Source organism: Calidris pugnax, unplaced genomic scaffold, assembly GCF_001431845.1.
Source record: "Calidris pugnax isolate Ruff unplaced genomic scaffold, ASM143184v1 scaffold273, whole genome shotgun sequence".
Taxonomy (NCBI): Eukaryota; Metazoa; Chordata; class Aves; order Charadriiformes; family Scolopacidae; genus Calidris; species Calidris pugnax.
Window position 1 is genome coordinate 11,056,273 of NW_015094508.1, and position 71,659 is coordinate 11,127,931.

At 41.2% G+C, this 71,659-nt stretch overlaps 1 protein-coding gene across 2 annotated transcripts; it reads left to right on the forward strand.

The window, feature by feature from the left end:
* Positions 1–930: 930 nt before the first annotated feature.
* On the forward strand, positions 931–48,856 carry SLC38A9 (solute carrier family 38 member 9). 2 transcript variants are annotated; one of them, XM_014964808.1, is made up of 15 exons: positions 931–1,005; positions 9,368–9,519; positions 17,552–17,684; positions 18,253–18,374; positions 18,523–18,586; positions 18,702–18,795; positions 19,754–19,924; positions 22,535–22,594; positions 24,847–25,044; positions 28,650–28,757; positions 31,732–31,838; positions 37,940–38,053; positions 39,346–39,494; positions 45,863–45,952; positions 47,690–48,856. In XM_014964808.1, the coding sequence occupies exons 2-15, from the start codon at positions 9,416–9,418 to the stop codon at positions 47,853–47,855; spliced, it is 1,680 nt and encodes a 559-aa protein (XP_014820294.1). In that variant the 5' UTR covers positions 931–1,005; positions 9,368–9,415; the 3' UTR covers positions 47,856–48,856. The 2 variants fall into 2 exon arrangements, with proteins under 2 accessions (XP_014820294.1, XP_014820295.1); XM_014964809.1 differs by lacking the exon at positions 931–1,005 and having other exon boundaries at positions 9,370–9,519; positions 18,253–18,349.
* The last annotated feature ends 22,803 nt before the right edge of the window (positions 48,857–71,659 follow it).

A 71,659-nucleotide genomic window follows, 5' to 3' on the forward strand; every position in this document is an offset into this window, starting at 1 on the left:
CTTGCATGCCACTGAATTTCAGAGTGATGGGTGGTGTTCGTCTCTGCTGCCTCGTTTCCCCCCACAGTCTGAAATTCAATTAGGCAGCAGTTTTCTTGCAGGAACCGTCCCAGCTCTAGCCACATGATCTGGTCTGGGCTGCGCTTGTACACAAAGTACAGATTGGGTGTTGTGTCTAGCTTGTTTTGTACTGTTGTTCTCACGTGGGGAAGCTCTGCCGTCTTCCTCGCATGCAATTCAGCAGTTCTCCCAAACACGAGCTATAAATATCCCTGGGATTTGACTTTAACCAGGGTGTCAGCTACAAGGACATGTTCCCAAATTGATTTAACTAGGGACAAGAAAAAAACCCCTAGGATTAAAAACAGTGAATTTCTGAAATGCCCTGGCTAGGTGACAGTTGCCGCTGTCCTGTCTGCCTGCCTGTCCTTGGACGGCTCTCCACAGACGGTGCTTTTGTCAGTTTTGGCCAGGATTGTGCCTGCGCTTTGCCACAGCCGCACTGACTGCAAAAGCCTGGAGGGACACGGGCGAGCTGCTTTTGTGCAGTTTGGTTTGGTTTGGTTTGTTTTTTCCCGATTGGCATCTCATCAACCATGACCAGCAAACCTTGTCTTCCTGGCCGTTTGGTAAACGCTTGTCCATACCGTATCCCCCGAGGGCTGTACCCCACGGCGGCACGGTGCACCCACCGGCCCGGAGGGAGACTTCACTCTCCGAGACCGGGGCAGGAGGTGACCGCGACGCACCGCCGGCAGTGGCGGCGCCGCCCCCAAGCCCAGGGCCGGGGACCGGGCGGCGGGGGAGACTCGCCCCTTCCCGCCCGCAGGGCTGCCTGGGAAGCGTAGTCCTGCGCTCGGCAGCGCCCGGCCGCCTTCCTCGGCGGGGCCGCCCCCGGGAACTACGCGGCCCGCCACGCCCGCCGGCGGCCTCCTGCCGCCGCCCGGCCCCGGGTGCTTCCTGTTGCCGCCGCGGGAGCCGAGCGAGGCGGTGCCGCCGCTGCAGGTAGAGGGGTCGCCTCAGCTGGTGCGGCGGCCTCGGGCCCGGCCGGGAGGGGAAGGAGGGGCGGCTCGGGGCTGGGGCCGGGGGGCTCCGCCAGCGCCGTGCCTTGCCCGCTGTGTCCGCCCGCAGCCCGGCGTGCTCGGCTCCACCGAGCTCAGGCGCTGCCTCCCGGCGGGGCGGGCCCCGGGGCGGGCGGCCTGCCGGCAGGGAGCGGGGCGGGGGGCCGGTTGGGTGCGCGCGTCAGGCGGTGCGTGGGGAGGCAGAGAGCGGGGCGATGTGTGGTGTCGGGACACGGCGTGACAGCTCCTCGGGCCGTCCCGCAGGAACCGGGGAGGAGCTGGCATCGGGCTGAACGCGCGCGTGGATCCATTCACCTGAAAAAACCCAAAGGTGTTAAAAATCTAAATTAATCCCTAAGGTGATAACTTTGCCTTCTTAAGTATTTCTTTACGGTTTCCACCAAAAAAAAATCTATATACAAATGATAGATGCTTTATCTGTTGAAGACAAGTTGAATTATTGTTCATTTCTTCTTAGTGTTATTTGTAATTTACTGTGTAGCAGCGGCCACATACCCGTTGCTTCAGTCTGAGGTACGCAGAACCTCAACAGTGGTTCAGCTTGGATAGTCAAAGTCTTTTTTTCCCCCACCAAACTTACATTGCTTATACAATTTTAATCATCTTCAACCAATACAATTGCAGGATAGTATGGACAAGCCAACTGGTGGCAAGCTGTCCCAGTTTTTAAGGAGCCCAGAATGTACACTACTACGCTTAGGACCAGTATAGCTTTCTTCAGCCCCTTCTGATGGAGGGCTCGCTGCCCCCAAAGAGGAACCGAGGAACTCTTCTGTCCTGCTTTGAAGTCCTTGTTCTTCACTGTATAGCCTGCCTGTTTCTCACAATCTGTATGTGCACAGCCTGCAGTTTACTTGAGATTTATGCCTTGAGCTTTACTCATCCATTCACCTGCTCAGGATTTAAGAGAAGGCCAGGTCACGCGAAGTAACACTTTTGAAAATAATTTTCCTTATTTGATCTAAATACTTTCATTAGTGGATTCTTGCATTTAAGCAATGAGTATGAAGTGGGGGTTTAGGAGTAGTGACTTTAAATAAGAAATGAAACAAAATGTGTCCACACTTTACACAAATAAAACCGTGACTAGTTTAATGTAGCTGACTGGGAGCTATCGTTTTAAGAACCACTAGAAATGTAAACAAAGAAAAATACTGCTGCACATAAGCACAAAAACAGCGTTTGGTGGTAAAATTCCTATCAAAATAATGTAAGACTGCAGTTTTAATTAATGAGGTTGAAAAATCACAAGTTACAGGTGACTGAGTTCTGCAATTGTTTGTTTTAAGGTGCATGACTTCCAAATTGGGAGTTCTGGCAGTGTCAGTGGTGGCTGATCCACTGGGTCTCCCACACTGGGAAATTATTACAGAACCACTGCTGGCATCTGTGCAGCAACTCCAGCCTTAGTAACGTGGCGCAGAAACAGCTCCAGCTGCAGCTTTTCCAGCACCGTGTCCAACTGCCCTGGTGGCCATGATGTCATGGTAGAGGCTGTGGTGGCAGTGCCCCTCTCTGCCTTCCTCCCCCTGCCCTCTGTGGAAGGTTCTGTGATAAACAGCAGTCCCACAAACCAGCTAAGCACAGCCTGTGCTCGTGGGATGACTGGGATGACTGACTACATGAGCACAGTTTTGTGCCTGCAACGGGGTAAACCTGTTTGGTAACCCTCTAAGGTGGCCTGGGCTGTAACTCAGAATGCTCTGGGAAAATGGGTGTCTCATCTTAAAGCATTGACGCACGCATCTGTAGCCCAGCTCTAAACTACCATTGTTAGATTCACAGCGCAAGCAGAATCTAATACAGTTTTGTCATTTAGGAGCAAAGACGACCAGATCACAGCACAGGCACCAGGCTAGAATGAGGGTTCTAAATCTGCTGGGTCTTGTTTTCACTCCTTGAAACAGAGAACCTGAAGGCAGTGAAAGCAGAAACTGGTGGGGCAAGCCAGTGAGGACTAATGAAGGTCAGGCCCTATTTAGATTACCATCGGAAAGTCATGTGGAGTGTAGCCTGGAGTGGGACTGGGAAAAGTATCTTGAGTACCTCTAGGTATTGCGTCACAGTTCATGACCAGCAGCAGAAAACCTGGATTATTAAATTCTCATCCACTTGTTCCCTTTTTGCTGCTCTTCTGATGTAGTGCTTTAGATGTTTGTAGGAGAATTACAAATAGGGCAAGAGGACATACAAAGAGAGCTTCACCACAGGCAACCAGTGAAATTATGTCCTGAAAAGAAAAGGGACAACAGGATTCAAAGTCTATGCAGATTTTTGATGGATACCTCAACATTAATGGTGTTTGAACATGTAGGTGATTAGATATTTATGATGGTTAGGGCTGTATTTATAGCATATGATTGGGAAAAGTAATCGCTGTTTTAAGCCCTTTTTGCAGAAGAGAATCCTAAACTTATTTTACCATGCTAACAGTTTGGACATATACTTTACATCTGGAAGAGTATTTCAAATTTTCCATCTAGATGTAGCCATTCCTTCGTAAGTGAAAGGAGGACAACTGAATGTGCTTTAAGGTAGTTTACAGCAGTTATTAAAAGATAGCAGTGTCAAAACTGCTCCAAATTTATGGGGATTTTAGTACTGCAAAGGTTTGTCAAGAATATATTTCCTTTATCATAGCTGTTGTGGAAGATCTACCTTTTTATCGTAATAACTATGCTAGTCGTGAAAGTTGGCGGCGGGGGGGAATGCAACAGCAGTTAATGCTGACTTTCTTGGGAGTAGCAAAGCCAGAGTACTTCCTCCTGCAGTCAAATGCTTGGAGGACTAAGAAGCAGATTATCTGTTACATGGTGGGTTAGGAGTTTCGCAAGCTGAAACAAACACTTTCCTCAACAAAGCTGAGTTGGAAAGGAGGAGAAATACGGTGCAGAGAAAACAGTCTTACAGCCTTCTCAGCAGCAATGCAGCATGCTGCGGGGGAAAACATAGAATTTCTTCCATTACTCCTGCCTTACCAATTAGGTTTTAGTTGTGGAGAATGCAGTCAGTACTCTCTCTGATCTTCATCTCTCCTGTCACTAGCAGAAGTTAAGAGAGCAGCAAAATGTTGTTTGTGGCAGAGGAGGACAGAAAGCAGGTCTCTGCAGGTGAAAGAAGAGACCTTGCAGAAGAGCAGAGTGGTGACGAGCAAATGGCAGAGGATTTTTAGAGAATTATACAGACTGGAATATGTTGAGAAAATCCCTATTTCTCATTCATTACCAAATATGTTACAAAGTGAACCTAGCATCTGTGCAGAGGTAATTAAGCACATAAGCCTGTGTTTAAAAAGACAGAGTTTGCAAAGTTGAAGTATTCAAAGGTTGGAGTATTAAACTTAGCTAAGTTTAATGACAATTAAAATTGCCTAGGCAATCTTAGTCATCTTGGTACATATGAATTATATCAATGAGAAATATTTAGTTAGTTATCAGATGATTGTTTTTCTCAAGCTGGTCAGTACTTAGAATAGGGAAATTTTTGTTAGAGCAGCAAAGTGATAGCATTCAGTCCACTTTTGCATGAGACTGATCTGCCTTATTTGCTGCTCAACAAACTATAACTGTTTCTCTTGGACATTTATGGCAGTGCTTAGTATGAATCACAGCTAAGTTTTACATGAAAGTTAATTTCTCTTCACAATGTTTCTATGATCTGAGGCAAAGTATTGGCATTATTCTAAGGATAGAGAATAAAGCACGGGTTAAAAAAGCACTAATTCTGAGTGTTCAGTTTGAGAGTTAACCTGGTTGCTTTCAAAATAGTTAATATCACTTGGTGCACAGCACAAATGCTCTTTCATTTCGCAGTGTTACATGAAGTAGGTTCTAAGCATAAGGAAAAAAAACGTAGAACATATTGTCAGAGGTAGGGCTTCCCTCAGGTTATGGTTTTAGTTACACTTCCAGCAGTATGGCGTTTTTTATTCCACAAACCATGCCTGTGTCTCTTCAGCTGAAAAATGAAACTGCTGGTTCTGCAGAACTACAATCCAGACAACCCCAAAGCAGACCCAAAACAGTTATCTTCCTCTTTAGATTGATTCTTTTAGCCAGTTCTATTCCCCAGTCCTGTTCATTCCACCAATACAAGAAAGAAGACAAATAGCTGTGCCACCACTAACGGGAAGGGCTGGGAGAATGAGCAGGAAGGGAGAGCAGTGCCTTCAACTCATAGCACTGCTGAAGACAAAGTACCATGACTTCATATCACCAATTCCAGGTACACTACAGCTGGCAGGAACCTCTTTCCCACTTGCAGGAAAATCCAGTTCAACGACAAATGAGTCAGGTATCCTTAAAACAGCCTTTTCCATTTCCAGGCAGCCATACATTAATTTCCAGACATCCACAGCAATTCTCTGAGTGCAGCAGTGGGCTCATGGAAACTCACAATATGTAATAAAATACAGAAACAGCATGAGGTTTTTCAAGCAACTTTGATTTTTGACATAAATTCCTTGTGTTTGATATCACAGTCCTGATCATAGGCTTTTAAGACAATATAGACAATGCTGCGTGTCATACCACAGGTTTTTAAAAGAAACCTTTAGAATGAGGTGAACATAGATTAGATACCTAGTATAAAAAAAATCTTTAGATAACTAGGACACTGCGAAAGTAACGAATTGAGAAGAGGTTATTGTAATAGAAAATGTCAGGCAATAAGTTCAGATAGCACAACTGGCTCAATCCCATATACTAAAAACATTTGTTGAGAATGCAGTCCGGCCAAAAGGGGTAGAAATTAGATAAAGGAGAGGTTAATTAGGTTCATTATTCTTCATTTTGCTCTTCTGCTTAAAATTTTCTTTTAAGCTATACTGGCTCCAGCGGCAGCCTTTACATAATGATAGCTGCATCTATTTGTAAAGTAATCAATTTGCTGGTCATAAGCTTCACCGATGTGCTCTCAGCAATAAGCACTTAAAAAATAAACTATCTTTGCCAATCAAGCTTTTAAGTAGACCCCAAAGAGTCACTAAGCAACAAGTCTGTAAGCCCCAGATCATGCTTTCAAGCCAAACTTAGTGTATGATATGTTTTGGAAGGATTATTTTTTTCTTTATGGAATGCTATAAAGTGTTCCAGGTTCTTTATAGCCATAGTGAAGAGAAAATCAAACTGGTGATTAATGTCTGCATTTGTCAGATTGAATTGTAAAGTACAAATACAATACTTACAACAGGTTTTAAGGAAGGGATGCATTCAAAGCAGTAACTTAAATTAGCATTTAATGACCGCTTAATCTGCACCATAAACCAGGGCCTGTGCAGGGAAGGAAGGGAGCTGTACTGTAGTCTTCTGGAAAATACTGGCTAAAGCCACTCCTGAGATTGAATTTCTTTTGAATTTCAGTGCTGCCGTTAGGAATTTGAATTTTTATCTGCATTTTTATGGATAAATCCAAAATGTGATTTAAATGTGGAAGGTGTTCCAAAATGCAGAACAAGTGAGGAATCTGTTTTTGAGACCTAGGTGTTACCTGTTCAGAAAAACTATGCAGCATGTTAAGGTGAAAAAGAGAAAAGAATGGAATAAAACGAGATAATACCACATTACTGGCCTTTTACCTGAGACCACTAGTGAGGTCTTAGGAAGAGCCTGTAGACTCTAGAGGTGGCAATTAAAAGCAAAAAATAAGTCAGTGAAGGTGTGTGGTCAGAGGGATGCAAAAAAGTGTTCTGTAATGGGGATGTCAGAGCGGTAGGTGGATATCTGTAGCAGTGCATGCGGTTTGGTTTCAGAAATGCTTAGCTGCTGGAGGAAGCTGACATGCACTGGGGTGAACTTAAATGTAGAAGGGTGCAGGACCAAGAGGAATAGACTGTAGGGAGAAAGGAGGTAACCTAGAACTATAGAAAAGTGAGAGAAATCAACACGAAAGAAATGAACAAGAGGGAAGCTTTAAATGGGTTTTGGAAAGGAAGACAGTAACACGTGAAAGGACATAAAAATAACTGCTGTGAACTAAGAAATCTCTTTGTAAACGTTGCTTAGTGAAGGCAGGTTTGAAAAGCAATTTTGACAGTGCGAAGGAAAGACAGACAACAGAGAGGAAATGAGGAGCAGGAATTCAAAAGCTGAGCATCGCCAGAGGAGCCGAGAAGGATGAGAGAATGTAAGATGTTCAGCTGAGGCCAGAGAACCAGCAGCAAAGACATGGAATGGAGGAACTTCGGGGTAAAGAATTTGAACTGATGGTGCATAGAAGGGCTAGAGTGGCAGAAAAGAAGCAGCAGTAAGTTAACGTAGGTAAGAGAAGCCACCTCTTTGAAAGGCTCTGGAAAGAGAACAGGAAAAAAGCTTTAGAGAATGTGACAGCAAAAACGAAGTGCAAGAGAAAGAGGATGCTATCAGAGTGCAAATAAGGCTCTTAAGATTGCCTGGATTATTACAACCAATCACTTGCTATGTCCTCTCAAGGAGTAAAATGAACAAGAAAAAAATCATACCTTTAAATGCAAGATCATGCCTTTAAACTTAGTAGCTTCATTAAAATCTTGTCATGGATGCTGGAACTAGGAGAGAAGTGGCAGTGCTGCCAGACAAAGTGGCTTTACCCATGCACTCTCCCCTTCTTTGCACAAGCATGCAAGTGTGTGCAGCCATACATCAAGACCCAGATTTGGATTTAAAGATTTAAATCCAAATCTCAACACTGATTTGGATTTACAGTGAGGCAAAGAATGGGTAATTTCTGTCTGGATCAGTCTTCCCAGTCCAGTTTAGTGTGGGATCACACACATGTCCTTGAGCTGTCAAGGGCAAGACTAGTCCTTTCAGTAGCGTTTCCATTGAACTTGGAGTGGTCACCTCCCCTGGAGAAGAGGAGAGCCATGATCAGTGCTCAGCACAGCGGGGATGGGGACCACGTGCTTCCCTCAGCAGATGGAGCCTCCACAGTCCCCCACATACACTTAAGTGTTTTCCCACTCCTCCTTTAGCAGTTGTTTGAACCCCAGAGAGTGAATGTGGTTGAAAATCGCTAACTTTCCTTCCTTTTTCATCCTCTCCTTCAGATTCTTTGGGGTTGTTTTGCCAGAGGCATTAGCAGGATGAGTTAACACAAGAGGATTGGCAACATGCAGCTAGAAAGGGATAGAGCCCAGTCAGTATTTAACGCAGGTTGATCTAAATTCTGGGATTAAGCCTTTACAGCGTGTTTCCATGAGGATGCAGAAGGATGATACACGCCTCGTTCTTTCTATCTTATCTTGCTCCGTTGCCATTCCAGGTTTCAAACATCCAGTGGCCATCCTTGCTTACCTTGTACCAGCTTTGCTTCTCTATCTGTCCTGTCTAACATTCTAAAGCATCAGGAAGCAGTCCCTCTGAAAGAGCAGATTCTTCTACCATTTCAGGTTGAAGAAGCAGTCCTGGCTGAGGAATTCTTCAGGAGGTAGCAGGGATGAGAGCTGTTAGAGCCATTCCATTTGTTCAGCTGCATGCGAGACCGCAGCGAGTCCCATGTGAGGGCTGTGATTCAGTCTAAGTAGAATTCCATTAGCTTAAAAGCGATCTGCTCCCCATTGTTCGGCCAGGAGTGCTCTGAATGCATATAATACATTATTATTAATGCACTATTAAACTGTTCATTGCCTTTAATTCAAAGAGCCTGGGCATGGTAGACTGCAATAATCTGATCTTTATTCTGGGAAATACACTGGAAATGTGCATGTGTGTCTGTTGCAAAGTTTGAAGTAATTTAGTGAAACAATAGTCTCTAATAATTGTGATAAATTGTTCTCAGCTGTACTGTTACAAATTGGAAATACAGCTCCTTTAAAAATCACACTGGTCTTACAGTGGAGCAGTAAGAAAAGGAGTCCCACGCTTTGAAGACCTACTTACGAATATACTTAACATTAATTTGCATATGGTGGGCTTGATTCTTAGCTGTGGTAGATCACAGGAGATTCAGATTCTGAGCCTTGCTTTTTACAAACCTGTTTGGGAATGTTTCAGTCCCAATATAAGCAACAGCATCCATCACATTCCTTACATTTGTATTGCTTGTTGCAGAACCAAAAGAGATTCAGAGCACAATTGCACATTGACCACTTTATTCAAATGGAGTGTGTCTTGTAAAAAAATCCTGTCCCTGCTGTACTTGGCCTGTGATATTTGCATTAAGGAATGAACCCTCAAGTGGCAAGCTGAAGGGATTTTCTGGTGATTTTCACCCAGGAGCTTCTGAAGCTGTGGGACTATGCCAGTGTTAAATTTGTAGCAGGGACACAGTTTTATTTAACTGCAGTTGTCTTGTTTCATTTTTTTTAGGTCAGAATAACTAACAGAATCTAGAAGGAGGCGGCACATTCACCAAATATGGAAGAGGATACCAAACCTCTCTTGATTCCTGTGGGAGGTGATGAAAGCAATTATGGAGTCATGAATATACAGTTTAATCCAGAAGATTTTAAGTGCAAAAGGTATGGGCAAGGCTGAACCTACAGAATGATTATATAGCAATGAGTTGTTTAATCTTTGCTTTTAGCAACAGAATCCTACAAAGACAGAAGACTAACATTTGGAAACCAGAATCTGAGTACAAACAGTTCCTACTTTGTCTCTATAGGATATTATTTCCAAGCACCAGGTGAACAGATGTTCATACTGTGTTTTGTTTATGAGGATGGGACTTTTCTATTGACATCACTTCAGAGAGAGTTCTCCAATAAGAACTTGGCATGTGGCTTTTAAAGTGCTCTTCAAACACTGAATGTCATGTGTGTATACAGAAGCATGATGTTTTTTATTTAGCACAACAAACTGAAATGTTCAGAAGACGCAAGAAAGCTTGCCAGATGGTATAGATAAATGGCTGTCACTATGTGTAAATGGCTCTGTATGCATTCTGCAGGTGATGCTGGAAAAAGACATTATTTGCTAGTACTGAGGGAACTGGGCAACTGAGAAACTGTAGTATTTTTTGAGATTGAGCAAATATGAAAAATTCGGCCGCTCAGCGTACAGAAATAATACATACCTAGCTAAGTGGTTGTTTTGCCTGCGTTCGTAGAGTTTAACAGCTGTATTCCCCAAAGGAGGTGGGAGTGGGAGACTTCCTCTGCGGTTGCAGTTAACATTTCTGTGAGCTGGTCCTGCAACCAAAACTGAGATCGGAGTGGGAACTAACCTTCCTCTTTTTTTTTTTGCCCTTTGCATCCAGCATCATGTTTCAGCAGAGCAGTTTTCCTGAAGGAGCTGAAGATGGCACTGTTGTATATGAAATCATCTCGGTGGGGGCCCACTGCGGCAAAACACAGTTCTTGATTTTGTAGTGTTTTGCTGCTGTCCCAGCCTGCGTCTTTGGAGAGCCTTGGGAGCCTGCTTACACTTTAGCCAGGGGCTAAACAATTTGTTTTTTATTCTGCGAGTACAGGAAGGACGATAAAGGCTTTAGTGAGCCCAGGGGTCAAATGGAGCATGGGTGTAGGAGCCTACAGAATTGTGTATATAAAGATTAGGAAACAGTACTTTCAGGTGGAAAAGTGAAATGTTCAAAATTAATACGTGCTTTATCATCTTTCTGAGGGGTGACTGAGGATCAGAGGACTGCTAATTTATATGGCTTCTGGAAGACCCTTGTGTTAGAGGAAGTATGTGTTATGTTTGAGGAGCAATGGGTTTCAGGTGGCGTGGTGATGCAGGAGCAATGAGAGAAGTTTATACCTTTGTGATATATCAAAATGCCAAGATCCGCTTTTCAAAAGTGAAGTTAGGTATTGTTTCCTCATTGTGTAGAGGTTTAATTGTGATTTCTTAAGTTTGGAGACTCGGCTTCCTAAAAGGTCATAGCATGCAGCATTTGGTTCCCTCCCCAAAAGCAGAAGCGTGTACTTGCAGATTGTGTTCTCACCTCCACAGCCTCTACCTTTGCAGATCTGTCCACTTTGTCCTTATTGCTCCTCCCTTAAATTCATTCTCCCGTTTTCTACAACCTAGTCTTTTGCCTTCCAAGCATGCAGAGGCACAGAGATATGAAGGGCATGAGCCCCGGGGTATCGGGAAGGCCTGGAAATCGTAGTGGAGCCAAACAAGGCTGAACTCCATCTCTGTGCACTGGAAGAGGCAATGCAGTCTTTAGAAGAAAGAATGGGGGAGAAGGGGCCATCAGGGTCTGTGTCAGCCCTGGTGAGAGCTGTGGAGGGTTGGAAGGCCCTCTTCCTGAGAGCTTAAGGGAGTAGCAGCTCCTGGGAGAGAGGTTTATTAAAGTATCGAAGAGTGCAAGGGCAGTAGTAGAGGAATAGTGATGTCCTCTGCTTGGTTTGCTCCTTTTCTCAACTTGCTATTCAGAAACCTGAGCGGTGGGTCAGGTGGTCATTTTGCTTTGATTGAGATAGCTCTAGAAGTGTTTTGTGTGATTTCCCTGTAATCACTGTTTGTCTTTCCTGGTGCTGTTCTGTTCTTTTGTTTGGGTTGTTTGAGATTTGATGGCATTTACATAGCTATTTGGTTTTCTTAACAGCTTGGAGGATTTGGGATTTTTGAAAGGCATGTTTTTCAGTGTTTACATAAGAACAATAAGCTAATTGTTTTTTAGAGTTGTAAATTATTTTGTCTATTATTCTTTTGCTAATTTGGGGGAAACATAAAGCCACTTTTAATCCTCTTAAAGAGGATGTTATTGTTCTTCACAATGACCCGAATTACTCATACCGTATTTGGTGTGTTTTGCCCATTTTGTAGGTCCCTTTAAAAACTAGAATGTCATTGCTGCAATGACTTATTGATGATTACTGTATGCAAGAGAGGGAGTTTCTTTTTTCTTCTGAATGCCTTTTAAATATTTATTGTCAACAGATACTGCAGTTATCTTCAGGAATACTTGAACCTTTAGAGAAACAAATGATGCTTTGTGTTGGTTGTTTTGCATATGAAAAAACTTGACAGTGCCCCCTGCTAAAGAGAGATCAAGCCTTCTTCCTTTTTCTGTTCTTTTTGAAGCCCTGAAGTGTTCTCACACAATGTAGGAGAGATCAGTAGGTGAAATTAAACAGCTATAAATTAAACAGTGTCTGTAGATGGCAGTCAGAGAAGCCTTTTTCATGCAAAAGCAGTTGGTTCCCTTTTATTTTCAAAGTTCTTTTAACTTAGACAAAGGTAGTTAGTGGTGGGGACTAACCTGTGCAAAACTACTGCTTCTTCATTCCTTACGCTTTTACAGCTCCACACCCATGAGGTCTTTTTACTGCTTTGCCTGCTTTTCATTTTTCTGTGTTGCTAATATTTTTACTAATTCCTAATGTTATTGCTTCCTAACTGGAAAGAATTAGAACCTTCTGAATTAAAACCCTTAATACATCTTTGTAAGAGTGGAATAGCTTTGCCTTTGGCACAAAAGAGGGAACAGGGCTTGAAACGTGGTATGGTAAAGCTTGTGATTCTTTATTTGTTAAAATGTGTATCCTGTGAGCATCAGCAGTGATTTAGTATTGTGCTCTGAAAGGTTCTTTTGGTTCTGTATCCAGCATTTTAAGATACTTTTGCGGTCATGCTGTAATCATGATAATGACAAGGTGATATGAATGTGGAGAAAGTTTAAGTAAAATATATTGCCAAGAGAACGAAGATCGTATAGGATAAACTCTAAGCATCCTATTTACAATGTTTATGTAAATTCAGACCAGCTTAGAAAGTAAAAATCAGGTTAGTTGTGGAATTCTTAGGAACAGGTTTCCTTAGGAGAAGTGCAATGACGTCCCTAATTTTCCTATGCAGATAGGCAGTTGCCAATTAAGAAATGGCAACCTGTGAGTGTAGTCTTTTTATTATTACATTCTCTCCTTACTTTAATTTCCATGATAGTGAATCAGTTTTACTCATTAGTTTCTCTTGTGCCATATACAGCATTCCTATAATAATTTTGGGACTCAGTAAAATGATAAAGCCATAGGAATTTACCAGCTTTATTTCTGTGTGATAATCCTATCACATCCGTGAAAAATACCCGATTGACGTGGGCTTTCAAAGAAATCTGTGCAGTAAGCTAAAGTGGCGCCTCATGGTTATTTTGGAGGAGAGGAAAGAAATTAAGCACCCTGTAAAGAGTTTTTTTTCCTCACTTATTTAAATACAAAAGTTTGTCTAATGTGAAGTCATTAGTACTATCATGGAGAGCCAGAACACACAGTGACAAAAAAAATTTTTTTATATTGTAACAGCTTAATACTCAGAACACTACCTTTGATCAAATGTCCAGAACTAGTTGCTTGCTATTGAAAAGTATTTCAGCAAACGTACTCAGAAAACAGTATTATTTGGTTTAAAACTTCTTGAAATAGGTAATCACCATACTGCTTCATCACTCTGCAAGATGTAGTGCATTGCTGAAAATACCCAGAAAAAGGATGTAGCATTTTTCTGGATGCTAGCAGTTGCAAGATTGTATGTAGTTTGCCAAACAAATTTTCCTATTATGCTGTTCCCTCTAACCCTCCAAACCCAATACTTGAACTTTGCCTAGCACAATATTTGGAAACAACTTTGCTCATGAGCATCTCTTTTTATTTTCTTTACTTGCAAAAGTTGCTACCCAAGTTCATAACGTGAGGAGGTTTGGACAAAAGCCTTCTCTTTTACTGGACCAGCACTAGAATTCTTGTGCACTGTTCCTTTGTGTGAGTGAGAAATAGCTAGCAGATGAGTGTAGCTGCAGGTTTTCTGGGAATGGTTTCTGAAGTGCATGTGCGGGGTGTAGTGTATGGGAGGTGTGGACCTCCTGCATGAGATCCCGCGTCTTGTCCATACTCATTGTGCTGTGGAAAACAGCTGTGTTTTATACTGCTGTGTTTGCCCTGCTAAAAAAAAAGAGCATTGTTCTTCAGGCTAGCTATTGAATATAAATTGCAATTGTGTTTTTTTTTTTAGTACGAGGATAATACGTTCATTGGACACCATAGTCTATCTTAATGCATGGAAATTGTCTGCACTGTTTTGCATTAACAGTCACACCCCCCAGTCATGTAACCTCGCCCCTTCCTCCAGATCACATTGTCCCACATCCTTTTCATAATCATTTTGCCACATGAGAGATATAAAGTGATTGCTTGTGTAAATCAGAAGTTTTCCAGGAATCTGTTGCAGCTGCTGATGCTTGCATGCACAGAGTACATGTCTCCTAGACTTGAAGTCCCTAAAGAGAGTTTTACAAAATACATCCCAGATTATATCCTACCTGCTTTGGGCTTTGAAAATCTTAGTCTTTGAGAACTTCTTTGCATCTTGGAGAGCTTCTCAGACCTCTATCTGAGTATGCCCTACAACCGGCCTTTGATCTGGGTGTAACTGGGGTCTGGAAAATTACCTTGATCCTAGACAGGATGCTGCCCTCTCCTAGTGGAGATCAGGGAGGAAGGTTGCCTGTCCACATAGCTTCCAGGTCAGACAGATTTTTTCAGAGATCTCTAACAACCATAAAACCGATGGGTGGACAGTCTATTTTAGCATAGACGTTTGCTCAGTAAGGCTAGAGGTGTAGTGGTACCCTGAGAAAAAGAAAATTAAATGCTGCTTTAGATCATTTTCATTTTCAACAGATGCGCACCAGAAGATTCAAGAGGGGAAGTATCCCCACTACTGGCAGCATTAAACATGTGCACTCCTCCAGGCAGGAAGCAACAGCAGCAGATCTATAGAATTTCTTTGGGATTGTTTGAATTTTGTTTTCCTCACCCACAGGTTAGATTCTGGATCATACCATTCTGTTTTGTGTTGGAACATAAATTGCTTGTTCAATGCAGACTCTGCTCATAGGAGTGAAGAAAAGGAAATACCTTTCCCTAAAGAATTTCTTACCTACAGACAGATCCAGTTTTGCTACACCAGAAATTTTTTCTTGGTATTTGTTTGGTCGTTGACTAACAACACTGCTTTCTCCATAAAACAGGATGTTATGTTAAAGTTTTCTGATATTTTAATTTTTAACTCATGCCTGGCTTTAACTTGAATTGCTCTAAAAATAATCTCCTGCTATATTCCAGTCTGGAAGAATTTTTTTTGACATCCATGTTGGCAGTTGTTGAACACTATTTTGAAGGAAATCTCTGCCACAGATCTGCTCGCTTTGAAACAAAATGTAGACTTTGTCTCAGTGTAATTTTTCCGCAGTAGCAATGGAAGATTATGGGGATATACTAATAATATTAACTGAAGATGGGGAAAGAGGTAGTTATCATGAAGTTCTTCACAGTATACAGCTGCCATGTAAAAACAAAACACATACTTTTCGTCTTCTAAATTTAATGTGTGTCAGTGATCCAAAACCAAACCAACAGAGAGGTGATTAGGGTGGGGAGGCATTCAAACATATTACATATTCTGTTTTCATAAATATGCCTTTATTTTTTCATTTCTAATGAAATATTTTTTAGCGGTTCCCAATCGTTGGATAAGTTCAATAAATTTTAAGCTAAAACAAGTGAAATCCTTTAGAGCTGACAGTCCATGAGTATTTTTGTAAGTTATGTACGTTATGTATCTATGGAATCTACGTTATGTATCTATGGAACCAGTTAGCCCTGTTGTCCCTCTGACTTGAATAATAAAGCTATTACTTAAAATTTATTCCTGTTTAATTTTAGTATCTCTCTTAATTGTTTATAAGAACACCACAGAAGTCCACACACAAAATTCCCCACTTTGTGTCATGGACATATGGAAAAAAAATAGTCAATTGAGAATGTTTTAAAAATTGAAAGTGTGTTCACTTTCATTCCTGTAAGTGGAAAATGGCTTACCAAATCTAAGGTATTTTTTCCATGGTGAAGGAAGATGTACAAATTAATGAAGTATAAGATGAAGGAAACAATCAATTTGTGGAGAAGGAAGTAGTTTTTCACTGTTTTCCGCTTTTGTCAGTCAGTTTTTATTAGTCCCATAAATACTCTTACCTGCGGTGTTCCTGTAAGCACACAGGACTAAGGACCTACCTTCCCCTCTTCCAAAGATGTAACAACCAGCTTCAGAGTTGTATTCTTTTTGTTCCAGATAAAAGGTGGTGCCATGGTGCAAATGCCTGATGATTCACTGGGAAAGAGAATGGGACCTTTGTCATTGTATTGAGAGCTGGGACAGGAGGGGCTGACCAAGTTCCTTTGTAGTCTGAGCCAGAAATTGGCATTGGAAAACAGTCAGTTCAAAGAGGCTTTGCTCATATTACAGGAAAAATGGCATGGATTTATTGCTGACCTAATTTCTGCTCTTGGTAGCCTGAAACTTGTTGTGATCCTACTTTTGTGGGTTCTGGTTTTGGGGTGGTTCTTGTTTCTGACGGATTTAAACATCAACTTGAAAGCAGAAGATCAGAAAGGTGTTGAGATTGCTTTAGGAGTTAAAGGTGTAAGGGCAGTGGGAGGAGGGAAACCCAAACCTGGTATCAAGGCTTATAGGTCGCCAGTATCCCCTCTCTTGTTTGAGAAATTAGCCTGTCAGTGCTAGGAATGAATGTCATTTAGGTGATAGTAAAGTATGCCTATGTGGAAGTAAGTGACACTTGATTAAAAAAAAAAAAAAATCTCTGCAATATCTTGATTAAGTTGCATATTTCTGGTAGCTCCCCTTGCGTGAAGCTAGACTTGTGTTGTAGCTTTAGGAGGAGCTGTCACTCTGATTGTTCTGTACTTACCTGTGTGCAGAGAAAGCAAGGGATGTGTGGTGTGGCTGCTTTCTCCTTTAGTGGCTGTGACCGTGCCTGCAGTCTAACTCAGCTGAGGAGGAGGGAGGGAGACCACCTATATTCTGTACATCTCTCTATTAGGGACGTCTGTTGCTGACAGTCCCGTTCTCTGTGATCACCTTAATTAATTCTGAAGGGAAGTTCTGAAGTAGTTCAGAACTGCAAATGGACATCTGTTGCTCCATGCTCTGTGACAAATTCCATTCCTTTGCATTGGCTTAAAAATAGTATGAGCACTTGGACTCATTTGGGCTTTGTTCCTTCCCCATTAAACACAATTTCATACAGTGTTTTTGGCTAGATCAGTAGGTCCTAGCTTTTTCATAGGTGGTTCTCATTATCACCGCTCACTCTTCTCCTTTTCTCTGTCTTTTTTCTCTTTCTGCATTCTCATGCTTTTTGTTTCTACCTCTTTGCCTTGTCACTGCTCCCAGCAACACCGGTTATAAGCGCTAATAAGCTTGGCCAAGCTTATTAACATGTAGTTCTAGTGTGACTCATTGTTGAAAACTAATAGGCTGGATATTAGGTCTGGATTTTGATGCTAAGTTGCCCTGCGGAATCTGGACATTTTAATGTGGATGATATAAACAGATGGTTCTTTCAAGGATGGAAGCTTCCCTCATGGCAGTGATATTTTATATTTTTTTATTTTTGCTTTGTGTCAGTGAATGACAAACTCGTCCTGAGTGATGCTAAACTGTTCTTTGAGTTGTATGTTAGCTCTTGTGTTCTAGGGTTTTAAGGGTTTTCCTTTTCTTTCCCTTTTTTTTCTTCTCCTTTAGACCATTTCATGTGGAACCTACAAACATAGTTGGTGTGAACGATGACATGCAAAGAGTCACTGATGAAGCTTCAGCAATGAATAAGAGGATTCACTACTATAGCAGGCTCACCTCTCCTGCAGACAGGGCATTGGTAAGGCAACGACAGGGCCAGATTAACTGAGTGGTCTCTGGCATGCTGGGTCTCCAACAGCCTAGGTTTATAAAAGAAGCACAAATAAAGGTAGGGGGAGGACCGCTCTGCAGCTTGCTTTGAAGTAAATACCTAGTAGCTTAGTGCCTTAACAAGGTCTTGTGTTATCACAAGCTGTGGTTGACTTCTCCTGCAATGCCTTCACCATCCAAAGAAAACAGACAAACAGCTTGCATTTTCTAACAGTGGTCCAGGCTGCCTCATTTCTCCCATCTATAAGATCATTTAGGCGGTGGTGAGCTGCAATGATTGAACTAGCGTGATTTGTGCATAGTATGTTACAGACATTTTGCAGAAGAAAAATCTGTTTTTCTGCTATCTAGCTAAAAACCATATCAACTGTTTTTTTCAAGGGGAGAAAATTAATGTAATGTCGTCCAAACTTTTTTTTTTTTAAATGCACTTTTCATGGAAAGATTTTTGTGATTTATAGCAGTTGGCTTGCTGTGTTTGGGGCAATAGTTACTTTGGTGTTATTAATAAGTCTTGGTTTTTATTTGTTTGTTAGATTGCTCCTGATCATGTACTTCCAGCTCCTGATGAAATCTACGTGTACAGTCCATTGGGAACTGCTTTTAAAGTTGACAGTTGCACAGATGGCTATGGTAAAAACTCCAGTATAGTGACAATGTATGTTAAGCACCTTGCCATATATTAGCCAGATAATGCATTATTATTGAATGTTCTATATTGTATTCATAAATTTTGTAGCTAAGAGGATAGTATGAAGTAAAATTGCTTCTTAAATTATTCACTGGCTTTTTTGTTTTCTTCCTAGATTTATGATATGGAATACAATGATGGGTACATCTATATTAAGTATCCCATGGGGAATAAAACAGGTAAACCTATGAAAAATGTATGCCTATGAAAATGTTTTTGGCAACATGGCTTGCTTTTTGTTTTTCTGTAGTGTTATTGATAAAGAAAGTAAAGTGTATTTCTCCCTCTTAACAGGCAGGCTTTACTTCTGGAATCATTCTCATCTTACTGATGGGGATTTTGACTCTTTACTGCTGCTACAGAGTTGTGAAATCACGGCAAATGATCCGTAAGAGATAAAAAGATTCATACCACAAATATTTCCATTGTGTGAAATACAGAGATCTAATAGATTCCTAGTTTGTATCTTTACTATATGTTAGACCTGACCTGCCCATAAAAGCTGTTCCTTTGAATGTCTCCCCACTTTTGTAGTCTGGATCTAAGTTCTGTAAGCTAAACATCTGTCTTCCCCTATTATATTATCCTTCAGTTCCTTGGGACCTAAGTATTATAGCCAAACCCAAATTCTTATTAAGCACGATTTCAGATGTGCACTTGCTAAGTGTTAGGAGACTTACGGAGTTAGAGACTTCCCTTCATCTCCCTATGCACCATGCAGTTCACTGCATGTATTTCTGACATGTTCTACAGTGGAAAAGAGTGAGCTGTACCTGCATCTACTTGTGTTGCATGCCTGTACTGCCCTAATATTTGTATATATTCTGTGTTGGAAGCAATTTATGGACTATTGCCTCACTGAGAGTACTTCTACTTGGAATGTACTTTTATTGTTCAAAACTCACCTTGCAGCTCTTGTGGTTGGTGCTTTTATGCATAAACTGACCCCTTACTTGCTCAAATGAAGGCAATTAAGACCTCCAGTTTGTGACAGCTCATTTCAGGGCATTGTTGAGGACTAGTTCATGATCTGGCTTACTTTGCTGTGACTCCTGCAAAAGGCTTCACCTGCAGATGCTTGGCTGCATTTTTGTCACCATGTCATATTCCAGTGCTTCTGAAAGTACTCAAAGTAGTATTATGGCCGCAATAAAAGCCTCTACTTCTTCAGGCTCCTTCAGTCAAACACCTCATGAGTATTATACTTCAATTTTCTTAGCCCTTGGAAGCACTGTGAATTTCTGTCAGAATATTTTGAAACAAGAATGCATCTTGTCATGAAGAGTTCTACTGATTCTAATATAATATTTTGTATAGATATATTTCTATTTTTGTATCTCCTTCAGCTTTAGTAGATACCTCAAACTGGGAATTCCCAGATGTTTGCAAGTATTACTTTGGATCCTTTGGTCAATGGTCAAGCCTCTTATTTTCTATGGTATCGCTTGTTGGAGCCATGATTGTTTATTGGGTGCTTATGTCCAACTTTCTATTCAACACAGGAAAATTTATATACAGTAAGTATACATATTTGGTTAACTTCTACAGCTATCTTATGGAAAGGTCAAGGCTTTGCTTAGTACTGAAAGAGGATTTTCCATTTTACTTAATCTTGATTTTTCTGTTACTTTGAGTGAAAAGTCAAATGAGACTAAGTAACTGTGTGTGGAGTTACTGGCGCGGTCATCTATGTCTTCAAAGCCAGTTTCTCAGGCTCTCTCCCTTAAAGGGTGGTTTTAATGAAAGACAAAGTACCAATTATCTGATTTGCATGTCAGTGATGAGGCTTCTTGGTATAGTTTACATAACCCAAACCTGGTTGCTTATTTCCACTTTGTGTTTTCACTCCCCCTTTGTTTGCATGGGTGTAACTATTTGAACAGCCATATACCAGGCTGGGCTGTTGAAATGATCCAAGTTAATGAAAAAAAATCTAGTTACATTCTAGATTTCAGCAAACATACTCAAAGTGCTGCCATAGTGCAGCAAGCATCCATAAAGGAATGAACTGTAGCGCTGTGGAAGAATGATTCTTAGACTGGCATTGTTACCAAAGAAAACATATTGGTTGTTTACAGCCTTGTACGTGTATAGACACACAAGCGTTTGTGGATACAATCAATTAAGTACGTAGAGTTGTGGGAGTAAATGATGGAATTGAGAGCTTTGAAAATCTGACTCATAGTGTTGAATGGCACGACTAAGATTTAAGAGTTTCTGTTTTGAAGGTAATTAATAAATCTCTGAGGCAAATAACAGCATGGACACTTACACCTCTTAAACAGTGTTTAATTAGAATTCCTACCACCCCTGAAGGACGTACTTTAGTTTATTGGTTAATGACTGATGTATTTTACAGCTGACCTAATTCATATGTTGTTACGGCCATTTCATTTTGGACTTTGTTGTTTTTTTAAATAAGGCTAGCACTATAATCCTAAATTATTCTAAACCAAGTAACTCAAATTCTCATAAGAAAACTTCAGGATGATCAAAACAGTTCCTCTTCTAGGTAAAGAGTTCTGATTTTCTCTGAGATTGGCATGTTACTTTAATACTTACCTATATTTGTTAGTGGTTCTCATTGGATTTGTTTGCTCTCTGATAACCTTAATCACTGGATTCTTGTCCTAACTTTAATTGTGGCTACTTAATTACTAAGTTTTATAAAATGGGTAATAGGACGTAGGTTTGACACAATGGCATCTTCCAGCCATAGATTTTTGAGTTATCCTAAGCAGGCTACTGTATTTAATCCCAGTACATTCTGATGACTTTTTAAAAAATCTGCACTTGCTGTTTAGGTGGGAGCAAATTGATTTCCTAAGGGAGGATGGTCTAGAAATTAGTAGTACACAAAGAATACAAGAACTGTAAACCAAGTACGATATTCTATTTATTTTTTTTGTGTGTGTGTCCCATGCTTTTGTTCTGTTTTATGAAACAGATGTAAAGCCACAAATGCAATTACTAGTTCTAAAACACTTTTTAAGTACAGAGGAAATGTAAGTTGACTATCCGTCTATTACTAATTTTAAAGTGCTCTAATTCCATAAAAGCTATCAATGCTTCTGATGGATTCACACTAGGTACATTATTTTAAAGTAGCAATACAAAACAGTAGTGAAGTGAGGAAGTGATAGATGATTTTAATTAAATCTTCTGATCGTTATATACACTGAAGTGTTATCAGTAAGTATGAGAAACTCAGTTGTCCTTCAGGGTGTCATAAATCAAAATGAAGAAACAAAAAATAGTTTTCTTCCCACAAGACTTTTTGCTCTCTTCATGAGAAACAAACCGCTGTTAATTGCATTTTAGAATCTTGAGACCTACTGCCGCAGTTGATTTTTTTGTCTGCATAATACTCCCACATGCAGCAGAAGCAAATTTTAACCAGAGACACAGTAATTAAATTTCCAAGCTGATGGCATCTTCTCTGTGTGCATGTATATATACAGAAATATAAAGAAGCTTGTATCCAGTACTCGCATAGTGGTGAAATTGCAGAAAGTCAAAAATGCCTGGTGTATTAGAGCAGTAAGGTGGCACAGGAGTGTGCTGGAAACACAGTACTACCGGAGATGACTGTGTGGACAGTGAAACTTAAACCTTTTTCCAGAGAGTCCCTTCTTTAAAATACAATATGGAGAAATCATCCCACAGAGCGTCTTCTGAAAAAAAGGTTAGAAAAATTAGTAGGGGAAGCTTTTCTGTATATCACCATCTGGACTAAGAGTATGGTTTCATGCACTTTTTTTCTGTCCAAAAAGAGATTGTTTTTAAGATGCATCTCCTCACTAGTCTGCTGTACAAAACTGCAGACAGAGGAGCTGGGACAAGTCGGGGTGTGCTGAGGGAACAGGAATGAGCAGCTGGGAGGGAAGGTTCGGGAACTTCATAAATGGACAGGGTTGCTGAGAAGAAAGTAGTGTGCAGCAGGTTGAAACACTTCTAAATGGAAGTTTTAAAATACCCACTTGCGGTTGGGGAGAGTGCAGGTTGCTGTATCATGCCTCTGATGTAATTTTCCAAAATATTTCCTTATTTAATTTTTATCAAGTCAACAGATAAAAGCCTGATAGCACGTTTGGGACTGATAGCAAGATCTTTCTTCTCCTTTTTAGACTTTGTTCATGACATTAATGTAACAGATATTGTTCCTGGCACAAATGGAAGTAGCAAAGGTAAGAAGCACTTACTAGTGTTGTGTTTCCTGGTTTGGGTTGCAGGTGTGGGTTTAAAAAAAAACCAAACATGTTTCTATGCCTAACCACATTCCAGTTGTAAAGTGTACATTGTAAGTTCTAGCTACCCATTTTTAAAAAAAACTGTCATTTTCTATCTGGAATTTATACTTCCACAAATAACCACACACTTGGAAAGCTTAATTATTAAGTGGGGGGAAAAAAAGGGAAAGAAAGAAAGTGGGGGTGGGAATGAGGATTAAAAAGCAAATGACAAGTTTGTGTATACCCAGATAGATCCTCCTTAAAACAATGAATGTCAGACCTCTTAACAGTAGTTGCACAACAAGGAATTGCCTTAAGGAATTGTAATTTTTGCACCCTAAAATTGAGGCACATCAGATCTGTTTGCTGTTTAAAATCATGGCCGGGGCATCTTTGCTCCTCACCACCCCTGCAGCAACATTCTTAATTTAAAAAAAAAAAAAAAAAGGCTGTAATAACAGATTTATTGATGCCGGGTGCAAAAAGAAGGAAGTGTCAGGCTAGCAGGCTAGCTACATGACTGTCCGCTGGCATTTTGTGGAGAGTCTGACATTTGCACAACTAAGGGAAGAAACTGCAGTCAATTATGAAGATAGGTCTGTTGAGAGTTCTTAAGTGGGCAGAATAATGTAGAATGTAGGCAGGAGTTTACACATTGTCAGCCTCTGATCTTTCTGCCTGTGTATAGTAACTGAACATGTAGAGCTTTGTTATGAAGCAGAAAATTTTCTCTATCCTGGGTGCTTATGGCCATGGGGAAACATTTCAGCACCAGCCGGACAGCTGTGTGTCACACGAGCTGCAGCCATGTTTCTGGAGAACAGCTGTTGGAATCAGGCAAAGAAGTTGAGAAATAATTCTGAAAAGCAGTTGATTTGCATTTGAACTAGTGTTGAATCCCTTTGTCCTACAGTCCTTACCAGCAAGGCACCAATAGTTGCTGCAGTGCTCTTGCTCTTGTGTTCTCTCCTGCTTCTGCCTTTCTGTCCCATTCTTTTGCAGCAGGGGGTATATCTTGGAGACAAAATAGACAACAATATTCCACAGCATTTTGCAGCAAATGGAAGATTTAAAGCAGCTGCTTCACAAAATTAAGGGCTACCAGATGCTCAAATGACTCTTGGCAGGGCATTCAGGGCTACCAAGGAGATCACTAAGAACAAAAGCATTTTTCAAGGTCTGTGAAACAATCCTCTTATAAGTAATGGAGAGAAAGCAAATGAGAAAACTGGAAGTAAAGTACCATAGTGTTCTCTCAAGAAATTTGACAGAACACTTTTCACACCTTTGCATTTCTAATAGAACAAGTGTGCAGCCAATGTGGGACGGCGGCTGTCAAGTATTGTAGGAATGCCAAAATTTAAAATAAGACATTATGAGAACAATAAGGTCCATATTCCAACACGTAACTTTGTAGGTATGCATTAGAAAGAAGTGCTGATTTTAACAAATATGAAATAAACACATTTTACCAAGGGATCTTTTTGTTTGGTTGGTTTTGTTCCAGTTACTTGTCCATGTGCTGCCATTGATCAGCCACCATGTAACTGGAGCGTGATGTTACCTTTTGGCAGTGTTACGGGTACATACTTTAAATTGCTTCTGTTGTGTTGTCTAGCAGTAACGTACTTGCACTTGGCATAGGGTGGTTTAGCTTGGAGCAGGAGTTCTAGACCTGACAATTGTTTTAGTAGCTTTCTTGTCATCCTTAGTTTGTGTTCCCAGAGCAACATACAAGCTCTTCTGTACACAGATGCACATGCGTCTTGCTTCACGTGATCTGACTGAAGCGTGCAGGGACAGATTATAATGCAGCCAGATGCAGAGGTGTGTTGCTGTGTCTCAGTTCCAGCAGGTGCGTTTAGGCACTGAACACACCTAGTCATAGGTATGTGACCTTGAAGGCTGATAGAGTGCCACAGCTCAGGCTTCAGACAAATTAGTGTCTTTGTTGTGCTCAGTGGAAAGAACCGTAGCACTAGTTGCCTTAGAGTGTAAAGTGCATAGCAGTGAAATCTTAGTGCTGAAGTCCTGATAAAAAAAAAAAGCAAATAGAAGTTAGGAACTGAGTTGTCAAACATTGCTGTTGAGTGGTTCCTATTTGCCATAGCAAATACTCTCCAGAAATTATGGGATCTTGGCTGTGAAGATTTTGTGCAAGTAAAACCTTTTTCATCCAGGAATATTTTTATTTTCTTTTCTTCCAGTCATTTGTCCAAGTGCTGCTAGTGGTCACCCACCACAGAACAGGAGTGTGATGTTCTCTTCTGGCAACAATACAGGTTTTGAACTCTTCGAGGAGTGGTGGAACAAATCAAAAACAGTACCGTTTTACCTGATTGCTGTTCTTCTACCCCTGCTAAATCTGAAGTCTCCATCCTTCTTTGCAAAATTTAATGTCCTAGGTAGGTAACAAATATTATTAAAGCATTGGTTCATTGTGGCTCATATGTATAGAAAACGGTGAAAGCTACTCCAGTGAGCAGAACAGTAAAATAGAATCATGGGATCATTTAGGTTGGAAAAGACCTTTAATCCAGTCTAACCATCAACTTAACACTTCCACATCCACCAATAAACCATGTCCCTAAGCGCCTACACATCTTTTAAATACCTCTAGGGATGGCAATTCCACCACTACCCTGGGCAGCCTGTTCAGCTGGCTGACAACCTGGGCAGCTGACAACCCTTTCAGTGAAGAAATTTTTGTTCATGTCCAATCTGAACCTGCCCTGGGTTAACCTGAGGCCATTTTCTCTTGTCCTATCACCTGTTAATTGGGAGAAGAGACCAACCCCTGCCTTGCTACATCCTCCTTTCAGGTGGTTGTAGAGAGTGGATAAGGCCTCCCCTCAGCCTCCTTTTCTCAAAACCAAGCCACCCTAGTTCTCTCAGCCACTCCACATAAGACTTGTACTCTGGACCCATCACCAGCCTCACTCTTCTTCTTTGCACACAATCCAGTGCCTCAATGTCTTTCTTGACGTGAGGCCCCCCAAAACTGAACACAGTATTCGAGGTGAGACCTCAGCAGTGCCGAATACAGGAGGACTATCACTTCCCAAGTCCTGGTGGCCACACTATTCCTGATACAGGCCAGGATGCTGTTTGCCTTCTTGGCCACCTGGGCACACTGCTGGCTCATATTCAGCCAGCTGTTGACCAACACCCCCAGGTCCCTGTCTGTGGGTCAGCTTTCCAGCCCCTCTTCCAGTAGTTTGCTGGCAGCCAATATTGTGCCTCAGAGTGGCTAGTTGCGTGTTTCGTCTATCACCCACAGGATTTCTGCCCTGCTTTGATTCAGTCTTACAGTTAATAGGGAGTTAATTTTTTTCCTTTGCTCCCTCGATAATCCTGTAAAACAGGTTTCAATATATTTACAATAGATTTTCCCAAACGGTGGTACATATACTACATACTAAGCAGCATTTGATGCAAGCTACCTTGTCACAGTCAGGCATACCCTTCCTCATCTGGTAAACATTTCAACACAGGTAGTAACCTCCAAAGATTAATTGCTTCTGACCCGAAGTCACTTGCTACCAATCAGTTGATCAATTAATCACAACATCAGTCAGTCAGTGTAAGCTGCTGCTGTCCTTTGCAAATGTCCTGGCTTATTGTGTGCTACAAGCACAAAAATTGTGACTTGTCCTTGCTTCTGTGTCTTGAGATAGAAGATGGAGGCAGGTGAGTTTGGTAAAGTGGATAAAGTGCATGGATGTTGGGTGGGGTTGGTCACAGTTTATGGAGTAGGAGAGGTCTTGAGGACATAAGCATTGAAGCCCAAGATGAATAGAAGGAGAAAGGGAGATAGGGTTCACAGACCAGGTTGAAAAACATGGAGATGTATTGTTAAGTAGGTAGAGGACAGGGAATTGAGGGTCTAGTTTGTCTTCTATTCAAGTGTGACACTTAATTAGAGCTTGGATCTGCTCTTGCTGCAACCACTATATGAAAATACAGCAACAGGAACTTGGGTAGGTTGATGGTGCTACTGTGTAAAAAGTATGGTTTTTATTTACACTAGGTATAACATTAGGGCTAAGAAAATATTTTATGAAATGCAATCTAGCCATAACTGTATCTGTTTTTAAAATAAGCACATTATTGTAGGCAACTATTTTTTTATTTCAGAACCTGAATATTAAAATATTATAATTCTCATAACTTCAGTAGATTATTATGTAATTTAGCTGTTAAGAGTTGCCTTAATTTTTTTAAACCTTGAAGTTTATGGAACAAGAAAAAATGGAAGGAAGTTTTTCTTCAATTCTTAAAAGAATTATAATAGAGAACTTCTACTTGCCTTTACACCTACAGAAACCTGTATCATTAGGAAAGTACAGAATATTTTAGCTATTAAGCTGATCCTCAAGTACAGAACCTTTTATCTTTCTAATTCTTTGACTATGGTCTGTGCAATCAAATGATAATTTCTTCAGTTTGTTTTTTGACTTTGGAGATATTGCTAGAATGAAATAATGATAGGGTTGTTTAGCCTGGAGAAAGGAGGGTAAGGGGAGACCTTATCGCTCTCTACAACTACCTGAAAGGACATTGTAGTGAGGCGGGGGTTGGTCTCTTCTCCCAAGTAACAGCAATAGAACAAGAGGAAATGGCCTCAGGTTGTGTCAGGGGAGGTTTAAGTTGGATATGAGGAAAAATGTCTTCACCGAAAGGGTTATTAAGCATTGGAACAGGCTGTCCAGGGAAGTGGTGGAATTGCCATTCCTGGAGGTATTTAAAAGATGTGTAGATGTGGTGTTGAGGGACATGGGTTAGTGGTGGTTTTGTCAGTGTTAGGTTGATGGTTGGACTTGATCACAGAATCACAGAATCTTCTAGGTTGGAAGGGACCTTAAAGATCATCTTGTCCAACCGTCAACCTAACTGACAAAAATAGACACCCACACAACAAACAAGGAGCATCATCACTAAAGCATACCTCCCAGCACTATATCAACCCGTCTTTTGAACACCTCCAGGGATAGTGCCTCAACCACCTCCCTGGGCAGCCCATTCCAATGTCTGATAACCCTTTCAGTGAAAAAATTTTTCCTAATATCCAGCCTGAACCTACCCTGGCGCAACTGGAGGCCATTTCCTCTTGTAAAGATCCCTTCCAACCTAGGCAATTCTATGATGTTTTATATGAATCTGTGTTCTAAACTGTAAAAATGGTGTTTCTTTGTCTTTACTTACTTGGAGCTATAAGTGACTACTGGTGACTAGCATATTATTGGCTGGGAGGTTGCATTGCAGTAGCCTTTAATTTTTAAGTGGCTACTCTTCTGCCCTCATCTCTTTCAAATAGCAGGAGGCAAGATCATACTCTCTCCATCCCACATGCAGACTCAGCAAGGCATTTATACCTGTCTATGATTTTATCCATAGTCCTCTAGCTGTACAGAGTATTGGTGGGTGCCTCTAAACCAATGAGATGGAATGCAAATCCAGTATTATGATCAAGGTTATCCAAGGTTTTGATCAAGGCAAGGTTTAAATCAGTAGCAATCAAATGTCATTATCAGCTTCTAGCTCCCAGTGTAAAGTTCACAGTTGCAGTAAACATTCATATCTCATTGGACCATTTTGGTTCAAAAAAGTCAATGACTGAAAGGACACTGTAATGGCTGCAGTACTGTGGCTGAGTTTGTCTTACGTTAGATTTAAATCCTGACAGCTGAAGCTGGAACTGATCTGTTACTGCCTGGAGACCACCTTACCTGCCCAGCACCAGGGATTACAGGGTTATTTCTTCCACTGCCACCAGTGTCGTGCCTGGAGAACATTCAACATGCTGAAAGCTTGCGTTGGGTGCAAGTGCGTTATTGTTTCTCTCTGACCTATAAAAGAAAGAAAGAAAACTAAAATTTAGACCTAGCCTGTATTTTTAAGAATGTATACCAACCCTAAGTGTTTGGGCTACTGGAAGCTAGTTGGATGAAGCAGGGATAAAACACAGCACAAATACTTTCTACTGCCTCATGGCTCTTGTCTTTTCCAGGCACGGTTTCTGTTGTCTACTTAGTTTTGCTGGTTACTGTAAAGGCTGCTCGTCTGGGAATCCACTTAGAATACAACTGGTTTACAGAGAATGATTTTTTTGTACCAGGTAAGATACTTAAAATGCAGTAATGAAGCATATATATGATGGGTTTAAGATTTTTTTTAAAGCAGTTAATGAATGGCTTTGTTATTCACCTTCTAACATGTGTGATATAAATAAAGCGAGGAATTATTGTCTGATGTTGCATGTAGAGGCTTAGGAGGGATCCCTTGTGATAAAGTGACAAGGAAGTCCTTTCCCTGTGATGTTCCTTAATTGGGCGACAGTATCAACACTGGAGAAGAGGTGGAGTGCCCATCAGAGGTATCTCCAACACGTATCATGTGACTGGGAGTTTGCCATAGTCCTGTTTCACCTGTATAATAATGAGTTCTAGCTGCACCATTTTCAGATCATGCCTATTTCAGCAGCAGTTACAAATGACAAACTGTAGACAGACTGGCTGGTAAAGGTGCTGCAAGTTCTCCACACACTGTCTTGCTTAAGGGCATAGCTCATTCACCATGAGTATGATTTTCCTGTACTTTCCAGTTCTATCTCAGGTTTCAGCGTGTAATCTTAGCTCTTCACTTTTAAACACCCATTAGCTCTCCAGTATGTTTTGTTTTTTTTCTTGAAATCTGTTTTGGTGGCTATTTGTTCTTTCCAAGTTACTGTTATAAATTACCGTGTGAGATGTCACAGTCATAAAAGCGGTATTACGTGAACAGATAGTCTAAAGAGATCTGTTTTCTGTGTTAGGAGGCCTGGAATGAGAGATCTGGTGTTAGGTCTTAGCTGTTTTTTCACCACCTTTTACAACAGGAGGAATGGTGTGACCAGTTAGCTCCAAGGAGCTGTGTCCTGTGCCACTGAATTGCATCACTCCTCCTGTTCCTAGAAACAGGAGTATTTTGTCCTTCTTGAACAGTCATTTACTGAAGGCAAAATTCAGAGGTACGAACCTTCCTAGGGTTTCCTTTGTGGGTTTGAGCATTTTTAGTTTTGCAGTCACAATAAGCACTGTACTAACAGTTTTATACGTGGGTTGCAGACTATTGTTAGGTCCAGTAATACCATCTTAGAGAAGAAAACAAGAATAACTTAAAACATTGGGGTGGGTTTTGAATTACTGTAGCAAAATAGAGATCAAAAAAAGAAACATCAGAGCTGTCCCCTGTTTCTGTTAGAATCTGATCTAATTTGTGGAATCATAGTAACTCACTGTGACAAGAGAAGTAACAACTCAGCTTCAGATAGTAGTTGAGTAAAGTTGCTGATATGAAGTTCAACTGATTAAGTGTGTTCACAACACAATTGCAGTAGTCTTGCAGCTGCTTAGTCTTTGTTTTCTTCTGCCACTTCCTTTGGGTTGATTTAGCTCTCTGGTTGAACAGAAATTTATCTGATACAATAATAAGCAGAATAAACAGTTTAGCTGGTGTATTCCATGTATGTTTGGCAAAGAGGCCTGCTCAAAACCCAGTATTCCCCTTCTCTACCTTCCAGCCCCTAGCTATCATCAAATCTGTTTGTTCATTTTTCTGTAACTGCTGAAGGTCATTTCTTCCTCAACTCAGCCAGGCATTCAGAACCCTATTTCAAGACCTGAGTGCCAAGAAACGAGTAAAAGGCTATGTAAAACAGTTTCTTCAGCTTATTTCTTCTTTATTTCTTCAGCAATAAAAAGAAAAAAAAAACCAAAACATTATTGTCCTTTCTGGCTGAGTCTTCAAAGCCAGGCAATTTTTGCTGAGTATGGCTGTGTGCAAGACCAAAGCAGATGCTTCGAGGATGAACTGGATTATATCTGTAATTCCCTGAGAATCCTCCTGACTACTATAGCATAAGTACAAGCTTCAAGAGAGATGTAGGTAGTTCTGAAACAGTGCTATCTATGCTGTTTTCCTCCATCACTGCCTTTACTTTTAGGCAGGATTTTTGGGCTTACGAATGGCTTTTGTCTCCAGTCTAAAACTTTGGATTTCAAAGCACTGGATGATTAGCATCTCCATTAATGACCTAATTTATTTTGTATAGCATTATTCTTGATGCTACCTGTAAGTAGAAATGATACTCAAGCATGTGCTGCTCAGACAGTAGATAGATAACAGTGTTTGGTCTTGCTCCGTTCCCAGCATGGAAGCACAGTTTTAGCCTGAAATTCCTCAGCAGACGGTCTTCAGATGATTACATGCCTCATATCTACACACTCCTCCTCAGAGGGCAGGAGAAAATTTGGCCCAACTATGGTTTGCTAACAAACCCGTGTAAACTGCAAACCAACCTAAGTCTAAGAAATTGGGTTTTAAGCATATTACATTTCAAGTCCAGGATCTGTTAGGCAGTCCTAGTCTAAAATGAGTTATCACATGTGTGACATGGGTCACTAAGAAGTGGAGCACCCAGTAGTTTGATTACTTTGGCAATGCAACTAGTACTGCTAGAAGATAGACAAAGCATGTAGCTAATGCATAGAAATCCAACTACTGCTGATTGCTGTAGCGGTGGGCGAAACACAGTGCTGAAAGAGATTCTGAATCTGTCAGTTTGCTTTTTATTACTGAGATAAAAGTAGTGGATGGAAAACAACCTCAAGAGTCGCTTACACTCTCAATTCTACCGGTAGCACATCATGCTAGTTAGGTATTGAAGGTACAGTGAATCCAGCCCTAGGGAAGGCATGTTCTGTCAACCTGGATGAGCCCTTCACTAATTGCCTGGGGTGTGTTTACCCTGCTGACTTACATAGCACTTTAGAGAAATCATATTTAAATATGTTTGCGTGGAGCTCTCTGTGGTTTCATCTGTAAGGATTTGTAAGCCTCTTGATGAGTGTTTTGCTCTATTGCTGAATGCTTTCCAGAAGCTGAGCTAGCTCAGGGATCTCTACCTGTGGTCAAAGGTAAGGTAGATTGTCCCATTTCAACGTAGAGGCACATGTTTCTGCCAGCAGACTCCACAGCACTGTATGTCCTCTGCATTTTGGCATTATTTGTTTCGAAGAATTAAGTTATTAACACTTCTTTTCTTCCCTTAGAGTTTAGAATTCTGTTCCCTCAGCTCACGGGGGTTCTTACGCTTGCCTTCTTCATCCACAATTGTGTCATCACACTTCTTCAAAATAACAGGAATCAAGAAAACAATGTAAGTAATTTCACAATACTGTGCTGATTTGTATCTACATTGCCAGGCGACACTAATTTTTTCCTGTCTGCTTCTCTTGAAATCAATCCAGGGACTGTAATAGCTTCAGAAAATGTAACTCACTCTTGTGATCTGATAAGAAACCAGTTATACATACTTTTCACTGGCTACCAACAAGTAACAGATGCTTTACAGATTTGTTCAAATGAAAGCCTTAAGGAGTGTCCCAGACTTATTTGTGATCGGGCTGGTATTAAATGGCCAAATTACACACAAGAGGCAGAAGGCTTAACAATATTGTAAGAGTCTAGAAAAACTGAGCAATTTTAGAATTTAGAAAAATGCTGGAGAATATTGGACACAGGACTGATTTTAGCAGAGTCCTGACAAATAGGGTTGGGGTCTAGATAATACCTTTTCTCAGAGTTGCTTCAGTAGCTTTGTGACATGTAGCCTTTGGACTGGTCCTTTGCCCTTGAAAAAGGCATATACTGCTCATCCTTATGGAACTGCATTCTTTCTTAATAACTTCCCATTACAAAATACAAAATGCATAGTTACTTTTTTGTCCCTGTGAACCAAGGCCAGCTTGCAAGTGACCACCTCTGCAAAGCAGTCGTGATTTCTCCTCCCCGAAAGCTTATTGGGATTTATGGCCATTTCTGAAAATAGCTTAGCAACTAAAGGGGGCAGTTAGGGGAGCTCTGGAGAAAGACAAGTAAGTTTCTTCTCAGTTTCCTGAGGAAAATCTTACTATGTGGAAAAGGGCAAGATTTCTCTTTAGCTGTGGCTTTCAAATTCTAAAGGCATGGTCACTCCAGCAATCAGCTTTGTATGCAGAGAAGGCCTAATGCCTCATTGCCACCTTCAAGAAGTTTTCCTGTGGATTTTCCGCTTCCATTTACATCGAAGCAAGCCATCAGCTGCAAAGAGCAGTACCTGGAATGTTCTCCATCCTGCTTTTCCTGTGTTAAGGAGAAAGAAACTGCTGCTTGCATTTGAATCAGCTTTTCTCAATGCCCTCCCTGGAGCTTAGGTTGAATTTCCAAGTCGGCCCTAGCATGGATTCCAAGACCTCAACAAGACTCTTGCTTTCCAGAAGAGTGTTCAAATGGCACAGAAAGAGCACCTTTTTAAGTATGGCAGGAAAAGTTTGTAATGGAAAACCAAATCTGCATAATTTCTAATTTTATTTGGCTAGAGGTTTCCTTCCCTGTTTGCAGCTGTACAGAAGCCTTTCATCTAGGTCTCAAAGTGCTTTGCAAATGTTAATGAAGCCCTGATGCTCTTAAAGAGGTGGCTGTTTTGTGATTATTTCACTAAACTGCTGGACTAAGTGAGAGGTTTACATATGTATAGGGGTCTCAATCTCTCATGAGTCACAGTGTTGAGGTGTTTTTGCTATATATTTACATCAACAAGATGCTTTCTTATATCAGTATCCGAGATACTGATATAAAGGGGAGTCTAATGGAGACTCCACTGCTTTATGGCTCGACCTGTTAACGTGTCACTTCCATCAGAGTTCTGTGAAAAGGCACTGAACTTGGCAAGCTGGGAAAGTACTGTTTTAGTTTTGAACAAAACTTGCTGAAACTAGTGGTCATAAGAACAACTCTTTGGGATGGTGGAAAAAAGTAAGAGAAACAATAACATTCCTTTTATGGAGTCAGAAATCTAAAACAATAGCAGCTTCCATTATGGTCACAGGAGTGTATCACTGCCCAAAGCTAAAACACAGATGGGGGAGGATTCCTCTGGCTGCTAATCCAGTGCAGTGGTGTGGGTGTGAGAAGAGTAAGCCAAATGTCAGCAGCACAGCCCGGAGGAGCCCTGTGAGCAGAGTTCTCAGTATGCAGTTCAAAGTTGAGCTCCCTGTTCCCATCTCCCACCGCTGCCCCCTTGTACTTATCACTGCAAGTTTCTGTGCACTACACAATTAACTGGTTTGGAAACTGATTGCACAGAAAACTAACCAAGCCACGAGAACACAATTAGTTGGGTTTTTTGTTTGGGGTTTTTTTCTGATTCACATCTGTGCTCTGGTTCCCCGTACAGCCGTACAGATGCTGCATAAGCCCAGAGCATGATCTACAGGCACTTGTGCTGCCTCCTGACAGTTGCTTGTGGACCTGCCTGGGTGAAGGCTGGGGGCGGGGAGATGTTTTTTGTCCAGGTGGTAACTGCAGAAGACATGAAACTGAGGATGGTTCTTACTTCCTGCAATATCAAAATATGGTTTATTCCCTGTAAATGGAGTGAGCTTCCATGGATGCTGCCCTACCATTGCTTTCTCTTTCCAGCCAGAATTATGCACTTGCTATGCAAAAGTGCTGTGCATCTTGGTGAAGTACTTTTTGTCAGCCTGTTAAATGTTATCATATGCCCTTGATGCTTGAACAGGTGAAGTCTGTTTTTGTTACATGGACCAGAGTCCTGTTGAGATATTACAGGGGCAGCACCTCTTTTTTGAGAAGTGACCAATCTGAAATGACATGATCAAAAGGTACTTCTTCTAATGTGGTAATAGTTACTAAGCACTGGTAGAGGCTTCTCCATCCAAGAAGCAGCTCTACAAACTAGCTTTCACTGTGCCACTGAGATAAAAATGAACTACTCTGTCCATGGCATGCAACAGGGAAAACAAGGCCAGAAAGTTGCCTGTTCTTTTCAGCATCACATAGGAAATACCTCCAGAGCCACAGAGCCTTCACTGTGCTGCATCCAGTCCTGTGCTGCAGGTCCAGCCTGCGCCTGGGTACTAGTCTGTGAGTGTGATTTATCAGACTCATCCTTTCGTTAGGAGGCTGATCTCTGTCTTCTTTCTGCTGTTGATGCCAGCCTCAGTCACCCAATTTTCTGTTCGTCCAGTGGAACTTCTAACACTCTGTTCTGTGCATCTGACTAGAAAAGCTCCTGGTCGGCAGTAACTGTGTCTAACATATGTTCTCCACGTTCCACCTCAAAATCTGCCTGTTACTTCAGGTGTACTTGACCAAGTGTTTTGCAGGTGATAAGCTGTGATCCTTATGGACTGTGACCTGCATGTTATTGTTGGAACTTCCTTCCCACTTTGATCCCCAAAATACTTCCTTCTTTCAACAATTTTTTCTACGTTTGATTCTTAGATTATAAACTTGAGGTTATGAGGACTGCCATATCCTTTATGCTTAGGCACCTGCCACCACAGTGGTGTCCATTCTGAATATAAACATCTTAATAGAAAATTTAAAATAGACAAATGCGATTATTGCTCTGTTATTTAATTTTAATCCTTTTATCTCTCTCCATGTGTCCTTTGGTTTTATCTGGAATTGTGCTGTCTAAATAGTATTTATAGTCAAGGTCTTTAGGGTGTGAACCCAGGTCTCCTGAAGATAAATGAATGAAGAGTTCCTGTTATGTACACAAACACACACTGTTGTACAAAGATAACTGCCTTACATGCAGAAGCAGGTGTTTACAAGGGAGCTGACAGATGTTTGAGAAAACTCGAAAACTTGAATTTATTTTGTCTTTATTTCTTGCTGCTTATGGAAATAAAAATCAGTATTCTTTGCGTGGTGACAACACCTGAAGAAAAGGGCCTGTTGCTATAAAAATACATTATCAAAATTATCTCAGCACTGAGTTTCAGGACAGATTAAAGCATACACCCTTAAGAACTGTAGGAGCATGGGCTGGTTACTATGATCACAGGTAATAGCACACCAGCTATCTGCTCTTAATCAGGTGTAGTCCAAAGGACACAGTAAGAATTTTATTTCAGGTTCGTTGTCCTCAAAGCTGCAAGTAATTGTCACAGCAAAAAACAGTCTTACAGTTGGTTCTATATCTTACACATAGGCTGAGTACAAATAGCAACTGCAAGTTACTGTGCTGCCTTTATGCATGAGGAATACACCTAAAACACCAATTCTAAAGCAAGTGAAAAAGTTTGGTCAGGTGATGTGCCTTAAGGAGGTCTTGGGTGTATTTTGAAAAATTTTCCAAGTCCTGTCTTTAAGAGATGAGAGTCTGTGTCCTTGTGAAACCACCTTACCCTGATTAGTCTCTTGCTCTTGCAGTTAATGGAAGTTACTCATAAATACCTATGAGAAATCTGGATGCTCAGATTTAGTGTTCCTAAAATCACTTCTATGATGGGCACTAGTGCTTTTGAAGAGGTAGCTGTTATATAAAACCCTGTACAGCTTCTTATGTCACTGAGGAGAAACTCTGGGAATAATTTAAAGAAAATGCTATTGCTCAACCTCTGATGGAGGTTGGTAGACCTTACTTAGGGACCAGTGTGAGGAGACTGGAGATTAGAGAAGCATATTGCAGCTGCCTGTGGCTGGTCAGCAGGAGGAGGAGGTTGTAGCTGGACTGTGCAGATGCCCGGGGCATGAGGACTATCCTGGGGTGCACATTAACAGTGCGGTGCTGTCTGATGAGAAATGTCATCAGCCTTTTGCAAGCTGGTGGGAAAAAGGCAACAAAAGCACTGGCAAAATGAGCAGGAGAGTCCAGTTCCCTCACTAAAAACTGGCTTCCTTCTAAACATTTTTCTGAAACTCATAATCTAGCATTTTATACTTCCTTCAGGGACTGCCTTGCCCTCAGAAGACTCCAGAAAGGTATAGGATATGCTTTTTTTTTGTCAAAGAGATAGTGTGAAGGAACACTTAGGGAAACATTTCCATGCACAGATGTGAGCAAGCTTTGTCCACGCTTAGTGAGCTGGCTGGAGGCCACGTAGTCCTAATAATTTGGTGTTGTGCCTGAGCTATTAAGACTTGCTTCTCAGTCATGGGAAAATAGGGTCGTATATTGAAGCATTACTTGTAATCCTTTAATAAGCTGATTATTAGCAGCAGCTGAACAAATGGTTTGCTGTAACGTAATGAGTGTTTTGTAGTGTAGCATAAGCTTACACAGAATATAGTTAGTTAATAACTAGAAACAAATGGTCTCCCATTTCATTTCCAAAAAAAAAAAAGAATTGATGTAGAAGAGTAACCCACTAAGTACAGTGCTATGAGGTCACTGTGATGTATCTGTGGATTCTGCAATTTCATAAAGTACTTGAGTAGATTTGCTGCTTATTTTCCAATATTAAATATTGCTAAAAACTTTTAATTATTTTTGTGTAGTTGACAATCTTTATATATTCCATACTTCATAAATATAGTCAACATTTTCATAAGAGAAAATTTCATTTTCATAAAGTTAAGGTTTAAATCCATATTTAGATATATGTAATATAGTTAAATATGGATTTATAAGCCTGGCTTCTGCACTGACTCCTAAAAATCTTTGACTTATTTAGTGCATTTATTTGGGGTGTTTATAGAAATTCAGTAATGAATCAGATAGGCAATTTTAAATGGAAGAGTCATTATAAAATACAATGCTAAAGCTAAAGGGCATATATACTTCTGTGCCTACCTGTGCCTTTCTGTTTTATTTGTATTTTTTATTTAATGGTGCATTAGCTATGCCTTCCATTATCATGCCATTTGTACAGAAGCCTGACTCATTAGTTTCTGGTTTGGAGCCGGCGTGTGTGGATCATCCTCTTAGGCTTCAAAGCAACTTCTTAAAAAATGCCCTTTACATTATATCTGCAGTTGGGTAGGCTGATGTCTTTAATTGCAAGACTTTAGTCCTGGCAAGAAATTTAACATATAGCATTGCTGGGCTTTCGGTGTCCCAAGGCTCTTACTAGAAATAGGTGAATATAAGAAAGTAGAGCGTGTTTCTTATTTGTTTGTTTTAGTAACTAGCCTACATTTCTGTGTCCAGCAACATGCTGCGTCTGTTGGCATATCTGTTTCTTGATGCCTCTTCTGCATGTAGATAGATACATAATACTTATCCAGCTCCACTTTGGGGTATCTTCTTGTAGCTTTCTGATCTGATGCAGGAGCAGATTTGTAATCCCCATGCAAGTAATAGAAAGTAAAAGTAAAAATGTAGAAGTAATAGCAATAAATATAAAACATTAATAAATCTAAAAATAGCAGTAATAAGTGCAATAGAAATCTTTTTATGAGGCTTTGATTTTGCCTGTTTCGGTGTGTCAGTGCTGGCCAAAATAGGATTTTGTTTTTCCTCAGGTGAGAGATCTCTCAATTGCATACTTCCTGGTGGGATTAACCTATTTGTATGTTGGAGTGATAATTTTTGCATCTTTTCCTTCTCCGCCACTATCCAAAGAATGTATTGAACAGGTGAGATATTTTACTCCCGTGTATATTTGTCCTCTATTTTGTCCAATATATGTCAAATATACTCCAGTGTATATTGTCCTGTATTTTAGTAAATATGTATTAAAAAAGGAACTGCTGCTGCTTCTTGCATCATGACTCACCCTGGCAGACACATCTGTCGTTGACTCTGGTCAGTTGGCTCATGCTTCATGGGCACTACCACAAGTAGATGAGTAATGCTTGTGTTATCTCATTCATATTTGTATCTGGTTGTCAGTAGTTCTATAAAAAACAAACATTTAGTAAGTACTCTCTGAAAGTTATGAAGCAAGGACCAAAATGAACAAATGAAAAGTTGAGGCTTTAATTTCTTTAATCCTGAAAAGTTTATGTTTAGTTGTGTGTGCAGTGACCAATCCCACTCATTGGGGTTGGTTTCAGTTACTCCAGAAAAAGAAATACAATGCAAGTGCAAGCTCGTTTAGATAGGAGTCCTTGCTATGGGTAGGTTTGGAGTCTAACTATGGTAAGCCTTGCCAGCAGAGTTCTTCAGATAATAGTACCACATGAAACACTTTGTGAAGGCTATTAAACTCTTATCTGCTTGTAGGCAAAGCTGATTCCCACACCCTAAATTACTTCAGAGATAGGAGTTATCAATTGGTGATCCATTTTATGCCAGGTGTTCCATGTCTCTTGCATAATATTTAGCAGTAAAACAGCATTTGAAGGCTTCCTCTGACTGTACGTTAGTTAGAACTGGTACCACTGTTTAACCATGAAATTATTTTGTGAAATAGCTTTGTGGGGTGAAATCCACAGTTAAATAATGGATGCCAAGTGATTTTCTTCCCGTTTATTTTCTGTAGTTATCCTAAGTACTATTTGTGTATTTCCTCAATACTTGTAGTATATGATCCCCTCCTCATTTGTATATGAGCCAGTTTTACTGATTAAATAACTTTTTAGCATCTAGATATGATATGACAGGTTAACAGGAGGATATGAATGCATCTGCCTGAAAAAACAGGTGGCCCATCCACAGCCTTGATTATTTGAGGATGTTCAGAAGATTAGAAGACTATTCCATCTTTAATGCTAACATACATCAGCCCTGTAATATTTAAAAATCAGTTGATATTTGGTGGAAAAGCAATTGTAGAATAGGGAGAGGGTTTTTCATGTTATGAAGTCCATTTAGCAGTTGTAGTTGCTTGGCTTTTCCCCCTTTCTTTCTTGCACACAGCTATTGAAAAGCAGGATACATATAATCAAGCCACCATTGATAAGCATAACATTATTCCTGTGTTTAGAATTTTCTAGATAACTTTCCCAGCGATGACATCATGTCATTTGTTGCAAGAATATTCCTGCTCTTCCAGATGATGACTGTATACCCACTGTTGGGCTATCTGGCACGAGTTCAGCTGTTAAGACAGTTTTTTGGAAATGCTTACCCAAGGTAAGGAGTCTCCCCCGTGACAAGGGTTTGGCACACTTTGCTTAACTGGCCTTCTCTTGTCAGAAATTTGGCTGAGCTTTTCGGGATTTCCTTTGCTGCATTAGGTAAATTTCAAAAGCTAATTTCACAATGTTTGTAGAGTCAAGGTGTGAATAGCCGTGCAAAATAAACTTGCCTGCAGATCGGGACTACTACAGCTTGGCAGAGCAGATTGGGGGGGTTCTTTTGGTTTTGCCCTTCATTTTGTCAATAAACAGGAATTTTGTCAACACAGTTCCTTTGTGTTATGCATTTATATGACAAAGGAAAAGTTGTGCAGGAAAAAAAATCTGTTCAGTCCAGAAGCATTTCATCAAGCAGTCTTTAAGCTGTGAAGGACATGGACTCTGTATATTAACCTTTTAGAGTGCCATATGTGTTTTGATTGTGCATAATTAGTAATCATCCATCTGTTTTTAAACATAGCTAATAGCTAAGTGACACAGTGTTAGCTGTGTTATCTAGGCTGCTGCTATGCTTATAAAAATAACTTTTCACATGCTAATTTCAGAGATGAGCCACACCCCTGCATTTGTACACTGTCTGAACTCCAGGGAAGAGCTGGTCCAGATTTCAATTTTAGTTTGGGGTTTTTTTAAAAATAAAGCCTAGGACATTTATATTTGGTGTATTGTCTTAATCTGTCACAATGGAGAAGCCGGCATTTATCTCTGAGTTTCTTATTTTATATTGTGAATTACTGTTGATGGAGGAAAGGAAAAAAAATATCCCAGTAAGAAACGTGTGTTTCCTCTGTGGCATGAGCAGTAGCATACAGGTCTGGGAAGACGCTGTTCCAAGTTTCAGGTTTCTTCTGGGTCCTAAAATAGGTATGAGAAGGTCTAGAAATTGGATGCCTAAAATTAGGCAGTGAAATAAGTGCCTGCTTTTTTTGATGCTAAATTGTACACCACTAAACGTTGAGGAGATTTTTAGGAACTGCTGCGAGTTACTATTGGAAACAAGGCCATTGATTTAAGTGCTAAACACGGATTTTACAGCCACTGGAAAATAGCCATGCCCTTTATATTGTGTGGATGTGCCTCTTCCTATCTCCTCCCTCCTGTTGCTCCCTGACCAGAATGGTTTTCATTTCCCTCATGCCCTCTACCAGAACCTACAGCTTCATCCCAGCCTCTTCTGAGGTTAATTCCAGCTTGCTGTTTTAAGCCTTCATGGTATGACGAATGTGATGATGCAGATATTTGGTTGGTTCTTGTCTCCAGGATGTCCTGTGGGTAGCTTCACTCACTTTTTTTTTTTTTTTTTTAAGAGTCCCTATAGGGAGGTATATAAAGTTTATGAGAAGTCAAAAATGGTTTCCAGAAAGCCATTTAAATTGTTCCAACCTATAGTGATATACATAGTACATTCTAGCTGGCTGGTTGTGTCTCCCTCTCTAGTACTCTCTAGTATCCCAGGTATCTCAAATATAGCAGAGAAATCACTCCCCTAATCTGCAAACTCTGGCTTCTGTGCATTTACAACCAGCAAGGTCAGCCCTTGGTTTTAATATGCAATGGGGACTAACTGAAGACTGGTAGCAAGCACAGGACCTGTCTCTGGGAGGACAGTTAAGATTTACAACCTAGATGTGAAATATGTCTTCCGATGACTTATTCTCACCAGTAGCTAAAGCTAGTGATGATCTTTTAGTAGCACTGTGCCTATATCACTTTTCTAGGAAAAAATTCAGTACTCTGTGTTTTTCCCAGAGCTGCTGTTGTGGGGAAACATTTTGCAAAATATGAAGAAGTAGGTCTTACTGACATAAACTGATTTCTCACTGGGGAACCTGTTGATCCATCCTGAAGAACCTACCTGGAAATACTAAGTTCAATGGCTTTTGTGTAGGAAAAATCTTTAATGTTGAGGGCTAACAGTTGTCAGGCAGTAAGGACATTGACCCACAGGGACTCAAGCTTTAGCTCGATGTGTGCATAAGGAGTATGTATGGAGGGAAATATTCGTGGTGACTTAACCAGAGAAAACGTCTATGTATGTAATGAACCAAAAGAATGAAGCGGGAGAAAAGGAGCAGATCAGAAAGTGGGGCTCTGTGCTGTTCCTGTGGAAGAATTAAAAAAACCTAAACAAACAAAAAAAAAGCCAAACCAAACCGACAGTTTAAAATCTTATATTTTTGTGACTGATTCGGTATGATTACATGATTTTTCTACCTTTTCCTATTTTTATTTTCCGGTTGTAGAAGTGGGGTTTAGGGGTGTGCAGTGATGGTATACCCATCCGTTTATACAGCACATTGGGTGGAGTGCTGAATTCATATTGACTGAGGATCTCTGTTGGCAGCCCAGCCTTGTTTAACCCTGAGATTCAATGTGCTAAATCACGTGTAATTCCATACGTGATCCTTCCTATATGAAGTTTCCTTTGCAGCTGAGAGAATGTTATAAATTTACCTTCTGGCTATAATTGTCCAATTATTTCCTTTTTTACAAAAAAACCCACCCACCTCCTCCTTTGGTCCAAGTGTCCATTGTAAGTTTTCCTATCTTCATCTTTAAGCCTTGGGTTGCTCCATATGGATGTGCTGCAGGTTTCAGATGAACTGGAAGCTCCTTGATACTAAAAGTTAGGTTTCTTGATGTGAACAATTGCTTGCAGATGTGGATACCTGCTGCTGCTCCACGTATGCTGGTGTACAGACTACAACACAGAAAGTGATATACTGGGATGAAACCCAAGGAACTGTTCATTCTCTTCTTCTCTCCCTGGTGTTGTAAAGAAAGGCCAAAATGTCATGTATTGGGAAATTAACTTTCTTTTCTAAAGTGAGACGTGTTTGCAATGCTATCATTTAAAGGGTGACTTAGGGCCAGAGGCATGTGGTTTATCTGCTGTTTCTTACGTGACTCTGGATTCTCTTATATGTACAGAAAGCTCATTTTGTTATTGTTACTGGCTCTTGGCTACAGTGATATTTGCGACATTCCCTTGATTAATTATATGCCACGCATAAAATTCTTTGTACAGTCATCTGATCAGTTTTTAAAACTTCTTAACATCTTTCCTGTTCTGAGAGGTTAAATAAGCTGATGGACAGAAATCACTTGGCTTTCCTCACAGATTGTCCTCCCTTTACTCCATGGCAGCCCAGCAGACCTGCCAGTTCTCCCGCAGATGTGTGTCTTCTGATGCAATTTCTGAAGTACATTTCTGCTGTTTGCAGGCGTGTTTAGTTATCTGCTCTTCACCTAGCTTCTCCTGCTTCTCAACTGCTGTGATTCATAGTCTTTTGACCCATGTCAGTTGAGTGAGATCTGCAGGGGAAAAAAAAAAAAAGCATGTTTAGATACAGTGACCTTTCAAAAATTCTTACTTAAATTATCCTGTTTTGCTTTTTTCCTTGTTTTCCTGTTTTCCTCATTGTATGTGTTCACCCCTGTGACTCCATGCTGAGTCCAGCACTTCTAATTTCCTTGCACCTAACCTGAGTTTTTATCTTTAAGTGTCCCCTGCCCTAGGGCTTGGTTTCACAGTTTTCAGTGCAATTGTTACTTTGAGGATGCTGAAGTTAATTAGATGTATGTGGTCACTGCTGTTCAGTGGCTTAACCGTAGCTACGGCTTTCACAGGAGAGAATTTGATAGAGCTCTTCTGGCACACCAGGTTGTTTCTCAACTCTGTGAATCTGAAAGGTTAACTTTGCAATGGAGGGAAAAAACAAGGCTTAGGGAAAAGCTTGATTTATTATTTTTAAAAATTTTTCCCTCCTCTCTACTATGGTTTTCCTGGGTTTGCAGGATTTTTGCAGGCGAGCAATGATTCCCTTTATAGAAAAGATCTAGAGTCTTCATCTGCCCAACCGAGAATATTGAGTCTGAGGACAAAAAATAAAAGAGGGAGTGCCTTAGATTGCCGTGGGTGTGCCTCTTCTGTGCATTACAGCCTCCTTGAGGCAATCCAGTCTGTGTCTCAGGGTGCCCAGGTGGAGAATCCAGCCCTGGCATGGGCCACCCAGACTTACGAAAAATACTATCTCAAACAGTACAGCAACTAGTAGCCCTAAATATAAGATTCTTCTTTATTCAGAAAGATAGATTTATTTTTTTTTCTAAATGATAATGCCTTTCTCTCCATCAAGAATGAGGCTTTTTCCTGTCTGAGATGCACTATGAATATCAGCCTAGGTCATAGAAAGGGTTTGCTGGTTAAACACTTGTTGTCCAATAGCATTATTATAACTCAGGCTGTTTCAAAAAGGTAGAAGAAGGAGCACTGATGTTCCAGGAGAGAAATACAGTATAACCTTTTGCCCTGAAATAGATAGATTTAAATTATTTTCAGACTTTTTGATTTTGTATTGTACTTGAGGATCCTGCTTAGTTGTAACAATTAAAACTGCAAAGCACTTCTCTGCAAGTACAGAATTGTTTTGGAGTCTCCAGAATTTTGAGACCATTGTTTTCAGTTGAGACTGAAATTGCTGCTCCCTGAGCCCCGGATCAATAAGTTGAAAAATGTTTCATTTCACACCAAACACACACACACACACACCATTCGCTTTTGAAGCTGTAAGAAGCTAGAATTAGTTTTTTAAAAAGAAACAACTTTGAACTACCAAATGACTTCTGTTTTAATGCATGCCAGAATGAAGTACTGAAGAATTTTTTCAGGTTTTCTGCTAAAATGTTCTGGACTGACCCAAGTTTGCAAAATATTTTTGAATTACTAACCATGCACTCTTTTTAATCCCTCTTGCTAAAAAATTCATCTCAGCAAAAATAGAATGGAAGAAGTGCCATCATTTTCTGTCTTCGTAAACCTTTGGCTTCAATTGTGCTACCTGACAGTAAGATTTGCAATCTGCCATGTGTGTGGAGAGAGAGGAAGTTAATTTTTAATGGCAAACACTTTTTTGTGAACAGTTTAGTTAAGTGGCTTTCCTTAGCAATATTAGAGAAGCAGTAGACATTTGGTCCTTCTTTCCCTAACAATTCTGATTCTTGGGATTTTATTTTTTATTCCTGGGGTTTTACCAAGTTTATATCCAATTATGTTTTTGTTTAAGTTTCAACAGCTGTATTCCCACTGTTATCTTCAGTTTCTGAGGTACCCCTCTTGTACCATTGTTAAAATGTCATGTACAAAATTAAAGGTGTTATTTCTGCCTTTTTTAAACCAATTTTTAAGATAAAACATCAGAAAGAGTCCGTATCTTAAGTTATTACTTTGTGTTTTCATTACCTTCATTCCTCTAAACTTTAGTGAGACTATTCTACGTCTCTAATCTTTCTTCCTAACTGGGAAACTGGCAGCCAGTCTTTCAGTCATGAAGTGGTCACTTCTAAAAAGCTTCTTAGTTAGTGACATCCTCCATAATGCAGATACTTTCTAGAGTTAAGAAAAATTAGCATTGGCTTAAGGATTTTGTTTATTTTAGGAAATCATATCCTCCAGAAGAATAAACAAAACCTGTAAGTGTACGTGTTTCCTCTGCATGAATTCTTTTTTCCCTTCATAGAAACAGCTGTGTGACCAAAATATCACAGTTTTTTTATGTTTCCTGACTTTACCTTACGTTAAAATATGCCAACATTTCATATTCTCTAAAGAAAACTGATACTCTCCAGAGTCTTGGCTCTGTGGATAACTACACTGGGTTTGTCTGATGCATTAAAAGCTGCTTTTGCAGAACAGAAAATCACTGTTTTTTTAAATCCTTAATGCAAACAGGAAAGTAACAGGAAATTATTTGTAAAAACAAATTCAACGAAAAGTTCCAGCATAAATAGTATGCAGGTCATATAGTAAATGACATCCCAGCATCCTAAATGTTCGAGCTCTATCAAAGTGCATTTTTCAAGTGTTTTTTTCACATTTTTCAAGTTCTAAGGTGTTATTTGCCCCCTAGTATTCTATGTAATGTTTTCCACCCAATGCATCTTTTAATTTCTTCTGGTTTCCATTAGTTCACTTTGAACAATTCAGATCATTCTCTGAACAAGCTGATTCTTTCTTGTGGGAATTATTTTATACAGTATTGTTTCTTTGGCATTTGAATATCCATCTGAAATACTTCAGTGCTGAGTACCACGTGTGGTGTTTTTCAGAAGAACTGCCAAATTACACATACTTACTCCTTAAGAATATTTTGAGTCAAAACACTAGATATTTAGAGTTTGGCACTCTGAATATTCAGTAGATGTTATGTTTACTGTGAAATTAATTAGCTTTAATAGAGCGAGTCATGCGAATGGAAACACCATACATGTACCAGTTAAATGTTAGTGTGAATGAAGGATAATGATGGTATTTTGTAATAAATACAGCATAGATTTTAACACTCTTTCCTCACTTTCCTGTAGCATTTTCCATGTGCTCGTCCTGAACATAGCAATTGTAGGAGCTGGAGTAGCAATGGCAAGGTTTTACCCGAATATAGGAGGTATCATAAGGTGAGTGTTGCTTGTACGGTCAACTTGCCTGTGGTGCTGCTGCATGTTTGTTGTTGGAAAGGAACAGTGTGAGTGCAGGTAACTGTATATTTATATTTTACGAGGCTTATACCTTTTTAAGTTGTAAATAATTATTTAGAAGCATAAACAATCAGCTCTTTTAAAGTTCTGGCAAGCAGCTATCTGTAGTGCTGCCTCTGTATCTGAGGAGATTGGGATGGTACCCTGAGATACATTGGAGCTGTGTCTGAGGACCTTGTAACTATACACATGAAAGAATATGGTGTCAGTAGAAAAGTTGCTCGGTTGTTGTGTGGCTTCTGTCAAGTTAAGACACTGTGTTAAGACCATTTGAAGCTGTTTTGAAAGTCCGTAATAAAAATCCCAAGAAAGCAAGTAACTTCAAAGGGAAAAGTGACATAAAAGGTGTACTTCTAAACGATATCCTAAATTTACCACATTAATAAACACCTAGGATTTCTCAAATTGAGAAAGTTGAGAGGAAATAATCTAGTGAGTTTTTTTTATTTTCTACATTTGACATCACCGTGTTTGTAATCATTGTCATTCATTCCTACTTTGCATCTTTCATACAGCAGCCAGGAGAGGGAGGTGTTTAAAAATATAGAAATTTGCAATTATAAAACCAGAATGACAGGCTTGGGTCTGACCAGAGTAATGAAATAACTTACTTTTGCTCAGTGGCTGATCTTTGAGGTTTTTTCCATTTCCTTTTTTTTTCTACCTCTCCTCTTAGTGAAAATTTTTGTATTCCAGTAATAGACATGGTCTGGTTATTAATTCCAAATAATATCATGCAATACATTTCTGTGTTTGCAGACTAATCCTGATCTCTGCTACTGTGTGCATACTGTGCATAGTAATAAATCACTTTGAACAGTGAATTTCCAGCTAATAAATTGTATATATAGTCCAACTTAGGTATTTGCTTGTTTTGTGTTGCAGATGGTTACTTTGTATTATGATGTTTCCTCTGTTTAAAAGGAATGTCCAAATATTTGAAATAAAATATGTTTTCAGTTAATAATGCACGTTTGGCTGCAGTATGTAGTAGGTAAAACTCACAGTAGGGGAAAATAATGAGAAGGTTTTGGTTAAGCAAGGGAGTGGTTAGAAAAAGAACAGTTAAATATTTCACTTGCTGTGGTTACCTTCACATTACGAGGAGGGCATGTTGATCTTTTCAGGTCTGGAGAATGGTTTGCTAGGAGCTCATTAAATAAATCAAAATAAAATTTGCAGATTTGGGAGCATTTTTACACTTACATGCTTTAATATGTGCCCTTAGGTGGCTGGAGTGCAACGAGATTTGCAGTTCTGACAGTGAAGGATGCCTACCAAAGGATGCACTGCCCAGTCTTTTTCTCTTGCGTGTTGGCAAATTTCTCCAAACCAAGTAGAAATACTGAGCCAAAGATAGGGAGTCAGCCCCAGAAGCATCTGGGGATGTGACTGAAACATCAGAGTCACGTCAGAGTGCGGTTAAAGGGGAGCAGGGGGCTGAGCAACACTGAGGGGCATAATTAAATGCCACTGAAGGACAGCAAGGAGCAGAAATTGGTGTTTAGCGACTGTAGATAGTCATTTGTCAGCCAGACCGTTCATTTGTTAGAGGGGGTGAAATGACAACAAGAAATAAGAGTTAACACAAAGCATCCTTTCATTCTTTTTTTTTTTTTTTTTTCCCTCTTTTCTTCATCCCCTCCCTTTCCTCAGATACTCTGGAGCAACATGCGGCCTGGCCTTTGTGTTCGTGTATCCATCCCTCATCTACTTGATCTCCCTGCATCGTGCTGGGCAGCTGACGTGGCCAGCAGTGATCATTCACATCCTTATAATCCTCCTTGGACTGGCTAATCTGATTGCACAATTCCTATTGTGAAAACTCCCCCTTTTCTCTGTGGCTGTCACAAGTGGTGCTGTGACATTTGGCAACAGCCTTGAGCAACGCTGTCACGCCTGAGAACGAGCAGTCCTCGATACGATCTTCTTGAGAAAAGCTGCACCTTTGAGACAAATTCAGAACACATCTCTCGGGAGCCTGTCGTGCTCCTCTAAAAACACAATTTTATGGGAAGTGAAAAAGTTCAGATTTGAGTGGGGTAGTTCTCCTGGTTTTGTTGAACCTACATCAAAGAATAATGAAGCTCAAATATTGTTATTTTTTACGGCACACATCTGAAAACACAAAACACACAACTTTCCGACTCAGGCCATAAAACTCCTGTTTACTCCAAAGGAACTGTCCTTACCTTTAGTAACAAACACTTTCACAACATTGTTCAGTGACTGTTTGAAATGCTCTTTTGTTGCAAGTTATTTTCCTGTTTTATTTGGAAAACGAAGAAATTATTGTCTTTGCTTTTTTTTTTTTTTTTAGGTTAATTTATAGTCATTTGGGTCAAAATGCACTGTTAATTTTGAATATGCTGTTAAATTTCTTTGGCAATATTTTTCCTCTAGGAAGTTCCAACTAAGAGAAACAATAAACTCATGTCTCAGTGTTTTATTCAGAACCAATATGTACACAAGTTATTTGTGATCTTCCAATGAAAAAAGTCAGGAGGAGAACAAAAAATTAGAACAAGACAATTAAAATTAGAATTCCAGGCTTGACCTCACTTCAACTCTGTTAACTGGCTATTATGTGCTGTGAAGTTGTCTTGTCAGGAGCTGCATGTGGTTTTATGGATGCATGTTGGACACAATGTTCATCACAGCCTTGTTCCCTCCCTGGTAGGGTCTTATTCTAGTGGTCTCTCCCTATGATTTCCACTACTCCTTTCCACTCTGTTACATTACTCTTGAAGTTTTGGATGTGAGCAGAGAGACAAAGCTAGCACTTGTCAAAATTGTGGAATAAATCAAATAATTTAAGTTTCAGATAATTCCAAACAGATCCCTTTCAATCTGAGAAGGGTTTTATTGTGGGACTTTTTTAACTTACCATTTAGTAACTTCAGAGGATGTACCTGCATAAGCACACCGACACCTTCCCTCACCTCCTGTCTGTGAGTCTGAGTCTTAACCCAAAACATGCAATAATTAAGTCACCAGACGCTAGTGGAATGTCATCTTTTGTGGTTGGAAAGAGACTAAAAACTTCTCTTTGTACAGAATTTCAGTGTATTAAAATAATCAACAAATGCAGAATAATTGAAAGAGGACTCTGAGCCATGCTGAATTCCAAACTAAGTAAAAGAGTTGGAGTCATCCAATATTTGTGAAGTAGGAGTTGAGTTGGGAAAGATAATTACATTGCAGGGTAAGAGTTCATGTTTTCATCAGAAAGACAATGAAAAGCATAACTTAGATAATCTACCATGCTTCTCTGGGAAACGATGTGAATTTTTGTAGTAATAATGTAAATCCATTTGTTAGAGTTAGGCTCTTCAAACTGTGTAAAGGACACTGAATTGCATAAGTGTCCTTTGATTTGTGTGAAATACAAGGTAATGTGGATTTGGAATATTATCTACTGAATAGAATAATTATTTCAGATTCTCACTATTTTTCTTGTGAAACTTTTTGTGTCTTTAAATCAGAATTGGAGAATACATCCATCATCTGTTCTGTGTTAGAGAGAAGTATTTGCCCCATCCTGGTCATCTTCCTTGTGTATAACTGTTATTTTCCACTGCTTGGTTTCCTTATCCTCTAGGGCATACGCATCCACCCTTTCACTGAGCATGTCTTGCAGTGCTCACACCATTACCACTGTCCAGCATATCTGGTTTTTAGGGACTGGGTCTGACTTCTCTCGTAAAATACTTCCTTGAATGTCTGTGTAGTCATCCCTGCGTGTAACCTGATGGCTCTATTGCCTCAGCAATCTCAGCAGTGTATTTCACCAGTTAAACCTGTATTTTTATTTTTTACTTTCCAACAAACTTCCTCATCTTTCCAACAAATTTTACAAATTTACAGTTCCGTAACTGTAGTATGGTGCTAAAACCTCCACAGTTACTTGATAAAGAAGAGAAGTGCTTGAACACCAAACAGAAAGGACAAAAGATGCAGGATGTGGAGCATCATTGGCTCATTCACATCAAGCTCCTGTGCTTGCTTATGGTAGGTTCAGTGCTTGATTTAGGTACAAACCCTGATGAGTGCAGGTACTTCAATTTGGTATGACCTTCCACATTCCATCCAGGTACGATTCCATGAGTTAAATCCTTACCATTGAAGCAGATAGTAAAACGCCCATTGATTTTTGCAGAATTAAATTCCATTAGGATCTAGTAGTTCAACAGAAATTCCCAAGTAAGACAGAGTTCACGGTGAAATGTCTTAATTGCATCTCCTATCTGTTTGTCTCTTTTCCAGTTGTGCAATGTGGAATGATCTGAGTTAATATTTAGAGGGAAATTATTCTGTACCTTTCTAAAAGCCTGTTTTAGCTGTGGGTTACAGAGATAGGTTCTTGCACTATTTATTTCTACAGGCCTCTAACAGCCTTGATTTGAATTATAAATTAATAAGTTTTAAAGTGATGACAAAAATTTAATCACACTACATTTTCTTATGAGAAAGTCTTATTGTACTACATGCAGTTGAGATATTTACAAGCATCAGAAGTTAGGAGTGTGTAAGTAAGAGTGGTATTTTCAGGGTTTTTTTTCTTTGTCAGCAGCCAATATCCTAAGTAATGTTTTAAAATTTAATGGCAACTTAAAATGGTCTAGAAGACCATTTCTTCTAGTAGAAGTAGATTGCAACGTCTCTTCTCGTGCAAGCACAAAATGTAATTCTCCACAAATGCACACTTCTCCTTGCCTGCTCATGCGAGCTGCAGTGATGGCCAGCTAATTCCAATTCCTTATGTTCTCTGTTCCAGCAAATCATCGTGTGATTTAGTGGAGCAGAAAAAGTAATATATGGACCCCATATTGTATTGTGAGATGTAATTTATTACCTTCTCAAAGAAGAGAAATGATTTCTGCTGGAAATATTGAGTTCTGTCTTTACATTTGAGCTTTGCTGGAGTAAGCTGTGAGGTGAAATACTGTCAGCTCTGGGCGTTGAGTAAGAGCCTAAGGTTTTCTTCATAACAGTACCAGGCTCTTTGTTTGGCACCATCCCTGAAAATCCAACCCTTCATATTATGTGGCAACTCTGTGATGCAAACTGAAATTTTCATTGCATGAGGCTCAAGCAGCTGTAATCATCTGTGCTGATACCATCAAGCTCAAATCCAGATCTCATGATACATGAGACATTAACCCAGCATGACCTTTAGGAATTACCAAAGCATCAGTAGCTAGGGAAATTCCCAGGAAGCTCCAAGAGCAGTTGTGGACATGGCTGTGTGGTGAAGTTTTGGACGTGTCGGTGGGTGATTACACACAGGCTGAGCACCAAGACCAAGGGATTAGTTTTTCAGTGGGAGCTTTGTGATGAGCAGAAGTAGTTGTACTTTCAAAGGACAAGGACAGATGATGAGGCTTTTACATCTGCCTTCTGCTATGAGGAGAGAAAAAATTACCTTCTCCATATCCACGCTGGTGCTAACCTCAGTGCCTTGTCTGTAATGGCCTAACATCATCCCTTCCAGTTCCTTAATGTCATTTTGGCCCAGATTTTTCCTTTCAGCTTCTAGCAGTCTTCAGAAATCTCTCTGGTGCTTATTAGCTCTCAGTTTCCCCTCCCCTTGCTCTTCCCGTCACTCACAGCCCCGTCCATTCCTACAAATCAGTTTTTCCTATTCTGTCTCTATTAATAATGCAGTGTTAATGTATTAAATCCTTTAGCTCGAATGATAGGCACAGTAAAAAATGAGCATTTGGGATTCCAGATCTATATCATTTAAACAGAGGGGCTCAGGGAGGACGTTTTATGTAACATTTCATTTTTTCTTGAAGGCTCAGCCTGTCAAACTCCACGTACAAGAAGTACGTAAAGACACTGGCATTTGGTGGCGAAGCTGAAGGCTTTGTCAGATGGACGGTTTGCCTGCCCAAGCTGCAGGCTGCCCCCTCCTCCACCGGGTTCCTGCTGCACAACAGTTGGCTTTTGATTGCATGATCACGTAACGTTTTTTCCATAGGGCGTCATCTTGCCAGTGCAAAGGTTGCAGGAGCAATTTGTTGGCTGTCGTTGCTCAGACCTGGCATCTCCCAACTTGGAGTGCTGGACTTTGGGCAAACGTTAACTAACATGCAAGAACGCGCAGTCGACCCCAAGGTTGCTTAAAACTCCCTTTGTGGCCTGGGTCTGTGCATCTCCCTCCAACCCAACGCTGAGGGGCAGGGACAGTAGAACTGAATGCTGGAGCTGCTGTGGGAAGCGGGAGAGGCTTCATGGAGTTACCTGAGACAGTCGAATCTCAGCCAGTCTTCTCGGAAGTCCTAGGCACCCCCGAGTACCTACAGCCAGGGTGATGCTTCGATTCCTGCTGTGTTTGCAGGAAAACAGTGATAAGGGAGGTGAGAGATGTGATAGCCTCTGGAAAACATGTTTTTTTCCTTTCAGGATGTTTTGCTCCAGAGGACAACTGTACTAAACGTCTGTCAGGATTACAATAGATAGGAAGGCACCTGAGGAAAAATAATAATGGGAAAAGGATTAGTACTTGGTAAAACTGGTAGCAGCTGTACCAGCAAAGCAGCGTCCCTTCAGTCAAAAGCAGAAATTAACTTCTCTGGGCAGTTCATTAAATTTGGGGGCTGTCTTCAGTAATGAAAAAGCTACTTTAGGAGAACTCTTTGAAACTTCCTAACAGGAAGTAAAATGTTAGTGATACGCAAAGCACTGGCATGTTTCTTTTAGCTCGTTGTACCATGCTTGATGGCAGAGTACAGCATAAACTTTTTCTTCTGAGTTGGTGTTCTGTGCGGTTGGAGTCATGATCGGAGTATTTAATTTCTGCTGCAGTTGAGAACACCATTAAAGTTTTCTTGGAAAGGAACAGTTCTCAACTTGCCAGATCCTCTCTCTACTTCTCACTCTGGCAATTTCAGTGGTGGAACCAGTGCTACATAACTGTTGCTCTGTAGTTTATATTTCTGAACTCTAACTCATCTGAGCAGGGCAGGAAGAGTCTATTATCAAATTTACCTAATTATCATTTTTCCCATACATCTTGTTTTGTAATCCTGAAGTAGATTAAACGGTCCAGATGAAAAATGTGGCTTTATAGAAAACACTTTTTGGGCCTTTCTTAGTATGTTTATATTGCAACTTGGCTAAAGCTTATTGAATTATTTCCAATAGCCCAAAGACTGTTTAAAAACTGCTGTCCATGTGTTTCTTTTCATCATTGTTTGAATGGTCTTTTTTCAATTCCGTGGACCTTGTTCACTTCTGACATTTCATTAAACTGTTAGAGGAAGTTGAGATTAGTCAGGTCATTTCAAATCAACACAGCAAAGTCATTCAGCTGCAATATGAGGGGAGGAGAAATGCCTACACACTGAGTTCCAGGCTAGATACTAAATGCCACACCAAACAGAGACATTGTCCCCACTGCCCAGCTGGCTTCGTCTCTTAGAGCAAAAGGAGATTGTGTTAGGAAATTGCCACAGGGCATTCAAATAACGGGCCAGTTATGGGAGGAGAGAGGAGGCTGGCTTGCGCTGAAGCTGGGTTTTTTATTTATCTCCTCAGTGAGTATCTGCTTTTTGCATACAGCTGTGTAATAAGAGCCCAGCTTGGGATACGTAGTTAGCCTAAGCAAAGTCGGGGACATCCCTTCACCTTCCAGCTGAAGAGTTGAAGGGGTCTGGGCAGGTACAGGGTGGCAGAGGCAGTGAAGATGATTCCTGCCGGTGATTTGTGCTGGCTTTATTGGTTTGGGCCTGGGGAGAGCTCTTGTCCACTGGGCATGTCTTCTCCTGTGGAAGCGGAACACTCTGTACTAAGGGGAGGCTGATCTCACCTATCCTGTCTGCAGTCCTTCGGCTTGAGAGGGAGGATTTGCATAACTAAAGTCCTCTGTTATGGAAATACAGCTGCTATTTAGGGTGCAGCCAGGTTGACAACAATGGACAAAAGATCATATCCTGCGTCTGTGAAAGTTACTGTGAGCAGTTTACTCTTGCCGGGAAACTGTCTTCCTGAGATGAGAATTTTTCAGTCCTTGAAACCACTTCACCTTTCTTTATGGTGCCACCAGCTCTCTAACTATTTTCACAGCAGTGGCTCAGGTTTAAGTGTGATCTTGTCTCTCTTCTTGATATATCATACATCAAAGAAAGAAGTAACTCTGATAGCCAAATTCCAGTTAGTTGTGATTCCTTCTCTGAATGATTAGTTGGGATAGTGAAGGTGTAACAAAATCTGCTATTCTTAATGCTGGGGGGTAGGGTGAGGTTGGATTTTTTTAAACCAACTAAGTCTGGCCTCAAACAATATTGCTCTGTGAAAACAGTGAGTTGCAACTGCGTATACTGTTCCTGCTCCTACTTCAACAGAAGAAAACAAATTTAGTTAAAAAACAAATCAGAAGGTGACAGTCTTTGCACTCTGAATGCACTTGTTTGTACCACAGCCAGCTACCCCATCATAGCAATTTCAATCAATGATGGTTAGAGGTCCTCCAGAAATAAACTCTTACCTAAAGATGCACGGTTTTTCATTCCTTTCCTGTCTGTTTTCGTAGATAACTCAGGTCCCCAGTGAGCCCCTTTCAGACAGGTTTGTTCACCTGATTTGCACCTTGGTAATAAATTGCCTTTTAGTGGCATCAAAGGAGTATGTACGTGACCACAGGCTCCCACGCCTTCCCTGGGAGCTTATGAGACTCTCCCAGTTCTTTCCACAGTGAAATCTGCCCTCAATCCCCATCCGCACTGGAATGTCTATACTTACCTCTGAGGCCAAACTGCAAGTAAACTTCAACCATTGGGTAAACTTGTTAAAAACCTGGCTTCTATGGTTTTATTGTGAGAGCACCGCACCGTTTTCTTTAGCACATGACTGAGTCTTTTACCTTCATCCCATGTGTTTATACAGGGAAAATCAGGCCATTGGAGGGCAAAATGTTTTAACATTGTGTATGCTTCCCAGAGCACCCTGACTAAAGTGGGTCTCTTTAAAAATTAATCTAATAAAGTGATCTTCTGTGCTGAATCAGGGATAGAAGCACATCAACACTGCTTTATCCAGTATGTGAAGTGTCTGGAAAAAATTCACTGAAAAGTAAGATCCATAAGAAAGACAACTACAAAAAGAGAGAAGCTTTAAAAGTCATCAAAGCGCACATAAACAAAATTTTCTGGCAAGGCCAGCCTAGACCTCTGGCTTACTTGGGACGGCTGCCATCAATAGGAATCTTTCCCTTTGCTTTCAATGGGCACTGATTCAGGCCTTGGAGAAATTGCTCTTGAAGAGATTTTGGCAGTTAGGGGAAGATTCCATCAGCAACAGTGGGACTCGGCTTTCCACGCAAGAAGCTGGATGTGCTTCAGCAGCTGTTACTCAGGTGCAGTCGGACCTGCATCATGGTTTACGTGCTATATTGTTGAGTGTGATATAGCAGATTTACCTTTCAAAAAAGTCATTGAAAAGGTGGCTACCAAAGTAAAACACAGAATATGTGGGAAGCGCAATCTGATTTTTAATTTTTATTTTCTTTTATTTTTGTGCAGTGTTAACTCATACAGGAAAAAATAGAATACCTTTGAAGTACTACTAGCTGGATACTTCATCCCAGGGTGGGTCTTGCTTTTCTTTGGTTGGGCAAAAATGTACAAACACTCTGGGATTTGTGTGTAGTTGCATTGCTGCTCCCCTACGTACTTCTTCTTTGCCTGTTAGTTGTTTGTCAGCAGCATTTCTCTATGGAGTATTTTACAGCACTTGAACCACAAGGAAAGTATGCACCAAGCTGAACCCACTAAATTTGGTGAATAATCCGTTGTGTCTAGATGCTGTCATGCATTTGTGGGGAAGAAAAAAACACTAAGGGCACTCTGTCCTTTTCAAAAACACTTCTAAGGAATGGTCCCAGAGCTTTAAAAGATCCTCCCTTTCCTAAGTGCTGTGTGAATTTCCGTGCAGTTCACTACCTTCATTACTTACTAGAGCCACAAACCTCAGGCCAGCAGACAGCTGGAGAAGAGCTGTGAACTTTTTTGACCGCGTTGATTCTAAAATGTTAAGCCAAAGTATATATAAAGTCACTGAAGACTCTGAACTCAGTTTTCTGTCATGTGCTTCTCCGTCAGCCCCACCACTTGTCTGTTGTATCGCACTGCTTTTTAGAGCAACTAATCCAGTTTTGCTTAACCTAACTACCAGCTGTCCCTGTTCTGGCACTCCCAATGACAGAGCTTCTTCAGCAGATGAATAAATAGTTGCCTAGCCCATCGGGTGTCTCTGCAGAGCCACTGACCTGTGCAACTCCAGTAGAAAGAATCTTTTCTGTGGATCTGGAGGCCTCGGCACTCACGTTCTGGTGCTGACCTCTTTCGAGAGGACACTGGTAGGTATGCCTGACACACACACAACTAACATGCATCTGTCTGCTCTTGCTTGGCCCCCCAAAGTGCACATTGCAGCCTTTTGTCATGGAGTTTGCCTGTACTGGTCTGCGATCAGTTGCGTCATGGAGCCACCGTGATACCCGGGGCCCACCAGGAGGATGTGTCTGTGGCAACAGCCTGGCTCTCAGCAACAGTAAGACATCGTGGTTTTAGCTCTCAGGATTTTGATCCCATGTCATCTATTAGCCATGTTTCCCTGCCCGAGTTCAAGAGATATGTTTCCCAGTGGCAGTGAACGGGTCATGGACGGCCTGCTGTAATACAGGTACACACAGCCACAGCTACTCCAGTCTATATCCAGCCGTTCATACCTGAGGGGTGCCCTCCAGCTGGCAAATACATCAGCGCTGACTGCTTTGCTGTTCTTCCTTCAGGAGCTTTCAAAGGGGATAAAATGATGCCTTACTGAGCACACCAAAGCTGTAAAGCTGTAGCAGAAATAATAGGAAATTAATAGAGAAATGGCGTGCAGTGGCAAAAGCTACCTCAGGACATGTGCAGTTCCACCCAGAAACCTAGAGGTGCAGAGACAGAGGAAAGCATTGTGTCATTGTTTCCATCTTCTTAGCACTCACAAGAGTATTAGAAAATACTCCCAAGCATCACCAATCTCTCACTTTGGCCAGATACTCAGAAGCAGTCAGCCAAATATCCCAAAGCACTGCGTACTCCCATGGAGCCAAGTTAGAACTATTAAGTTGTAAGTGAATGACCTCAGCACAGGAGAACTGAATTTCTTCAAAAATTGTGCAAGCTGGGCAATCAAACATGGAAATCCATCCCACACTGTGCTTGTGTAGCTGATGCAAAAGCCTGTGCAGTCTCTTAACATTCCATATTACACTATAAACCTTATGAGACAAATGGAGTATGTTACTTACAAAGCTGTAGGCATTTAGATATGAAAAGTCATGCTCTTTAATAAATTATTTCTCTGCTTTTAAAGGTTTAGGTCCTCAACAATATATAGTTTTATTTGCTAATATGAAGTTACTCTTTCTTGGAGGAGATAGATTCTGTTGCCTGGCTCTCTTCACAACTTTAAAGGCTGACATAGCATTAAATAAACTGAAACACTTTGAACTTTCTAGACTTTTTCTTCTGTGAAACAACTATTATAGAAATGGCACTTAAAAGTGTGTCTTTTTTTGCCTTCAAGAGTTTTGGAGTAGTCCTCCTTTTTCAGTTTCAAGATGACCAAATAGTTCCAGTAATTTCTGATCTCCCTGCCAGTTTATTATTAGTGCAACTGGCTACACACCAGCTGACTGATGTCAGTCTCATAATAAAGAATGACAAAGCTACACAAGGGTCCCATGAGAAACTGAAGGAGGATCAAACACAATTGTAAATCTGTGCAAGAGACTACAAGGTCTCTAGCGAAAGTTTTACTGCTTTTTATAGCACTACTTATTCAACAGGTTTTATTTCTTTTCTTTTCCTGGGTGTGTGCATATCCCGTTGTTCTCTATTTTGTTGTTTGGTTTTTTTGGGTTTTCTTAATATGTCATGTAATGGAGTACATGAATATTCTTATTTAATGTGAGTGCATAACTCTTTATTTAATATGAGTCATGAATATATTCGACAAGGTAGAGCATCCCTAATTATTTGCTGCATTGCCAACTACAATCTTAGGTTTGCATCTTGCAGTTATATAAATGAATCATAATTGTGAAGAAAAGCCATATTTTCCAAGGCTGCAGCAGCAATTTTTCCAGCTATTGTGTGCACAGGAATGTGGCTGCACACACCCAGGGATCTCCAGGCATCAGTAAAGCTTATGGATCCTGTCAGCTGCAGAACCAGAAACTGTTGTATAAAAGCCACCCATGTCCTTCCCTCATCTTTCAGTAGGTCTGTTCTTGACTTAGCCTTGCCTGATTTTGCAACTACATTTTTAAGAATGATGTTGTAGAAAGGTTTTTTCAAAAAAACCCAGACAATTGCAAGAAGTCTATCTGGACTGTTTGAGACAGAACTAAAACAGATTATGATCTGGTTCTCCTGGACTTCTTAGCAGTAGGTTAAAAAAGATACCAGATTCACGTTGCTCTTCATTACTGTGTATAATCTTTCCTGCCCTGCCATTCAGGATAGGTTCTCAAAGGGAGAGGTATATCCCCAAGAGTAAGATTTGTGGAAACCATCACTGCTAAAAAATGAATTGTGATTTAGGCAGCAAGAATGCTGTAGAGCCTTAAGGAAATGATGTAGGAAATGTTGTAGGGAGTTATCCACCTCAGTGTGAGCTGCAGGGACATGGCCTGTCACTCTTCTCATTGTAGCCAAGAAAAGCTGTTGCATTTTCCATATTTACATCTAGTCCATTCAGGGATAAAGCTGTACTTGTCTGAGCTGTCCTTGGGATCCAGTACAACATACTCTGCAAATCAGTACATCTGCACAAAGACATCTGGACTTCTGCGCTCAAAATAAATGTTTTGAAGAAAATTTGAGTCTCAAAAACTGTTTTCATCCTGTTCTCCATTGCCTGAACTGTATCTTTACTGTCATCTGTGCTACTCTGCTGGTGATAAAAAGTTTCCAGCCTTCAGGCAATATGAATATGTAAAGCATTCCAGCAGATTCAAATACCATCTTGCCTCAGTGCAAATCTACAAAGGTGGTTTTCCAGCACACATTAGGCAACACCTAACCTTTGAAAAATTCCCTCCATTTCAGCAGACAAGTAATGTGCTCTGGGGAAAATTCAGACTTGACTCCTTCAAGGCAGACTATCAATTCATTTAAATTGCCTTTAGGATACAATTTCTTATTTCCAGATTTCCACATGGTATGAAACAGTCACATTTACAGAGGGCAAAAGTTTTGCTAGGGAGACACATAGAGCCTTGTGACGCCTTTTGTTCAAGGAAACCACCAGTACATTAAAAGGAAAGAAAAAAAGAGGCTTTTGCTATTTTTTCTTCATATTTGTGATAGCATCTAATGATTGGAGAAGGCCTCAAATTTTTGATTGCAGTTTGTTTCTTACTTACTGCAGTTATTTCATTTGGATATGATCATTTCAATCCAAGCTCAGTGCTGCTGTTTCTTTATTATTACCCTTTCCTCTGCTTCATGTACGAGCTGCAGTGAATGTCTGTATAGACTGGTCAAGAGTTCCCGAAGGCTGAAATGCCTCTCTTTAGCAGTAAGACCCAGGAAAGAAAAAAGAGGGAATGGAGAGAAATCCCCACACAGGATTTCTCCAGGGCTTGTGGAGCAGACAAGTCACCTTGCTACCTGGCATCAGTGAAGCCCTTCATGTCTGTATGGATAAGGCTGGTACCTGTCATTCTCTCCGCTTTACCTTCCTCCTAACCTCTCCCCATGGTTTCCTGTGCCTCTGAGAGCCTGTCAAGCACACAGTGCAAGGAGAATCCACAGGAAAGGTCATGTAGCATCAAGACATAATGTCATAGAATCATAGAATCATTCAGGTTGGAAGAGACCCTTGGGTTCATTGAGTTCAACCATCTACCCTACTCTACATAGTCCTCCCCTACACCATATCCCTCAGTACCCCATCTAAACGTCCCTTAAACACCTCCAGGGACGGTGACTCAACCACCTCCCTGGGCAGCCTGTTCCAATGCCCGACCACTCTCTCTGTGAAAAATTCCTTCCTAATGTTCAGTCTAAACCTCCCCTGTTGGAGCTTGAAGCCGTTCCCTCTTGTTCTGTCGTTAATTACCTGTGAGAAGAGACCAGCACCAATCTCTCTACAGTGTCCTTTCAAGCAGCTGTAGAGAGTGAAGAGGTCTCCCCTCAGCCTCCTCTTCCTCATACTAAACAGTCCCAGCTCCTTCAGCCGCTCTTCATATGATTTGCCTTCCAGGCCCTGGGAAGGGAGGACCCATGTCATCGCATTGGGTACTGAAAGAGAGAGAAAACATGTACAGAGTAATGCTCCCTTCCAGATTCCTGTTCTCTTTCTGTAGCTTAGAGTCCAGGTCCCCAGAGCTAAATGTTAATCCAATTGAAAAGTGTTGTAACCAGATGGAAGGTCACAGAAATGGAGAAGGTAAGTGCCAATCTTTATACATGGTCACCAGGTCAGAGGTGAATTAGACTCTGCCATCTGTTAGAGGATACTGATGTCTACAAGGAATTGGGGCATTTGTGTTTCATCTGTTTGTAATGACAGAAGCTCCAGCAGCACAGTGGTCGCCTAAGTCTGAATTGGGGCACTGGTTCAACACTGACTCAGAGGGAAGCGTGCCAGCAGCACCACTGAATGTGCATTACATATAATACAGCAGGAAATTTGGACAGCAACTTGTTATAGCACTGTTTTGGAAATGCATGAGTCACTGTGTTTCTGGAATCTGAACCTTTCTCAGCATGTTTTCGTGCTAGATACCCTGTCATGTTGTTTGAGAAAGCCTGAAGGACTGATGCTGAGTTAGTTTATCCAGGATCTGCATGCTGGAATACTCTAATCCATCTCTGTCCATCTTCCTTCCTGTTTCCAAAAAACCATAATGCAATCCACTGTTTTCTTCCATTGTGAAATGTTATATAAAGCACTTTTGTAATTGATACTAATCTCCTCCTTTATTAGAGCAACCCACTGAGCCTTTCACCTCAGCTGTTGCATTCACTGACGTCTCTGATGCTTTCAGATGAGGCTCCCCCACTTCTTACTCCTTTACTCCACCGTGCATCCAGTACTCCTTCACCCTTCCATTTCAAAAGGTTTCTTGCAAGACTAAACACTAACAACAGTGATAAAATCTTATATGCGCTCTGCAGTAATTAAACATGCCCGGGGATGCCTCTGCATTTCCTTCACTTCCTTTCTCCTCTTCTCCTGCTGACAGTTTTTTCTGTGTCCAGAGCTGAACCTCTATCTCTGCAGGCTTGGGAGCCAGGTACCACTCTGGGCTGCACTCATGGCAGAAGGTCCCTCCCTCTAACATGTGTCATAATTTGTCTACAACACCATGGCTTTTTTTTTTTCTACTTCATACACTACAGTCTAGCGCTTAACTGAATGACAATTAAAATAGTTTTATTTAATCTTATAAATACAGGTATGCCTGTGCACAAACACAAACACACTTTTTGTTGAGACATTAAAACATAGGTGTATTCCAAATTATCAAAGTGCAAGAAAAATCAACAACATGGTTGTGCTAGAAATGGGCTGCAAAGGAAAGGGAAGCTTCCCATCTCACAAACAATCACATGTTGGATTGAGCATTTGAGCAAACAAGTCTCAGCAAAGATGAGTAAGATTAAAGAAATGCACTTAAGAAGGGTCAGGGCTGGAGACTGACAGCTCTGTGATACTGTCCGTCCTGAGTCTGATTCACAAAGTCTTTGATACCCAACAGGCTTTTAGGTATCAGGATTTAGGCATGTTGACAATGTCCATGACCCAACCCTGCAGGCATCTGTAGTCATCCCTGGAGTCACAAGAGTGCTCAGAGCCTGCCTCACCAGTGAGAGCAAGGGAGATGCCAAAAAATGGGATTCTCCAGTCTTTGTCACCCGCTCATCCTGGTCAAGCAGGAATAGCCAGAGCATGCCCAACCATCCCTTGAAACAGCCAGGAAGCAGACAGGTTGTGTCCTGCCCATGTCCATCTGGCAGTAAAAGCACTCAGCTGTGAGATGGGAGATTTGGGAAGCTGAGTTCCCCCTTCTCTTCCACAACACGTGCGGGGCAGACTTACAGGAAAAGCTACCGTCTCTGTGAGAATCCTCCTAATCACCAGCCTCACAGAACCATTTCTCTCAGTTCTCTTTAGATGTGATAAAGTGAAGTGGGTTCTTTACCATACAGAGTTGATGTCTGATTTTTGAACAGGTGTAGGGTTTTTTTTCATTTTATAGAACTAGTTAATTTTTTTTGAGACAAGGATAGTACAAATGACTTGATAGAAAACAAACCACGCCATGGACATGTTTAGTGGATGTACTATGACAATTACCTTGGATCACACATGTCGCTTTTTAACCGGGATGTACACATCTGTGTCAGAATTTGTGTCACCTATACTGATTCACAGTTGCAACATTTTTTTAAGACTGCAGGTAACCAGGCAATAAAAACCATGTTCAGTCCTGGGTACCCCTGCCAACCTGACATGGCCACTCCAATATAAGTTAATTTATCACACGCTTCATGTCCTCTTAAGCAAAACAAAGATCAGGTTTATGACAAACGAGTGCAGCACATACGCTCTGCCAGCTGCTGAGTCTGGGATAGGATACTCCCCAGTTGCCTATTTTTAGCAACTGCAAGGCCCTTTAATGCCTCTTAATTGCTTTAGTCATACACAGTATGTATGCAGTGAGCAGATTTTGCCCTATTGATTTGTGTGTGGTGAGGCTGCTCTGCTCTAGTATTTGTTTCCAGAAAACCAATACAGCACAAGGTAGATGTCACACTGGCTTTTTATCCTGGCATCATTTGTGTGTGTTCTGTAGATGCCGTTTATAGGAGGAACCATCCCAGCTGTTGGTTGCTGCTATTGATGCACAGGTACCTTGATGGATCTTAGCTGAAATAATTCTGGTTTCCATCTGAAAGCTAGCACCTGGACTTATCCTAAGCATGGCTGAACAAATATTCTTATCTCAGCCCTGGTAATAAATTATTATTTATTAAAATAATAATAATAATAGTAATAATAATAACAACAACAATAATAATAGCAGCATTAAAGAAAGGGACAAACTAAATCTGTGCCCTGAATCTATACCCATGACTGTAGTATCAGAGTCGCATGTCATTTCTGTGACGTTTATCTTCAGACTGTCTACCTGCAGTGCTATCTTCTCCACCTGGCAGAAAGGAACGAACAGGGCACGGGGTGTACGTTTGCTCATGGCTTGCATTCCCATTCAAGCCCAAGCTCCTTGAAAGCCCACACCACCTGTTTGTTGACTCACACTCTGACGCAAGCCCGTGTGTGTGCACCAGGAAGGGAAACTCATCAACACTGCAGTGCCTTTTGTGCCTGAAAACGAACCCATCCCTCCCAGACACCGCCAATTAACCTGGGGGCGTTGCACACCCAAGTCCTCACTCCTCTGACATGGCTATAAAAACATGGACCAAGCTGGAGGGACATAAGCTACTCAACCAGCGCTCCCTGGAAATCTGGAAACCTTCACAGCTATGCTCTTCTTCCTCACTTCTGGCTAATACAAAGCGCAGCAAAGATCAGCATTATGTTATCCACTAGTCTTGTATGGGGAGGGTGATAATTTGGGGGCATCACCCCAAGTTTTCTTCTTTTTTTTCACAACGTCTGTAGGTATGAATTTCTTCAGTGTGTTTGTGTTCCCTTCTGAACGCTTTCAAAGGCTGAAAAGTTAAAATAACATAGAGTGGTTTTAGTGCAGCACACCACACATTGTTTCTATCATGCGAGAATTGCTTAACTGCGGTACACTTCAGCAGCACAATTTATTACAAACCTTGGAAGTCATTTCAGGAGCCCAAGGACCTCATGGACCTTGGACCAAGTTTCAGCAAACTGCTCAGATGTACAGTCACTAGGCAGATGTCTGGAAACGTGTTCTTGCACATGTATCTGCTAATGCAAACGTCCCAGTGCAAGCGTTAACACTCAAGAGCATTATGTGGATTTTAAACAATCCTTGGAAGAGTTGGGTCCAATAAAAGTTATTCTGACAGATATAATCCTTCTTGTCTCCTTTGCCAAGTGCTTGCTCTGACTACAGGAGCCAGAGCACATCAAGCGAGACTCCTGCCTGCTTCCACTGCTTCTGGTGCTCCAGACACTACAACATCCCTGCCCAGTGCTGACTTCACTGTTATTTTTATTGTTAATATTCTAGTTGGGAAAGAAGCAGCAATGTGGAAGGGAAAGATAAAAGAGGAGATAAGAGGATATTTTTATGCTTTCATCCACACAGATGACTCATATGGGACAGGTTTATTCCTCGTCTCTCTTGGGATGAATACCTCAAGGGGAACAGAGGCAAAATTAAGGTTTTTTTTGCTTTTACTGCTGTGGAAAATAATTCTTACTTTCACCTTGCTCTGTCAGTTCTTTGGGGTAATGGCTGTGACTGTGTACAGCACATCATAGCACAATTGGCTTCAATCTTACTGGGGCCTCTCAATATTAGTGCAATAAAAGTAAATACCAAGTGGTCAGGGCATAATTATAATCCGGACATGCTGTACTCTAGCTATAGATTACAGGATCCACTGATCTGTACCTTAAGGCACTGAATCTACTGTTGTCATGAGGGTGAATCCATGTAAAGGGACAAGACACCAAAGCGATATCCCATGTTTCCTGCTCAGCGTGTAGGATGCAAACTAAGAGGAAGTGATTTCAGTAACTGAACACTCTGCGTGTGGGAGCAGCTCCAGCTGTGACTTTTTGGGTTCAATTCTGATGACTATTTCAAGGAGTCAAGTACTATTTTATAGAAGATGGAGAGGCAAAAGCTTTCATTATATAATGATTGTATTAGGACCCAAATCCTCTCATAATTCTTTGAAGAGGAATCCTAAATAATTAATGTTGCAATTATCTGTTGATTTATTCTCCTCCACCGTTAATTTTATTTTGAGCAGTAACTGACCCTGATCATGCTCTGTGAAGAATAATTCAGAGATGCAAGAAATAAACATGCTCCACAATCAATATTGATGTGGGTTTCATTTTGCCTTGCTTGATTCTGCCAGCTTGAGTGTTTTGGTGACATTTTGCCTATTGTTGTTTCACTTTCAAAGCCCCCTCATAATTTACTTTTGTAGTTGCAATTATTTATATGCTAGGCTATTGTAACTGCATTATATCAGTGCAGGGAGATGCGTCCAAGGTTGAACTTTATCCAATATATTTATAATGTCTTAAGAAAACAACAACAACAAAGTGCTATGAACTTGTGAATAAATTCCTTTGGATTTGTGGCACTGGAAAAAAAAAAAAAAGACAAATTTGTAGAGCTCAAACAAAAGGCACATTGACAACAGTAAGCTTGGCCTTAGCTTCGGAGTGTAGTTTTGGATGGATGTGCCTTATGAGTATTAAAGTAGCGTCTGGAGGCTCAGCTCACTGTGTAAGGGACCGCTGCTGTTCTGAAGACTTTTCAGGATAAAGGAGCAGAATGTGTGGAACTGAAGGGTTCAGCAGTCTGGCAGTGCATCCCCCTAGCACGGGCATGAGAATTGCGCCAGGAAGAAAACCTCAGATGTACTTCTCGCTGGGCCTCTCTGCTTCTGTTCAGGATAAAGGAGCAGAACGTGTGGAACTGAAGGGTTCAGCAGTCTGGCAGTGCATCCCCCTAGCACGGGCATGAGAATTGCGCCAGGAAGAAAACCTCAGATGTACTTCTCGCTGGGCCTCTCTGCTTCTGTCTGCTCCCATGATGTGCTTCCAGCGGTACTTCTACTGGTAACCAAGCCACCCTGAACTGGAACAGGACTGGGAGCTGCTGGCTTGCAATGGTCTCAGTGCAGATTCCTGCCGGTTTAAAGCACGGCGTGTCAGGGATGGGGTTGTTGCTGCCAAGCAGGGACGAGCAGCAGGAGCTGACACCTCAGGGCCCTCACTGTGCACATGGAGATGGACCTGGGAGAGGTGCAATGACACACGTTTTCCTTCAAGCTTATCTTCTTCTCTCTGTTGAAGTGGGTATGCGGATACCCAAACCTGTGTGGAACCAGGTACAGGAGGCTGAGTTCCTGCTTCAGGCATGTGATGTGTGGAAACTGGTTGCCTTTGGTACACCATTGGCAAACTCTTTGCTCTGCAGCTGGTTTACCCTGTTGAGGTTCATCTCTGGAGATTGCCACTGCAGCCAGAGTTAACTCTGTTTTGCTCGCTGGTTTGACAGAAAGGCATGACCAAGAAGGGAAGAAGAGAGAGAGGAAATCAGAAGCCAGAGGACACAAATCCTACAGCCCTTAAATCACTCCAACTTGCAATAATCATAAGACTTTTTTAATAAAAGTTTCACTCAGCCATGAACATTTTGTGAGTGCCTCTGAGACATTCTTTCAGAATCTATTATTGCTTCAGAGCAATATCTGTAATCAAAACAAATAATAAAATCCAACAAAGAGCAAACAGGGACAGTTGTGTTAGCCTTCAGGCCAACTGGTAGAGCACAGCTGATGGCCACACAGCTGCATTTTCTCCCTGTGGGAGTAGCGTGGCCACATGAAGAATCGCCACGGGGGCTGCTCCCTGGCCTGTGCTGGTCACTGGAGAGCAACACCGTCCATGAGCTGACACATCAACAGCACGGACAACCATGCGCCAGCACCAGTGCTCTTTCTAGAATATAGCCTGTGATCTTCTGAGGCTGTATGATACATGCTATTAAATATATATATAAACAAAGCTATATGCTGGGGGTTTAATGCATTTTCATTCATTACATGGACATGAATACTAAATTTATGTTATTATGCTGTCTGGTGATGTCTGCTTGATTCTTGACTTTTCTACTAGAACAGGTCTCATTGCTTTTGTAGGAATGCTCTTGTGACTTTGACCTAAAACTGGGGGAGCAGAACCCTTCACGGATCTGAGCTTGCCCGGGAACGAAGGAGTGGAGTGCCATAGGTGACAATCTCAAGGCAGCCCGGCAGCAGGATCTTTTTGGTGGACAGGCAACATGGTTTGGTAGAGATGCGTGGGTGAAGTACCCAAACAAGTATCAACTGTATTTAAAGGGACAAGAATTAAAGAAAAGAAGACAGGAAACTCCTCATGCTTTGTTTATTTGAAATATAAATGTTCTTTATTGCTTACTGCTCCCTTATTAAAAACCAAATAAATATGAGACATACCAGCAATAGAAAGGAAACAACTATGTGGCCAGACCAAACAAAAGAAGAGATATGAGGCTGAGACATTTTGGTGGAATCTAAATTCTGCTTCCTAAAACATTCGTTGCAAGGGGTGTCAACTGACTTCAGAGGTCCAGGTCTCAACACTACCTATAGGAGCATGTGTTGTTTTGTGAGGGACAAATTCTATGCCCTGGGCAAATTATGTCCAAAAGAGAAATTCAGGAGGGCCATCTTGGCAGACATTCCTCCTTGGTCCTCTTCTGTAGATCTTGCTGCATGAGTGGGGTTTTGGCAGATAAATTCTAATTAACCACACAGAAGTATTGCAGGGTCTGGAGCTGACAGAACATTACAAACAAGTCTGAGTTATTTCCTCTCTGCTAACTATTACTAACATATTTTGCAGTGTTACACGATGGCCCTTGACTGTGGCTGTGAGCATGTGAAGACCAGATTCAGATCAAGCGCCCCCAGCCCCGTGCCCTGCAGCAGTGCCCAGCAGCAGACACCTGGGGGGAATTTAACAATTAGGCCCCGCGGAATAACTCTTCTTCCCCAGCAGACCTGGCTGAATCAGCAGTTCTGGTATTTCTTAAACTACCAGGATCTACTGTTTAACAGTAGACACATCCTCTTTGGATTTACTCTGTGCTTTCTGGTTCCTTTGTAGTTCTGTGCCCCACAGCACCCTCAGGCAAGAAATTCCACAATATTCTCATGCAGAGGAGTCCTGCTGCCTGACACCTTACACAGGCTCTCCCTAGTTGTTACCGGGTACTCAGCAGTGAATACTTATTACACCTTGTTACAATCTTCTCTGCACCTTCCACCGTTGTACAGATTTGTTCTTCATAAAGCCTTTTCCTCCCCCATCATTCCCTTTCCATGTTCTACTTCTGTTTCCTTTGCATTGAAGCTGTTATGGACAAGTTCTAAAAAGCCCTTTTTTTTTGAACTTTCTCTGCTTCTTCTTACCCATTTTGACATGGGATGGCTGGCATTGAGGGATGTGTCATAACGATACTCGGAGGGTTGCTTGCTCTCGGTGTCCTCCTCAAGAGCATTCCCAGCACTCTGGTGGGGTCTCCGCACCCAGGGGGGTGGCTTCCCAGAACTATCCACCCTGACCTCCCATCCCTTCCCTGAGTGGTAACAGCTCATTCAGAGCCATCAACTCCCACCCCAGACTAAGCTACTGAGAGAAACATGCCTGGGAAAGCCCCACCTTTTCCTACAGCTGCTGATCCCTACCAATGTTAATTGCACTGAAGAGTCCTGTTGGGTCGGTACTAATTAATTATCATACAAGTACCACTACAGGCTGATGATAAACTTCCTGAGAGTTTAGTCCGACTACACACACAACTTTTAAGGAGGACGGGAAAAACACTGAAGATTGTGATTTCTAGAAGAACCAGAAGAAAACAAAAGGCATGAACATGTTTTTAACTTGGTCTTGGTGTTCTCTGCTGTTCACTGCTTTCAGTTAAACTAAAAAAAAAGATACAATTAAAAAAAAAAAAAGAGAAAAAGAAAAAAAAAAAAAAAGAAAAAGAAAAAAAAAAGAAAAAAAAAAAAAAAGAAAAAGAAAAAAAAAAGAAAAAAAAAAAAAAAGAAAAAGAAAAAAAAAAGAAAAAAAAAAAAAAAGAAAAAGAAAAAAAAAAGAAAAAAAAAAAAAAAGAAAAAGAAAAAAAAAAGAAAGAAAACAACTAAATAGCCATACCAAACAAGAGAAGAAGTGAGAGGGGAAGACATCCAGGAGAGTTTAAATTCAAGAGAGTAATATTGGACTACTTAAAACTGTAAATTGAATGAATGGATAAAATATAATTTATGAGCTTTGTCTGTTACCATCTTTTTACTCAGGGCGCAGTTCAAAAATGTTTTTTAGCATAGACCTCGCTAAGCATATGAGTGGATCCAACTCGATGTTGCCGGGTCACTAAGGTGGTAAGAAATGATGGACATGTAAGTGCCTTGCTCTGAGGGACACATACCATGCAAAGCCTGGACAGGAAAAATGCCACAAAGCCAGAAGATACTACAAAACTCCCACAGTACCAGGAGAAAATGAAATTTAGAAGCTCTGATATTTGTGTTGTATACTTTAAAAACCCCAAGCCTCCAACGGATGCTGAAAGTGATTTCTACTTGTCTTTGCAGTCAAACATCCTCCATCCCCTCAGGAGCGTGCGGTCTGGTCACGCACCCTCAGTTTGCCATTTCTGCTGCCCTGGGCACTGTTGCTGCTGCCGATACTCTATTATTTCTTAAAGACGCTTAAGCACACAAGGGGTTTTCCCCCCTCTGCCCCTCCCTCTCTCTTCAGTTTTGCACCAAAACATCCTTTTTGCATGAAATCACAACATAACTGAAGATGCCGGACTTGTACTAACACAGCCCTGGAGTAATGTAGAGTTTTGCTAATCTGCGCAGTAATTTGGGCTGAAAGTGCTTGGACTGGCGTGCTTCCCTGGTTGCTAGTACTTGCCTGCGTGTGAAGGCCCCGAGCAGCCTCCTGCGAGCCTCAAACGGCACCGTGCTAGCCTAATCCCTCTCACTGTGCTCGGCTGGGGGTTTCCAGGACGCAGCAAGCCTGGAGGTGGGAACAGGGAGCGTTGCAACAGTGAGGCTCCTATCCCTTGTGCAATGGAAAGTTTGGAGAGGAACCAGGGGACTGCCTTCTTTCCTGAATCCTGGCAGAAGATTGCAGAGATGCCTCTTCCCTCAGGCGAGCTGCGTCTCAAGGGGAAAACAGAGATGTAGAAACTGCAAGACAATAAACCGTGATTAATTTCTCTTGCTGGTGAATGCTGTGCTGCTGCAGCCCAATTTCCAGGTGTTTTTTAAGTGTAATCACTCTCTTGCTTACATTCTTCTGGGAAGAGATTCATTTAAATTAGCGCAATCTCTTCGGTCTCTAATTTACTGCTAGGGGTGTGGATCAGGAGAGCTGTTTGCTGCTTAGCCCAAACAAGATTAACGTGATGCTTTTGGGTTGAAGAAAGCAATTACGGTAATTGTGCATGGAATGTTTGCATTATTTGTCTTCTGGTTTTTCTTACCATTTTGCAATTTTGGGGATGTTATCTGCTCCCGATGTAAGACCTTGTGAACAATCCCCTGCTTTGTGAGGAGCGGAAACAGATTGCACGCTTTTCTTTCAGCAACAGTTCTCACAAAGATAAGCCCAGTTTTTTCACCGTTGCCAGGTTGTGCTCCAATTTGTTCCATTGCCTTCTGCATTTAAGACAATGCTGGCATTTCCAGCTTCTGCAAGACGGTCCCAGAATACTTGCACAGTAAAACGTGCTCTGTAAATTACACTCCACTTACAGAAATCAAGGATGCTACTTAGGCATTGAGCTGAAATCAGGAACTGCTGTATAGGCTGCTGTGTAGATCTTCTGTATATATTATATATGAAACTGCTTTATGTACCTTTTTAGGCAGCATGGTTGAATTGGAGATACAGCACACTTAGTGAGGCATTTCCACTTCAACAACTTGTTTCCCTTGTGCATTTGCCAAACCTGTTACTCAGCCTGTAGGATATAATACAAGGTCAAGCTGTTTACAAGAATTTAGAGGGTGGGATACATGAGAAATCCCAGAAAAGTTTTTGCCTGATGCTGTGAGCGTGGAAAGGCTGCTCACCCCACCTGCGACAGAAGGCAGATGTGCTCAGTGGCGCGGGTGGCAACTCTGCGCCCAACAGCATGGACAACATTGGCCAATAAAGTTGTCTGTTTTTATGGTAAATGCTACTAAAACAAAACCGTGGTTACGCAGAAAACATTTTCTTCGTGTTGGTCACTGTTTTCTTTTCAAATAAAAGCTTTAACAAGGCAAAAAAAAATTAAAAAAAAAATATTGTTTTGGGTTGGGCTGAAACTCAAGCCTCTCGGCTCTTTTGCAATTTTCCAACAGGCTCCCAGAGGTGCAAACAGCTTTTTTCCTTGTTAAAAAAAGAAAAAAAGGGGGGGTGTGTGTTGTTAAAGAAGGGGAAGGGGGGAAAGAAGAACACCACCCCACAGCAAAACCCGACAACCCTAAAGCCCTCCCGGCGCTTGCGGCAGGGTACCCCTCCCCAGCTCCGCAGCAGGTGGGCCGGGACGCTGGAAGCCCCGGTGTCCGGCCAGGCCGGGCTCCTCCACCGACAGCCCTCCCAGGTGTTTGTCACTCCCGGGGGTGCCTTGGCGGGGACGGGGAGAGGCAGGCCGACCACGCTGCGTTACCACGAGCCGTGCCGCCTGAGGACGGGGCCGGGCGGGCGGGCGGAGGCAGCGGGCGGGCGGAGGCAGCGGGGGCGCTGAGGGGCCGCCATCCCCTCAGGAGGCAAGCGGGAGGGCCGCCCTCTGAGGGGGAGGCGGGCTCGCGCCGCGGGGGGCGGGGCGGC

Bases quoted from the DNA above. Each gene is read 5' to 3' on its own strand.
- SLC38A9 (XM_014964808.1), top strand. From the start codon at position 9,416: ATGGAAGAGGATACCAAACCTCTCTTGATTCCTGTGGGAGGTGATGAA. The intron at 22,595-24,846 runs GTAAGAAGCACT...CTTTTCTTCCAG, and splicing joins CACAAATGGAAGTAGCAAAG to TCATTTGTCCAAGTGCTGCT. The intron at 31,839-37,939 runs GTAAGTAATTTC...GTTTTTCCTCAG, and splicing joins ACAGGAATCAAGAAAACAAT to GTGAGAGATCTCTCAATTGC.